Below are 72,089 nucleotides of genomic sequence, written 5' to 3' on the forward strand. Positions count from 1 at the left end.
ATACATATATATATATATATATATATATATATATATATATATCAAGAAAGATTTTACATAATATTAATGTAATATTAACTAGAGGCCTGGTGCACGAAATTCGTGCATGGGGTGGGGATGTTCCCCAGCTCAGTCTGCACCCTCTCCAATCTGGGACCCCTTGGGGGATGTCTGATTGCTGGTTTAGGCCCTATCCCCAGTTGGACATCCCTCTCACAATCCAGGACCGCTGGCTCCTAACTGCTCACCTGTCTGCCTGATTACCCATATCTGCTTCTACCTGCCAGCCTGATCACCCCCTAATTGCTCCCCTGTTGGCCTGATTGATGCCTAACTGCTCCCCTGCCAGCCTGATTGCCCCCAACTTCCCTGCCCTGCAAGCCTGGTCACCCCAACTGCCCTCCCCTGCTGGCCTGATCACCCACAATTGCACTCGCCTGCTGGCCATATTGTGGCAGCCATCTTGTGGGGGCCAACTGGTGATGATGTTGTGCAACGCCACCTAGGCTTTTATTATATAGGACTAGAGACCCGATGCACAAAGATTCATGCAAGAATAAGCCTTCCTTCCCCTGGCTGCCAGCAACAGCTTCCCTTTGGCACTTAGGCCCTAGACTACTTAGCTCCGGCTTCCACCACCACCCACAGGGACCTGGGCTGCTTTGTTCCAGCCACCACCAGGCATTTGGGACCAGGGCTGCTTCACTCCGGCTGCTGCTGCCACCCACTGGGAGCATGCTCCGAGCTGCGCTGTGGCAGCTAAAGCACGCCCTCACCCCTGGTGTGTGTCTGCTGAGGCGGGGGGCAGCATGCAGTCCCCTCCCGCCCATCTGCACGCACAGCTCATCCTGAGTGGTTGTGATGCAGCCTCCTCCTAAGCAGGTTGAGATGCCTGGCTAATTTGCATATTACCTGTTTATATAGAGAGATTGTATAGCAGTGTTTTCTATTTCAAACCTAGGATCCTCCACATCCATACTTTTTCACTTTTATCTACCTAACCACTTGAGAGGTTGCCTTCATCCGAATGTGAATAACAAGCCATTTGGTGTTTATTGGTTCTTTTATTCTCTTTTTTGTTTCCATTCTAGTTTTCTAAGTGCCTTCTTTCCTATTTCTTGTTAACTCCTTTTTTTAAGAATATATAGAAAACATCTATTTTTCATGACCTCCTAAAAATAGATTAGTGTTCATAAAAGCTACTCAACCTGTTAAGTATAGTTATTTTTGTGATATTAGGAATACTGGAACTGGCTCTACAATATTTTATTGTATCTGGCTCCATATCTAACTGTGAGCTGACTAGGGCTGTATGATACTTGAAATTATAAGCACAGGTTGAATTTACAATAGGTATACTGTTTTATTGTTTTTTTTTTCACATTATCTTCAGGGGGCTCTGGGCATTTGTGGCTTTATAGAAATAGTAGCAATAACAAGAAGTCAGCTGAATGAGGACATGCCCACAACACTTGTGCAAACTGCTCTCTGCACTAATAACCATGTGTTTAAATTCCAGTCAACTCTCACAGATTGGTTTGGTCAATGCCTACAGTTGTTATGGAAGCATCTTTGTGATTTCCTGGAAACTATACAAGTCTTTGTCTAGATCTGCAGCTGTTGGTTGTATGGCATATCTACCTCTCATTGCAGCTTTCAATGAATGCAGAAGCAATCCCCACTGGAGATCTAAAATGCTAAATCAATTTCTGTTTTAAAATCTAAACCAAAGTAACTGATGTTTGATGTTGCCCTTAAGAATTTTTAATTTTTGTAAAACTCCTGGGGATTCTCCTGGAAAGCTACTCAGAATATAAGTGCAATTTATTGTCTACATTGCATTAAGTAAAACTCTCTACATTTGCTTGCCTTAAAGAGAAAGATACACTCTAATGACATTCCTGAGCAAATATGGGCTTAAAATAAAATTTGCTCAGCCCGGCCAGTGTGGCTCAATGGTTGAGCACTAACCCATGAATCAGGAGGTCATAGTTCAATTCCCTGTCAGAGCATATGCTTGAATTGTAGGATCGATCTCCAGTAGGGCGCATACGAGAGGCAGCTGATAATTATTCTCTCCCATTATTGATGTTTCTGTCTCTCCCTCTTTCTTCCTCTCTCTGAAATCAATAAAAATATTTTAACAAATAAAATAAAATAAAGTTTGCCTAAAGCACAGAATAACTACTCAACCCAAAGGGAGATCAGATCTATACAAACATAAAAAAATGGTACTATTCTATCCAGGAAGTCAACTGGATTTTTTCAAATCTATTGAGCAAGTAGGGAGTAGACTCCTCACAATATAAAATAAATGCATTTTTATTCTGTATTTTAAAAAACCCTTTCATAGAAAAAATACAGTAATAACATTCTGCTAGACACATGTAAAAGGTGATTCTGGCATTTTAAAATCTGCTAGAAAATTATCTAAGAATAGTTTCCTTGAACTGACTTTAGTGTGTATTAAGAACACTTCTTCCATTTTCTGAAGCTACAGCTGAACATGAGATTCTCTTCCCATCTAACCATGCATCAGAAAAGATCAAAATATCCCTGTATGGATGAATGGTAAGCACACTGAGGCCTCATGCTTGGTGATGGTGAGATGAGCTCTGAGATCAGTGAGAGTTTTAGCTATTCTGAATAATGGTGCTGTGAATATTCATTTTGAAGTTTTTGTTGTATAACAACAATATTTATAGGATATATGCCCTTGGAAATGTATTTTGATAATTTATCCACATCTGCAAAAGAGATACCTTAGTAATAAATGTTTTTAGGGTGGCTTTGAACATTAATTTAAGTAATGGGTGTATAATACACAGCATCATGTCTAGCATGATTTTAAGTTCACAGTAAAGTATTATTTTTAATTATAGCTGTTATGATGGCCAATAAAGCTCATAGAAAATGATCAGATTCTTAAGGTGAAACAATAACCAAAAAAAACCAAATATGATGCTGGGGTCCAACCCCAGCAGGTCCAGGGGTCCCCAAAGGTGTGGACGGAGTCGGCGAAGAAGGAATTGACATGGAGACAGTGTTCAGTTGATCAGCAGCCTAGCCAGGATCTCTAGCCAGGAACTGCAGCCAAATTCTGGTGTTTATTGTCTTGTTACATCTGTATTTATACCAGTTGATTTTAATCCTGTCAATTTCTATTCCAAAGATTAGGGTATTTCTTATCTCCATTCCAGGGAGTAAAGATTATGTAGCTTAAGGGTGATTTTTGGTAGTTAAAGTGATTAATTACCCGCCTGGCATTTAGTTAAGGGGTTTTATTCCCTCCCTAATTTCAGGGAAAAATCCCTACCTGGGGAAACAACCTTTCTCAGAGAGGTGACCTTGGTTAAAACACATAGCGCCAAGAAGGTGAGCAAACATATTAAGAACAGTATGCCATATATGCCAGGTCCCTTGAAACATGCTGTGCAGATGTTTCTTCCCTGCAGTGTCTGTGTCAAGCAGCAAGGATGGACCGGCTTCCGGCAAATTCCCCCTTTTTTATTTTTTAAATAATAGCGCATGTTTCTTCCCTCTACCATCTTGGTACCCACTGAAGAGCAATAAAAATCACTAAATGTTTTCCCATCCTGCATGAGTTTGTGCAAGACCTATAAGATCACTATGCAACCATGTAAAAAGAAATTGTCTGTCATATTGCAATACTGTTTGAAAAGTTCAAAAGAAAACGGTCCAAGAGTGTGCCCAATGCAAATGAAATGTTTTCATTTCTAGCTAGTTAATTAGTTATACACTAAACTGTTGTAGCCTTCAAAAGCCTTCAAATGCAAAAGGCGTGATTGTATGCTTCCGGAGGTTCAGAGAATGGATGATTGACTTCCTTTAACTAGATTTAAATTGTACCTAGCTTCTGCAAGTCAGGAGCATGTATTGATTTAATAATTAAATGCCATATTCTCACTCCCTGTTCTACCCACGCGTTTTTCCTCAGGCAGTGAATATAAATGTTGAATAATCTGAGAGTCTAGACTTCAGTGATAGTCAAAGTTGGTAAAAGAAATGTGTTGTATGTCACGCCAAAACAAATCTAAAGACATTTGCAGTTCTTGTAATGGAAAGTTTAGCAGACACAATCCTCGTTGGATACCTCAAATGTCACAGAGGGACAAAGGTATGTTTCTTTTTTTGTTCCCATTGTCTTAGTAGTTCTTGAGATTTTTCTCATAGAATAATATGATTTCAAAACTAGATATTAGATCTTATGCTCCTATTCTCTTATAGAGATGAGAAAAATGAAACTCAGATTTTAAAGAAATCACTTTCATTGCATGTACATTTGATTCAAAGTCCATCTTCTAGGAAAAACAAATTCATGGTGTTAGTAAAAGATAAAAATCCACTTAATATACCTATACATACCCACATACCTATCTACATATAATGTATATATTTCTAAGTTATAATTTGATTAAATTTATAAATATACATGCATATTTATAAATTCCAAGTAAATATATATAACATACACTATTATGTTATATATTGTACATTTTATATTATATATTTACATAATATAAATATATATGCTCTTTCTATATATAAGGGCTAAAATGTATTTCAAATACATTTTAAATACATCTTCTTAGCAGTGATAGAATATAATATAGGTATATTTCACCCAAATATTTCTAGACCTTCATAATTATTTCTCATTCTCTGGGTAGAACTGAATCCACACCTTAAAAAATAAGCAAATAAAAACCTCACCTCATTCTAGTCTCTCCCTAATTTGATTCAAACTTAGTTAAAGGTCAGATAAAGCATAAACATCATGTCATTTTCTCCTTCATCTCCATTCCTTCCATCCATCCTTAAGACTGCCTTTTCAACAGCTAACAAGCCTAATATTATCCAGTTACTAAATAAAAACATTTAAGCACATATCATGGGTGAAAATACAGATGTAGGAGAAGGACATGTCCACTAGCAGTGTCTGGGCCTCATCAGACTTGTCAAAATGACCCATTATCTAGATACATAAAATGCATAAAATCTCTATATGCATACACTGTAACCACACATATAAGTCATGATTATTCCAGTGCCTACCTAAGAAGAATGATTTAAGTTATTGTGACTCCTTACTTTTTTAAAAACATTGCCATTTCAATGATGAAGCAAGCACAAAGAGTAAAAAATACTAGGTAACTAAGACTACAGTCAAAAAGGAATCCTAAATTGGGGTGGTGATCCATTTTAATAGGTAAGGGTCTGCATATGAAATAGAGGATCAGAGTTCAATTCTGCCAGTGGTTCTCAACCTTCCTAATGCCTCAGCCCTTTAATACAGTTCCTCATGTTGTGGTGACCCCCAATTTCATTGTTACAAATTGAACATAATTAAAGTATAGTGATTAATCACAAAAACGATATGTAATTACTAGAGGCCCATTGCAGGAAGATTCCTGCAAGAATAGGGCTTCCTGAGACTGGAGCCAAGCAGAGAAGGGAGCGAAGCCCACTGAGGCGGGCTTCACTCCCTTCTTCACTGCCTCGCTCCCTCCCTTCGCCGCTTTGCCCTTGGCTCCCTCCTGTCACTGCCACCTCGGCTCTCGCCCTTCTCCACCATTTTTCTCTCATCCTTCTCCAATGCCTCGGCTTCCTCCCGTTCCCACTATCTCGGCTCCCTCCCTTCCCTGCCACCTCAGCTCCCTCCCTTCCCCACCGCCTCGGCTCCCTCCGGTGTCTGTTGCCTCGGCTTTGCTCCCCTCTCTGCTATCTCCGATCTGTTTCCTTCACCACCGCTTGGCTCACTTCTGCAGCACTTGGCTTCCTTCTACACTGTCTTCAGTCTTTGCTGGGTGCCTGTGTAGGCAAATTAACTTCCGTCTTTGTTGAGTTGATTTGCATACTCTTCTGATTGGCTGGTGGGTGTAGCGAAGGTACGGTCAATAGCATTTTTGTCTTTTATTAGTGTAGATATATGTGTTTTCCGATGGTCTTAGGCGACTCCTGTGAAAGGTCATTCAACCCCTAAAGGAGTCGCGACCCACAGGTTGAGAACCGCTGGCTTAAAACCTACTAATTTTGCAACTTTAGAGAAACAATTCAATGCTCAGCAATGGAGGATGCAAAGATGACACCTTTTAAATAGGTAGAAACAATTATACATTAGCATTACACTGCTGTGGAAAAAATCTTCAAGAGAGAAAAAATAGTAGTGTAGGATCATGGAGAAGAAAACAACAAATTCTTTTTGGGAGTTTATGTGAATGACTTCACAAAGTGCACCACTTTAATGGTAAGCAGCGGATTACCAGATGGGAAACAGAAAGGACATTTAGGACTAATATAATTGCATGTAAAAGCATATAGCAGTGAGCAAGTGTAAGAAAATGAGTGTAAGAAGGTCAGTGGGTGGGGGCCACGAGTTATGTTGTAGAGACTAAATCACTTTAAGGCTTGAACTGGACTGTGTGGGAGAAAAATACCCAGAAAATAAGGGGGAGTGTGTGTGGGGGGAGGCAGGCAAAAAGTGTACTATCATAGAAATCTCTCATTTTATTTGAAATCAATCCAATGGTTTTCTATGTCACAAGTTGTATTAAACATGGTCTCAGTAATGACAGAAATGTGTTAGGTGGGCCCAGAACACTAAGCACTATGTTAATTTTTAAAAATATATTTTTATTAATTTCAGAAAGGAAGGGAGAGGGAGAGATAGAAACATTCTATCTAATAGAAGAGAAACATGGTAATTAGCCATACCTCCGCTACCCTTCCCATTGGCTAATCAGGGCGATATGCAAATTAACTGCCAACCAAGATGGCGGCCGGCAGCCAGGCAGCTTGAAGCTAACATGAGGCTTGCTTACTTCAGTGATGGAGGAAGCCAACTTTCCTCGCCTGCCACTGCCAGCCTCTGAGCTTGCAGTTTGCAACATTGGTACAAATATAGAAGCTAAACAAACCCCAGAAACCTGCTTTCAGCCAGCCAGGATCTCAGAGCTGGAGTTGAAACAGTGTTTCGATTATAGAACCCAAACAAACTAGATACCAGCTTTCAGCAGCTGAGGCCTCAGAGCTGGAGCCAAGCAACAGAACTAAAGCTGGCCCAGAATAAAAAAAAAAAAGAAAGAAAAAAAGGAGCAGTTGGGAGCTTCAGTCAACTGCCAGCCTGAAAACAGCCCTCAGCCCCTCACCCAGACTGGCCAGGCACTCCACTGGGGACCCCCACCCTGAAGGGGGTGTGACCAGCTGCAAAGAGCCATCAGCCCCTCACCCAAGCTGGCCAAGCACCCAAGTGGGACCCCCACCCTGATCCAAGACACCCTTCAGGGCAAACCAGCCGGCCCCCACCCGTGCACCAGGCCACTATCCTATATAGTAAAAGGGTAATATGCCTCCCAGCACTGGGATCAGCAGAGCCACGAGGCCTCCCGTCACCGGGATCAGCGTGACAGGGGGCAACGCCCAAACCCCCTGATCGCCCTGCGGCTCTGTGTGTGACAGGGGGTAGGGCCACAACCTCCGTATCCCCTGTCATCAGGGGAAGGTGCCCCAACCCCCTGATCAGCCCTGTTCTGTGCCTGATAGGGGGGAGCTTCCCAACCCCCTGATTACCCTGCGGCTCTGTGTGTGACAGGGTGCGGCGCCTCAATCCCCACCCCCCCACGGGCCCTGCTCTGTGTGTGACGGGGTAGAGTCATAACCTCCCCATTGGCCCTGCCCTGAGTGTGACAGGGTGTGGCACCCCAACCCCCTGATCGGCTCTACTCTGTGAGTAACAGGGGGGAGCTCCTCAACCCCCTGATCGGCCCTGCTCTGTGCGTGACAGTGGGGAGCTCCCCAAACCCCTGATCGACCCTGCCTTGAGTATGACAGGGGGTGGTGCCCCAACCCCCCAATCGGCCCTACACTGAGTGTGACTGAGGGAGGCAATGCAACCTCCCGATCCACCCTGCTTTGTGCATGACCGGGGGAGGCACCCTAACTTCCCAATCAGCCCTGCTTTGAGCCCTACCAGGAGCTGCACCTAGGGATTGGGCCTGCCCTCTGCCACCCGGGAGCAGGCCTAAGCCAGCAGGTCGTTATCTCCCGAGGGGTCCCAGACTGCGAGAGGGCACAGGCCTGGCTGAGGGACCCCCTCCCCCCCCCCCCCCGAGTGCACAAATTTTTGTGCACTGGGCCTCTACTCAATGATAAGAGAGAATGATTCATTTGCTGGCTCCCATGTGCCCCCACCAAGGACCAAGCCCACAACCTGGGCATGTGTCCCAACTAAAAATTGAACACGACCTCCTGGTTCATAGGTCAATGCTTAACCATTGAGCCACACTAATCAGGCTGTATCATTTTTTTTTATAACCATCATTGGTTATTTTATATAAGCAGAATTCTCACATTGATGAGAATGTATTAATTCACTGAATTAATATAATCTACCTCAATTTTATGCAGTTTTTTTCTTCAAAAATATGGTTATTAACCATTAATTATTAATTTATTAATGTTATTTTTAATATTAGTATTGGAATAGTTAATACCCTTTTGATGTGTACAAAACAGAAATAAAATGTTAGCTATAATGTTAACCACTTCCTTGAAATCCTGTTTTCATGAAGGACTTAAACATTAGCACTTTTTATTTTCTGTTCAAGAGTATCTGTCTTGTGGCAGAGGTGATATTAAAAAAATAAAATAAAGGCATCCACGTTAAATGACTTGGAAATGTGCTCATGCAAGAGAAAAGGAAGTCAGGGTATGAATTCCACAGTTTAAGAGCAACTTCATATTTCTCTTCATTTAGTATTGAATAGTTGAACACATGATCTCTATATTCATATATTCACTACTACATATTTATTGGAAACATACTCAAAATAAGTCTTCGCATCTTAACTCTAAAATCCAGTTTGCGTACATTTTGTCACAGATTGAAGATATTTTATGTACAAATTGTATTATAGTGTACAAAATACAACGATATATTATCCTAGAAGCCCAGTGCACAAAAATTTGTGCACTCGGTGGGGGGGTGGGAATCCCTCAGCCTGGCCTATGCCCTCTCGCAGTCTGGGAACCCTCGGGGGATGACCACCTGCTGGCTTAGGCCTGCTAGCCAGGGGATTGGGCTTAAGCTGGCAATCAGACATCCCTCTGGCAGCCGGGCAGCCCTCAGGGGATGTCCACTTGCCAGCGGGGAGCAGACCTAAGCTGCAGTCGGACATCCTTAGAGCTGCTGAGGAGGCAGGAGAGGCTCCCACCACCACCACTGTACTGGCAGCCATCAGTCTGACTTGTGGCTGAGCAGAACTCCCCCATGTGGGAGCGCACTGACCACCAGGGGGCAGATCCTGCATTGAGCTTCTGCCCCCTGGTGGTCAGTGTGTGTCATAGTGACCAGTCATTCCCAGTCCTTCTGCTGTTAGGGTCAGTTTGCATATTACCCTTTTACTATATAGGATAGAGGCCTGGTGCACGGGTGGGGGCCGGCTGGTTTGCCCTGAAAAGTGTCCCGGATCAGGGTGGCAGTCCCGCTGGGGTGCCTCGCCAGCCTGGGTGAGGGGCTGATGGCTGTTTGCAGCTGGTCACACCCCCTTCAGGGTGGGGGTCCCCACTGGGGTGCCTAGCCAGTCTGGGTGAGAGGCTGAGGGCCGTTTTCAGACTGGCCGGAGACTGAAGCTCCCAGCCTCTCCTTTTTTTCTTTTTCTTTTTTTTATTCTGGGATTTATTTACCTTCTATAATTGAAACTTTGTTGCCGTCATTGGAGCTAAGAGCTGGCTCCTGCTCCATGGCCATGGCCTGCTGAAAGCAGGTATCTGGGGTTTGTTTAGCTTCTATAATTGAAACTTTGTTGCTTTCTGAGCTCAGAGCTGGGCCGCGGCAGGCGGGGAACCTTGGCTTCCTCTATCACTGAAGTAAGCAAGCCTCCTGCTTTCTTCAGCTGCATGGCTGTCGGCCGCCATCTTGGTTTGGTTAATTTGCATATCTCGTAGATTAGCCAATGGGAAGCATAGCGAAGGTATGGCCAATTACCATGTTTGTCTATTATTAGATAGGATACTCTGAAACTACCTAAGTAGAGAATGCTTTTTTATTCCATGGCTTCCTTTGCCCCCTATTTTGGAAAACAATTTGAGATAGTGGTCATTTTCTAATAACTATCCACAGAATACCCTAAAGGTACTGTCTTATCTCTGGAAGCGCACCATCAGGGTGTGTTGGAAACATACCTCTGCCTCTTTGTCTGTGGTTTTCTGGGAAGATTTGAGGTTTAACTTTGATCTCTCCCCTCACTCACTGAGATTTTCTCCTGACTCCACTAGCCCATACAGAATCTCTACCCTTGATCTCTAAGGTAGTCTTAAACATACTCTTGAAACCAGCATCACTCAGTGGTGAAAGTTTCCCTCTTAAACATGTTAGCATTACTCTTCAGTTTGGGTGCTGTCCTTTTCTCAACCACACTAAAAAGGGACTTCTTTAAACTTTCCAACCCAGGACGAGTTTCTTTGTGGTTTAACTCACATCTTTCCTACCTTGACTAGCATGTTTTAAGGTTCCATTTTTGTTTTCTCAACTTTTTAAACTCCTTTATACCGAGGAAACGAAACTTTCTCTTTGATCTATGTCAAAGACTGTGTAACATTTGACCATAGGGTGAACTCTACTTAAAGTGACTTCATGTTTACTCAGAGCTTTCTATCATTTTTTAAAAAATTCTGCTTCTCTTTCATGGCACCGTACACGTCAGATATTAAAGTTCTGTTTTATGTTACTATTTAATCCATTTCTATCAAAACTGATCTCAGAAGTTAATTTGCCACCAGTCACTTCCACCTTCATATGCCATTAATATAATGTGTTACCTCAATTAGGGATATTTGTAATTGAACCCAATATGCCACAGGTGGAAAAGAAGAAGAGGTCTGCTTGGTATAAAACAATAAATTGACAAACTATTGGCACTTTGGGCAAAGAATGTTTCTCCAAACCCTGCCAGCCTATAGAATAATTTTTATTTTGTTATTAAATAAATAGAAATAGGTCATGGGCAAGGGTAGGAGATGATCCTATATAATAAAAGGCCAATATGCAAATTGCTTCTTTGGGAGTTTGACTGGAGTTCTATCGCTTGCTATGATGTGTGCTGACCACCAGGGGCAGCGTGAAACATGGTGGGCAACCAGTGACAGTGGCAGGGCATGGAGGGAGTGAGGGAAGGAGGAGGCAGAGAGGTGGTGAGGCAGAGAACCTGATCAGTCCTGATCATGGGTCAGGCCTAGGGACCCTACCCATGAACGGATTTTGTGCACCAGGCCTCTAGTCATTAATAAACATTGGTGTCAGTGTTTCATGATAAACTATGTGGAACATATAACTAATATTTTCATGCACTTTAGTCACTCAAAGAATTTTATAGATATTATTTGACTACAAGGTTTTCACATAAAAAAATGTCTAAGTTAAGATTTATCATTTTTATCCCGATTTTATAATAAACTCAAAATCAGAAAAGTTAAAGTTCCCTGAAGGCCCTCATTAGCAGCGATTGGATATGGAAATCTACCCTAGGTTTTCCTTCTCACATCTTGTTTCTTTCCCCAACATCACAGCTGCCATAGTTACAACTTCATCATTTCTTAAAACTTACCATTTTCCCAGTTAGTTCATTTTAATCAATGCTTTGCTTTCACCATATGGATCTCAGACAGCATTAAATGTGTTTAATACCAATTGCAGATGGAATTCAGACTTAAATATTTTAAATGGATCTCTAAAATAAGTTGAAATAGTTTACTTGGCATTTATCCTAAGCAAGGTGTACTTCTGGACCTGAGAGGTAGAACCAGACCATAGTTATACAAATGTCAGTGATAATGTCCTGAAATCATTATTCCTCAAGCACAGCTATTTGACTGTTGATACTAGCTCTCTTGTCACATTTGCCTTCTGTATGCACATTCTTGAAGCCATTTCTTTTACAAGATACAAAATTTTCATTTACATCATCTGACTATTCCTACAGTTGATGGTGGGTTCCTCAGGCACCAACGGTCCATTTCTAATAATTGTTATTACTATAGCTCCAAACAGAAAGGTACTAATTTTTTAACTGAATTAAATTCAATTTAAAATATCTCTAAAAGTTATCATGACCTCCAAGGGATTAAATATAGAGTTTCCACTATTAATATCTAAGCTAGTTACATTCAATCATTCATTTATTTTGAAAACTTTTATTGTACTAAATTGTTCCAGTTTTCAAAGTCATCCCAGAGAAATTTATTCTGGGTGTTCAATTTTACTTCTATTAAAGGCCTCTTCTAAAAACAACAAGAAATATAACAATGTGAAATTTTAAATATGCTTGTTTCTCATAGGAATAAAAAGGAACTGTTATGAAGGTGTATAATTATCCTGATGAAATTATGCTCCTGAGATTAATTTTGGGCATCATTTATCTATTTTTCAAAACTATTTCTGTTCCTCTGAAGTTGACATGAACAGGACAAAAGATGCTGAGCTATACCCAATCCTCTGGAGTCTGAATACACTCTTCTAACAGACTCATCAGCATGTCTCTAACCTTCTCCGGCACCTCAAGTACTGAGTTGAGGCCTAGTTTTTACTGACAAAAATTAATTTTAACAGACAAGTAGCTAAGAATTCTTGGCTTTTGCTATAATTAAAATCTACTTGGTAAACATATCTATACTAATAAAAGCATAATATGCTAAATAGACCAGGCAGCCAAACAACCTTCCGGATGAAGCTAGGGCTGCGAGGGCCGAGTCCCTTGCAAGAATGTCGTGCATCAGGCCTTGAGATATATATATATATATATATATATATATATATATATATATATATATATATATATACACACACGCATATATTATACACATACACACACATATATATTATTTAGAGCATCCCCCCCCCCAAAAAAATGTATACACCCTTTAATGGCTGATAGCTCAATTGATGTTTCTTTCTTTTCAGAGTTAACCCATTGGAGTTAATTATTATTCAGAGTGTTTATCCAAAGTGGAAATTCACTATCCTCTTTCTTTGCAAGTACTGTCTACTCCTGTAGCCCACCTTTACACCCTAGACCAGTTTATCACAGTACCTGTTTACACACTGCTCCCTTACACAAACAAATTGATGCTGCCAACTGAATCTATACATATACTCATAGGCTCAACATCAAGGAAGTCCCTTTTTTTGTCCCTTAGGTAGAGGCATGCATTCAGGAGTATCCATAAAGCCTCACCTAACAGCAAAATTCTTCTTATAATTTGCACTTTAACAAAAGAGGGCTGAGATAAGTGACAGAATTTTATAACTTTAAACAATGCCATTTACTATTTTATCCTCTTTTAGATTAAAAAATATAAGCTTTACAAAGTACTGTGGGAGTTAAAACAAGTCAGAACATTTGAATTCAAGAAGCATATACATAGAGAAGGCAGTCACAGAGTGAGGGAATTGTATATGACTACAGTTGCCAGCTAATTATACAGACAATTTTGCTTAGGAGTTTGGAAATTAGTTGTGGTTTAGTAGAGATGGGTTTATAGAGGAGATAGAATTTAAGCTAGCTTGAGGCAACTGTGAAATTATATACATAAATATATATGAACTTGGATTTTAAATCTCATCTCAGCCATTTCACAGCTCTGTGCCTAAATTTAATTGTCTAATCTTTAGTTTATCAATCTTTAAAATAAGCCATTTTTTCAGAGATCCACTTGGTGAATCCTCAAGCATAGTTCCTTGTGGATTGCAGGCTCCGAATAATGCTGCATGAGGATGGGTAGAGCTTTACCCACCAAAGATATATCTGATAAGGGGTTAACATCCAAATTTATAAAGAACTTACAAAACTCAGCACCAAAGAAAACAAGCATTCAAATTTAAAAATGGGCAAAGGACCTAAATAAACACTTTTCCAAAGAGGACATATAGATAGTAATTAGGCATATAAAAAGGTGCTCAATGTCACTAATCAAAGAGTAATGTGAACTAAAACCACAATAAGGTATTACCTTACACCTGGCAGAATGGCTATCATTAATAAATCAACAAGAAATACGTGTTGGTGAGGATGTAGAGAAAAGAGAACCCTCTTGCACTGTTAGTGAGAAGGCAGATTGGTGCAGCCACTGTGGAAAATAGTATGGAGTGCCCTAAAAAATGTTAAAAAGGGGGACTGCCTTAAAACCCAGTGATTCCACTTCTAGGAATATGTCAAAAAAATTCCAAAACACTAATTCAAAAAAATATATGCATCACTATGTTCATTGCAGCATTATTTACAATAGCCAAGATTCGGAAGCAGCCCAAGTGTCCATATGATATCACTTATATGTGAAATCTAATGAACAAAATAAACTAACAAACAGAATACTCATAGATTCAGAGAACAGACTGACAGCTGTCGGAGAGAATAGGGGGTTGGGGACTGGTTTTAAAAGATAAAGGGATTAAGAAAAAAACAAAGTAAACAAACAAAAAGCCTCAGACACAGACAACAGTATGGTGATTACCAGAGGGAATGGAGGTTGTGGGGAAGGCAGAAGAGGTTAAAGGGGGCATAAATGGTGATGGAAGATTTAACTTTTGGTGGTGAACACACAATACAGTATGTAGATGATGTATCATTGAATTGTATACTTGAAGCCTACATAATTATATTAACTGTCATTTCAATAAATTTAATACAAAATTAAATTAAATTTTAAAAGGAAAGTGAAGTAAAGCAAGGAAAGAGATAAGAAAATAATAGAGGTAAAGAATACAGAATATATTGAGTACATTAAGTATGTTGATTTGATTAACCAGCATTTATACTGATTAGGGATCAACAGAAAGAAGAAAAAGTGTCCAGTTGTAAAACTCTTCCCAGAATTCTGGACCTGATCTTTGAGAAATAAGGAGTGACAGAAGGCATTTCAACATGAACATACATTCCTAAATCAGAATTTTGAAACCTCATTTAGCACAAAAATTCTTTTTAATAATTATATATTTACAGCTCAGAATGTTTTTATATCTATATCTGGTCAAACTAAGTCTTTACTTATGCTTCTCACAATGGTCTGATGATGGGATGACACGGAATTATTTGTTAGTATAAATTTATCATTCAGCTAAGAGAATTAAGGACATTTAGGAAAAACATTTTATCTGAGTCTGTAAAGAGGTATTGAAACCTCCCACAGAAAGATCACAAAGGCTATCTTGGGACTTTAGTCAATACTGTGTGTCTGATGTGACAAGTGTTTATTCTTAACAATGACCACTGCTTTGATGAAGGTGTGAGTGTGTGTGTGTGTGTGTGTGTGCGCGCGCGCGCGCGCGCGCGCGCGCGCGTGTTTGATGGTGGTTATGTGGTTACTCTTTGCAGTGGTTCTCAACCTTCCTAATGCTGCAACCCTTTACTACAGTTCCTCATGTTGTGGTGACCCCCAATCATAAAATTATTTTCATTGCTACTTCATAACCGTAATTTTGCTACTGTTATGAATCGTAATGTAAATATCTGATATGCAGGATGTCTTTTCAGGGGTCGCGACCCACAGGTTGAGAACCGCTGCTAGAGCATTATACTAGCAAGACTGCTAGTATTTCTGAGATAAAGAAATATACATTATAAGAAAATATCAAACATCATTGCTGATGCCTGTCTTGGTCCTTGAAAGAATTCGACTCGTTGGCGCAGTCATGTTCTTAGTTACTTTGCAAAATCTCTAATGAAGAAAGTGAGAAAGATGTGTTAATGTTTAATAAGCCTACTGATCGATTACAGGGCCTCCTAAAATGTTCATCTCTCTGACTGGTGGGAAATGAACTTCATTAGGATTTCTCTGCTACCTTACAGCTCCTTGTTAACATTTCCCCTTTAGAGGCCTGAGAAAAAGTGCATAGCTGCTTCCCATGCATCTCTGCCAACCACACTCTCCTGCACCGTTTTCCATATTCATTTGCTTGGAAAAGTGGATGTAAATCTCATTTCGCAAGGAAAATGTTATCAATTCTTTGTGATCCAAAGTAAAATTCATAAAATGCTATTTTTATGATTCATAGAAATAACCAGTAGATTGACTTAATATATTGAAGCTAGTACTATATTTAGTTTCAAGCTATGAATATAAAAAAATATTAAGCACATTTTTCCATATTTTAGCTTCATTTTACATGTTTTATTTGAAGAAGACAAAAAATGTAAAACCTTGAAAAGAGGGAAACCACCAGGAAAAGATTTTTCCAAATAAAATAATTATTCTAAAATGTTATTTATTTAAAAGACTTCAAATGAAGGAGAAAAGGAAATAGAGTGCAACACCTATGTAATGCTAACAGTAAAAGATAAATAAAAAAGATGACTAATAAAAGTATTATCAATAGGACATTTTAACATTTTTTTGTATCCAGTTATTTTAGTTCATATAACATATGTACATATAAATGATTCACACTGAAGTTGAATTTAATGGTGCAAAGATTGTTAAATGCATTGATAACTTAATATGTGCCCAAAATTGTTAAAATTTGGTATGCATTATCCCATTCAATCCTCATAAGCAATAAAGTAGATGTATCCTATATACTACTATTATTCCTATTTTATTAATAGGTCAGGTGTATCCCCCTCTTCTGAAAATTTACGTATTTTCAGAGAAAGCAGAAAAAAAGCACCCAAAGAGAAAGGCTGAACAGGAAGGAAAAGGTTGTTTTAGAACTGGCCAAAGTAAAGGGCAAGTTCATCTTAATTATTTCAATTTGAATGAGAAAGTAAATTCAGGAAATCAAGAAGCAGAGGAGGTCCACAAGTTCTGTTTGTGTCCAAAACACTATCATCAACATTCAGTTATTAAAGATACCATTTCTACTCCAGTCTTTTGCTGATGGTGGAATGTCCTTGGTTTACAAGCATTTAAAGCTAAACTGATGCAAAAGAGTTTCCACCACACCCCACAGCCTGCTGGATATATCATTTGCAGGACCAAGTATCAAAACAAAAATTCAAGGCTCTTTGTTCATAAATTAAAAATTTCAAAACGTTTATAGGATGGCATTAAACAAGATTCAGATCCCTGTAACTGTAGAGCCTGTACACCTATGAAGCCTTCCTTACCCACAGCCTAATTCTAAGTTTTATTCTGTGAACTCCCCCAAGGCGGGAGGTGTTTGATAATTTATGGTCTTCACCCTGGGCTGGAAATGTTGGTCCCATGCAGACTTAGCGCTGTTCCATCATTTGAGACAGATTTAATTTCAATACTCAATTATAATTTTCTTACTTCATTTAGGACACTGAAGGAAAATTACTCTATATTTTCAGAGAGGGGAAAAGAACACAGCAATTCTGCAATTTCTTGACAGTTTTCAAAGAGAGAAGTTTTGAACAAGAGAAATTTTGAGGGAAAGGGTATACATACCTTTGTATACTTACCTAAGAGCAAATAAAAGGTAATCACAGTCTGACTACTCTATTTTTAAGTAGAAAGGACAAAACATCATTTTTGGTTATTTCAGTAGGTATCCCACATCTGGAGTGCATTTCCTCTATTGAGGGGGAGTGAGGTGGAGAAGCAAAGATAAAAGAAAATGACAGCAAATTTTTTTCCTATACCTCACTCACAGTTTTCGCTGCCTCCAATTTTACTATCTCAGTATCTTCCAAGTACAATTGGCAGGATTGAAACCAGGTCATCCCAACAGTAAAACCCTGAGCATGAAAGAATGCAAGGGTTATCTGCCAACCACGTTAGCACCTAGCGCAAGACCTCTTACACAGAAATGTCAAAAAAGTTGCATGCCGGTAATGATTTTATTAATAACATGATATTTACCAAACAAAAAGTGATAAGAAGGTGTTATTATAAGTTACAGTATAGATAGGGATAGGAAAACCTGTGTTTTTCTTGAGAAGTAGCACTCATTAAATCAGCCTTTAATAGCGACTGCTGAAAGCTAAGCATTGTCATGTTATTGAATACATCAGAACTGACCACAAATACTCTGCATGCATGCCTCCAAGGAACACCACTCTCAGACTTTTAATGAACCTTGCTCCACCTAGAGTTGTGTTCCCAGAAATGCTATATAAAGCATTATTGATAAGCCCTACCTGGATCAGCCTACCGACTGAAGGATTCCTGTCAAGGGAACTTGCTGGGGTTGTGGGCTCAATCCCCAGTAGGGAGCGTGCAGGAGGCAGCTGATCAATGATTCTCTCTCATCACTGATGTTTCTATCTCTCTCCCCCCTTCTCATTTCTTCTCTGAAAATAATAAAAATATATTAAAAACTAAAACATTACTGATACAATACTGTCAAATACTAAATAATACTTCATTAGCATTTTTAAATGCACTAATGGAAGTTATAACTAAATGCTAAGTAAAAAGGGTAAAAGAGAGAATGTTGGGTGAAAGGGATGACATCAATAAATTTAGAAGGAAGTATATTAACAAAAATAAGGACAATAAAATGGTATCTTTTATTTTGATCATTGTTTGAAAATGAAATGTGAATTAAACCACTGAAAGCATGATTGAATTAAGCTATGCACTTAATACAATATATGTGAAAAAATGTTGCTTCAGTATCTTCTTGAATTGTGTTCCTGAGGTTTAATTTGTAAGATTTATGCATTTCTCCTCTCTTAACCTTCTCATTCTTCTTGAATAATTTTTTTTGGTACAATCTCATGTTTTCAGATTATATAGATACTTAACTTCGCCCTGCCCTTTATTGAGTGTTGAATATTTAAATGAAGCTTTTATTTCAACTGCTAGCTTTTCCTTGTAGCTGGAGTTTTTGATTTTTAAAAGGATAAATCTCTTTCCAAATGGCTTATATTTATCTTTAAAAGCAATTTATAAGGAAAATAAATCTTTCATAATCAGGTCACCCAGACATAGTGCTAAAAGCATTCTAATATCTGGTAAATTCTGTGAAATAAGAAACGATGCTAATTTTTGCTTTTAAAATTCATCATGTTCTAAAATAGTCTTATATAAAAATGTCAATTTTAGTGTTAGCTGATCCACACATCTTAGAAAAAGACAAAACCTGAACTGAGGTAGATTCAGCATATGTGCTGTTTTACAATATTTTAACATAATTTTCTCTGAAGTTTAATAATTTTCCCATTGATTAAACATGTCTACTTGAACTAGGCATATCTTATGTACTGGCAAGTATCTTAGATGAATCTTTGGGGGCTATAATGTATACTCAGGGTTTGGGATTTTATTATGTAGGCTTATTTCATTATAATATAACTAGAGGCCCAATGCACAAAATTCGTCCCTCAGCCTGGATTGCAAGAGAGTACAGGCCAGGCCGAGGGACCCTACCGGTGCACAATTGGTCCCTGGGGAGGGACCATGGAAGGGCTCCAGGGCATGTCTGGTCCATCTCGCTCAACCTTAATTGGCCAGACCCCAGCAGCAAACTAATCTACAGGTTGGGGTGTCTGCCCCACTTGTGGTCAGTGCACATCATAGGGAGCAGTAGAGTGGCTTTAGCATATTATTAGCATATTACACTTAGATTGGTTGAATGGCCAACCAGACAACCAGACACAGCATATTAGGTTTTTATTATATAGGATAAAATGCAACAAAAGACAGCATTGACATGAGACTAAAATAATCAAACCTTTAGTTATTTGTGGGGAGGAATCAGTTAATTAAATGCTGATGCTGACTGAGCTTGTGTTTACATATACTTATTTTTTTCCAAGGGGTTCACATATTATACATAGCATTTGTGTATATTCTTAAAAACAATTCAATTTTCTATCACAATAATCTTTGTCTTCTCCAAGAGTTGTTCAGTGTTACAAATAAATTGTATACATTAGGTTAATTTGGTCAATTATTTGATAATAATTGGGTGGCAATTAGTACTTTCTGGCTGAAAATATTAATATTATCTAAATCAGGTAGTAATTTTATGACATAAGTGACTATTTGAAGTACACATCATTTTTCTATTAACTTATTATAAACTGAAGAGGAAGTTTTCATTACCTAAGGCAAAAATTATAAGTAATTTCAAGAGTCTTTTAAATTAAAGGGTAATGGGAATCCTTTGAGATCCTTCTGACAGGGAGCATGTTCTCCCAGCGAGGGTCAGAGTTCAATTCCTGAAGTCATCCATCACCTTCTGACTAGCAAGGGTTGAATAGCTGTAAAAACTGACCTGGAGATAGGGCACCCTCGCTGACCTCTTAAATCACTTTCACGCACACAATTCAGCAAGTACACACACCCATTCACAAACACCATGTCCAAATAACTACATTTTAGAAAGGGCATTAGTGATTAGGAAAAACAAGTTTTAAGAGAACCTGAATGTCCAAGTTGACATATTTGAGATTTTCTTTCAAAAGTTTATTTTAATTATGTGAGGAAAACTTTACTTCAGCTACAAATGTCAGTTGGAAATATTTATTGATGCCCTTTAATATGATAACAATTTTGAGAGTCATAATAGTTGCAAAAAAGTTTAGGAAAAGGCCCCTCTCTACACTGGCCAGCGAAAACATGTCTACTTAGCACTAAGAGTTCCCTAAGAACCTGTAATTTGTTAAGTCTTCTGAACTAAATCAGGAATTTCGTGTTAACTTTAGGTGATTCCAACTGTAATGCTTAATCACACTTTTTAATCTTCTTTTTCTTAGCATGTGGCCTTCATGTTAAAGAATATAGGTCAGGTAATTTTCGTTTGAAATATCTTCACACCATCTCCTTAGCAAGTTTTGTTTACTGAAAGGTTTGCATTGTTAATTTTCTCTAGAATTCTTCATTTTCCAAACTAAAATGTGGGTTCCGTTAAAGTAGGGATCAGCTTATCTCTCCAGCTGATGTACAGTGACTGACATATTTTAACTCCTCATTAATGATTTGCTAAATTGATTAGTTAAATAATTACACCCCCAATACTAAGCCTGAGAGAAGCCTTCCCAGAAGTAGAAACAATTGATGATATACAATACAGTATTCCTCTCAGAAGTAGTTAATAGACTTTATAGATGAGTAAGCCCATATCTTTCTTATTTATGAAATGGGTGTAGGGCTATTTAACTTATTTATTGCCAAGTAAAGTAAGTTGGGGATGCTTTTCTCTGGGTTTATGAAATTCAACCTATTTTGGGTCCACATTCCACCTTCAGTATGAGGGAAAGATTAGACGGAGCTCCCTATGAGTAGGAATTGACATTCACTCACTGTATTCATCAGGTCTATCACAGAGCTGGAGTGTGAAGGAATTTAAGATGCTTTTCTAAACTTAATCCAACCAATGTAATAAATCATTTATTACTCATCAAATGTTTGATTCAGAATTTGTCTTTAAAAGTTAGTAGACCACTGCATGGGAGAACATATTTGCCAATGTTATCTCCGATAAGGGTTGAATCTCCAACATTTACAGGGAACTCATACAAGTTAACAAAAGGAAGATAAATGATCCAATCAAAAAATGGGCAAAGGACCTAAATAGACACTTCTCAAAAGAGGACATTCAGAAAGCCAAGAGACACATGAAAACATGCTCAAAGTCACTAATCATCTGAGAGATGCAAATCAAAACAACAATGAGGTACCACCTCAAACCTGTCAGAATAGCTACCAACAAATCAATAAATGACAAGTTCTGGAGAGGATGCCAAGAAAAACGAACTCTCATGCATTGCTGGTGGGAATGCAGACTGGTACAGCCACTGTGGAAAACAGTATGGCATTTCCTCAAAAAACTAAAAATGGAACTGCCATTTGACCCAGTAATACCACTTCTAGGAACATATCCCAAGAAAATAGAAACACCAATCAGAAAGGATATATGCACCCCTATGTTCATAGCGGCACAATTTACAATAGCTAAGATTTGGAAACAGCCTAAATGCCCATCAGCAGATGAGTGGATTTGAAAACTGCTACATCTACACAATGGAATACTACACTGTTACAAAAAAGAAGGAATTCTTACCATTTGCAGCAGCATGGATGGAACTGGAGAGCATTATGCTAAGTGAAATAAGCCAGGCAGTGAAAGAAAAATACCACATGATCTCACTCATTTATGGATAATAAAGAACATTATAACCTGATGAACAAAAAGATAGATACAGAGGCAGAGGAACATCAATCAGACTGTCAAACTTCAGAGGGAAGGCAGGGGAGAGTGGGGGTAAGGGGAGAGATTAACCAAAGAACATGTATGCATGCATATAAGTTTAACCAATGGACACAGACACGAGGGGTGTGAGGGCATGAGGGGGGGGGCAATGGGGGGAAAAGGACACCATATGTAATACCTTAATCAGTAAAGAAAAATAAATAAATAAATAAATAAATAAATAAATAAATAATAAAAAGCAGCCTTACAAGAAACTTAAAATATACCCACAAAGAAACTATTGGGACCAAGTCTTTCAATGAACTCTAAATCTGAGTCTCAAAATATAAATAAGGAGGTTTTATTATATAGGCTTTTTCCAAACACTTCTGCTTTAATTAATTACTAGACTAGGAAAAATGCCATTTAAATAAGTGCTGCAATCAAAATATCAAAATTTCTAAATGATATCAATACTTCTGAAGAGGTAAAAATAACAATGATAGTTGGTCAATATTAGTTACAATGTTTTCTAACTTAACAAAACCATGATTTTTACCAAAAATATTTTAGTTACCTGACATGTGAAAAATTTAGAAAATTAAGTAATGGAATTTCCCTGAATCTAAAATACAATATTAATAGGTTGACCTAAACACAGTTGGCTTACTAATAAAAAAGTAATAATAATTTTAATTGGCATACTTACTGTCTAGAACTTCAATTATTTTAAAAACGTCCTATCTTAAGATTTTGAGAAAAGCATAAAGATTAATTTAAGGAAAAATAACATCACTAGTTCTTCAAAGATATGAAGTTCACATGTTTAAAAATTTGGAAAGATTTGAAGCATCGACAGTAAAAATCAACAGTTGCAAATATTCTTGCTAAAAATGTCTTCTTTATGGGACCTTACCAAAGTGGAAAGAAACCTATATATGTGTGCATACTCAAACACAACACAATACACACACACACACACCCCTTACCTCTTTGCCAAGAGGCTGATGAACCGTCCTGTTTTCATTCTGGGGTCCAGGTTTCACTCAGCTGTAAGGTTATGGCGCCCCCTAGCCCTGCCTAACAGAATAGCAGTCAATTCTGGAGCTTTAAGGACTACAGTATGTAACACCAAGGAGCTTTTTAAAAAGTATTCTCCCATGCAGTGGGCTTTCTTGTCCTGGGGGGTGGGAGTGGCTGGGGAGGGATCAATGGGGGGAAAAATGAGACATATACAATACTTTAAACAATAAAAAGTAAAGAAATAAAAATAAAAAATAAAAAGTATTCTCAATTAAGAGAGGTATTATATTTGGTAGAATTTTTAAAAATTTATTATTGTTTAGTATTTCCAGCATATAATCTGTTCTAAGTCTGAACTGTACCAATTTCTGGTGAAGTCTAAAAAGTTGATTTATTTTATAGAGCATAAACATATCAAACAGATTCCATGAGTCCTCAAAATACACTCCCCATCCCCCAAGTCATCAAAGAGCCAGATTCTTGGAGTGTGAGTGTGAAATATAGGACGTGGCTACGATAGTGATCAGCAAATCTTATGCAAATAGGCAACAGCTCTGGAGAAAAAAAAAGTTTAACATTCAAAAGTGTCTCTGAATATGACATATGTGGCCACCTCAGATAAGATCTTTACCATTATTCTTTTATTCATATATCATACATTAAGGAAAGAGTTGAAAATGGAAGAATTCTGATGTGCTTGTAATAAATTTAAACTGTTTTGCTTTTCCTATCTTCAAATCTTTGTGCTTTCCTTATTAAGCGACAATGACTATTTCAGCATATCATAATAGGGCTGCTTGCCTAGCACCTGTCAGTAGGAATTCAGCAATATAAACTTTAAAGTCTTTGATGGGAATGCAAATGGAATACCAATTTGCCAATGCAGCATCCAAGGCTGCAGTATCTGTGGAGTCCACAGGATTTCGATTAGTCTGACATTTTTTGCAGACTTCAGGAAAAGAACGATTGCAAAACTTGGAAGCAAACAAAAAGCAAGTTTCTTCACCTTACTTGGCCCATTTTAGATTTATCCCTCGCTTTGCTCCAGGAATACTTGAAAAGTCATCATTCTTTATTCTGAGATACTGTAAATCTAGATACTGTAAATCACTTGATCAATGTACATTAAATTTAATTTAGTCTGACCACCACTACTATTCAAAGACCAGCAAATTGATTGTGTTACTAAAAGGTGATCACATTGATACTGCCAGTTAATGAACTCCATTCTTGTACATTGCTCCTAATGCACACTATTTTAGATCACTTAGTCAACTCCACTCTAATTGAATTTATCATTTGAAACCTTGACTTGATGCTAATGGTCCAAAAATAGCAGAGCCTTTCCGAAGCATTTCTGTCTGCGGAATGCCATATATTGATGTTTTCCTGCAGCAAACACTTGTCTTTCTTGTCTTTTTTGTCAGGGCCAGTTGTCAGTTATTGAGGTACAATTATAAGAAAACTTGCATTTAGAAAAAGAAAGTATTGACCTCTGCAAATTGACTGGCAACATCAAAATTTGAAAGTGAAGCTCAGGCAGACTTAATGGGATATATGCAAATTCTCCCAACACAGGCCTGAAACTGTCATATGGCTGCTGTTATTTTAAGATATGCATGATCTCCTCTTTCTGTGCTTCCCTTTTATTTTCACTAAGTGGAGGCAGTATGTTTGCGAGACTAGTCTGGCTTAAGAGAAATGGCAACAGCATTTGCTGGGTTCCACGGGGAAGGATCATTACTAGTGCCAGTTGGTTTCATAAGCCAGTGCTAGAAAAAAAAAAAAAAGTGAAACTGATGTAAGATGGCATTAAAACAGGAAAAGAGAGTAAAGAAAAGACATAATGTCTGTAGGTTTACAAAATCAAGGCAGCATTGTAGAAATTAGAAATGAGTAGAGACTAGTATCTGATTCTGATTATGCTTTAATTTTTTTTTTTTTTTTTACAAAAGAAGAACCTAATTTAGTGTTGCATTGTAGTTCAAAAATAGCTCCGCATAATTCATAAGGTGTTGCACTTGAGGAGCACTAAAGCTCCTCATTATGATAATGCCTTTTGATAACTTTTATTGAACATAAGCATCTCCGTGATTAAATCTCTTAATAAGCAGCTCTCTTCAGTCCTGGTTGCCATAATTTTGAAGCTATGCTGCATGTACACATTTTATGTACACAACTGAAACAAAGTTATCTAACACTGCTAGTCAAAAGTCTAATAGGAGAATAAATGTATGGAGTGATAGTCTCATTTACAATAAGATATCCAATAAAAAATAATTATTCATACAAAGTTTTCAGCAAAGAAATGAGAGATATTCATCATGGGTTATACTCATATAACCCAGGTGAAATAGAAGAGTAAGCATACCTTTTGAAGTTACCCAACTTTTCCAATCCCTTTTCCTTTATTTTTAAAAATAGTTTATTGATTTTTAAAGCGAGAGGAAAGGAGAGGAATAGGAACATTGATGTGAGAGCAAAACAATGATCAGCTGCCTCCTGCACATCCCCCACCAGGGATCAAGCCAGCATCCTGGGCCTGTGCCCTTGATTGGGAATCAAACCAGTGAACACCTAGTGCCCGGGACAGCACCCAACCAATTGAACCACACCGGCCACGATCAATTCCTTTTTCTTTTACTTATGTGTGCCCTATTACGTTCGATATCATGGGGCAAATTAGCTAATTACACCTTTACCTATACCACCTCCCCCTTCATTTGCTATACAGAGATTGATGGAATCCTAAATTCCAGCTAATTAAAATGTATTCATGGCCAGGAATATGCCAGAGTCGAGGAAAGATTCATTTACATGTAAGATGTCATTAAAATGTTCAGATTCTTTTTTCCAAAACAACTCTCTGTCGGGGATTGTGAAAACTCTGAGTTTTTATTCTACTTGCAAGTTCACAAATGTAGCTGTCACGATAACGTAAGTAGTGGCAGAAAACCCAAGATTCCTGGGTCAAAGACATAGGATAGCATTACTTACAGGCATAGGACAGTACATGAAAACAGTGTGAGTTTCATATTCACGTCAGTTCCTTTGTAGCTCAGATTTTGCAAGATGAAATGAAGTGGCCCAGGAGGATGCTTTGCATGTAGCAGGCATGCATCACAGTTGGAGAACCCTGAACTCAGGCAACCCCAGCTTTCTATATGGTTTATAAGCAAATCTGCCTAATCTTTGCCTGGAGGGGAACATTATCATTATCATACTGGGAAGCACATTCACCTGCCCATTGCTCTGAGGGACACACTATCTCTACTTTCTAAGGCTGCTTGCTATGCAAATACTTATTAAGAGATAATCTGGAACAAAGAGAATCAGTGACTATGCTTGCACAGAAATACAATAGACTCAGAAAGCATGGTCTTCCCAAATTCTCTTACCTCTGAACTCTCATAAAATGCATTTCTGTTCTGCATCCTGTGTTAACTTAAATTCATTTATGTTTTCTTCAATATATCCAATATCCTCATCGGAACTGTAAACTTCCAGAAAAGAAAAAAAAAAAAAAGAACTCATTCTTATACCAATCTACAAAGGTGGGCAAAAGTAACTTTACAGTTATGAGGACACAAAACACAGAGTAATAAAGCTATTGTAATAATCATAACCTGCATGTCTTTTTCCACATAAGCAACTATAAACCTACCTTTGCCTACCCCTATATGTCCTTCATGCCTGAGAGAGTGTTATAACCTGATCAGTGGTCAATGTATATTTAAGAAACATGATCATGATGATGACTAAATAATTGACTGATGGTGGAAATGATACTAAAACTGAAAGATCTACTCAATTTTCCAGAGGTTTTTGCTTCATGCTGCCAATCATCTGGATTGTCAAAAATCCAAAGAATTTTAGATGGTTGGTATTACGTACAACACAGAACCTGGCAACCCACAGTCTCACTCTTTAATTTATGTGGGACCTTTTAATATGATATAGAAAGTTTTTGTCCAAGAACCTGATCTGGTAAAACCTATGCACCTTCAGATAGAAGAATTTTATGTTAAAAATGCCCTTAAGAAGGTAAGAAATAGAACACAGGGTAAATAGAATTAATATTTTCATATTTTGGCCAATAGACAGAGAGCTGGATTTGCCCTGTGGGAACAGAGACTTACTGCTCAAAGCACTTCAGTGGTAAAGCTGCCTAGGAAAACATTTTGCTGGGACACATAAGTTGCTCAAAAATACTGTTACAAGGGACTCCTACAATATAATAAAAATAATCACAATCAAGATTTTTTTTAAAGCACATTAGGGGTAAACAAATAATTAGATACAGAAAATGAAGTAAGATTCCCCCTTAGAAGCAATAGTTTGTGTCAGTTAGGCCTGGCTGGTTTGGCTCAGTGGATAGAGCATCGGTCTGTGGACTGAAGGGTCCCAGGTTCGATTCCAGTTAAGGGCACATGCCCGAGTTGCAGGCTCTATCTCCAGTAGGGGGCATGCAGGAGGCAGCCTATCAATGATTCTTTCATCATTGATGATTCTGTCTTTCACTCCCCTCTCTCTCTTCCTCTCTAAAATCAATAAAAATATATAAAAAATAGTTTGTATCAATTGAATATCTTATCTATCAAGTGAATGTGTGGGAATACCTTTTTTGAGATAGCTTTAATGTATCTTCATATTTAAGGTAAATATGAAAAGAATATCAACATATTTTGCAGATATTGTGGATCTTATCTTGTATAATGAGATAAATGAAAGCTCTGTCAAGTTCTGACCTAAAAAAAGGTGAGTTCTTTTAAGGAAAAGAGCAATCGTTTGGATGTAAATATCTGACAAATAAGGTGCAGCAGCAAAGGGAATTTAAAAGGGGTTTTGGAAGAATCGAACAGTTAAGGTAATTAACCTTTCTTCAAGATCATTAAAAAATATTTTTCCTGCACACTACTAATTTTCTTTCAGGTGATGGAGGTCATTCTGTAACGGAACAGGAGAGAACATACTGAGAGCCGATGCTCATCTACCTAGTGCAAAGGGGCACAGACAATATTAACAATCAGTGTTAATCCTTTCTCTGGGGCGTGTGCCTTCTTACCCTGGAATTCCATTTCTGGCCAGTGAGATATAACTGTGAAAGCAGCATCCACTGAGGTACTAATGACAATGTAGATTATCCACGTAAAATAGGTCCATCAGGTTTTTAAACATGCCCCACTATGTCTACATCATTTCATCTAAGAACTGGTGTTCCTTTGAGCATCTGTTTTGCCTGGAACAATTTGTCCCCCTTACCCTGCAGAAGCATTTCTTTTGATTCTGTGCCCCATGGAGCCCATTTTTAAGGCGCAGGGCATTAGGGATGAAAATGCTGTGCTTGAAGTACTCTCACAAAGCAAATACAGAAAGGCTAAGGTGATGGAATAAATAGCTGTCATACCAGCCTGGCCCAGCACATGGTCACGCTGACCTTCTTAATTGCATAGTTGCTGTAGCTTTGCCTGCGTCGAAGTTTTATTTCCATGGTACTAAGTAACTTACAATGCCTCTGACCTTGGTAAGAACCCTTGGGTAGAAGTGGAGCTCAAGAGCCCAGCGTCATATGGATCTAGAAATTATTCTGACTAAATCCGACTGACTTCCTGGAAGGCTGATCTAATCTACCTACTCACCATATTGTTCAAACTGTTTCTTTAAATGGGGAAGATGCATTTTACTTTATCCACTCTGAGGACCAAGCAGATAAGCCATGTGCAGTGTGATTGGTTAAGAGCGCAACTATTCTAAAAATCAAACCAGCAATAAAGCTGATGGGATTATATAGAACTATGGTTCTGTCTACATATGAAAGACAGATAACAAAGAAGAGAGCAGAGCTTTGAAGTTAGAACCCTGGGTTTGAATTATCCCTCAGTGAAGCTTATTCAATCACTTTATTTATTAGAAGTTTTACTGAAAGATTGTGTATACACATGTACCCAGGAAATCTGAACAACCCTTCTTGGTCCCAGAAAGAACAGGCCTCCAGCTGAGCCCAAGTGAGAACGTGTCACGTGGTAGAACCAGGACATGGGGTGTGAACGTGAGTGCTTTGCTTATTAATAAGGCTTATTCGCATTTCGCTTACCTGTCTTTTTTCTTTCTTTTTTGTTTCTTGATGCATCTGCCTCCTAGTAAATGACAAATTCACTCATATTTCTATTTCCAACTCTTGAGAGAGGAGCTGAATGCTTACAATTATTTTTCCCTATCTGGTCTGTGATGTCTGGTCAAGCTGTGTCAATAAAGGCATCAACTTAGTGTGTCTAAGGATAAAGGGTGCCCTCTGGTGGTAACAAGGAAGACAACATAAAAGAAACCTGCTCCCTAAGGACTAATGGTGGACAAAGTATAAGGAGGAATGTACTTCAAATTGTGTCTTTGGAAGTATGGTAAGGATATGACATAATTTCATTGAATCAGTACAGCACTCAGCAATTGGCAGCTATGCTATAACCTTATGGTTAAATGGGTAATCATGGATGGGAATGATTTAAGAAGTTCCCTAAATGATATTTGTTTCCCCAACTTACATGGTACCTCAAATTATCCTTATCCTTCTTATTTTTAGAAAGGGTTTCTAGACTAAGGTCATTTTAACATAAAGTCAGCCACTGATTGTTTTCTACTTTGTGCCCACATTGATATTTATAAAGGACTCATAGGAACAGTCTCTAGTTTAAAACCTTTCACCAGCTCCCTATTTCCTTCCAAATGAAATTCCAGCTTCTTAGAATATACCTTTATGTTGGTTCATGTTTGCCTTTAACATCGTCTCTGGCTAGTCCCTTTCCTATCACTTCCACACTCTATGTTTCAATTATTCCATTTATTTTTCCCCCTTCCTAGATTCCATAGTTACTAAGGCCCAAACACCACAACAAACAAACAGTATTTGCTAAGTAAAAATCAGTGAAACTCTTTCTGGCAGGGGTTATACTTGATTTTTATATTGTGTTTATAATGTTCTATTGTGTCTATACCTCTATTAAGAATCAACTACCTGTGAAATGCAGCACATCCCTCTTCTAATCTAACTTTCACAATATCCTCCTGAAGAGCATGTTATCATACTCATTTTGCAGCTAAGGAAAGAGGCTCTAGTGGGTTAAAAACTTGCCAAACTTAAAACAGTGCCAGAGTTAAAATCCACTTACTGTGTTGGCTGCGGCTGCCAGGGCCGAGCCTCTTGCATGAATTTCGTGCATTGGGCCTCTAATATATACATGTATATATAAGGCACTCAGTATTTACCTCCTGTGAAAGTATAATTTTCAAAATGATAAAATCATGGCTCTCAGAAAACATAAAATGAACACTTAGCAGAGATTGTCTTAGGCTCATTAATGATGAAAAAACAAGAAAGATGTTAAAACTGGTTCAAATGAAAACGTCTTATAGAGATTTTTATACGCTACTGGACCAAATTCATTTGCATTTCTATGGACAAGAAACATTCCATTGTTATCAGTTTTCTACAACATAACATCCATCCCTATAGAGTTGTAAATCAGCCTAGTCAATAGAAAAGACAATCAAAGGTGCACAGCTTTCCAGAATCAGATAATCCCCAGAGGGATTGGTAAACAACATCCCAAACTCAGCTGAAAGGACACCAGAGTCTCATGTGCTATTTCTAAGTCAATTTCTTTTTGATGGTTGTCCATTTATTTCTAAGATTATTCTGACAATTATTCTGACAAGATTATTCTGACAATTACTTTTCCATAAAACTTGCTTATTTTAGAACTAAGACTTTATTAACCTTTGAACCCTCAGTACTCACTCTATGCTTAGTAGTCTAAAATAATGGTTTAAGTAATTGATTAATGGCCACTCCCACTTATATAGTATTTTATTATATGCAAAAGAACTTTCTGGTGCTTCTGATCATCTAGTCAATTATCTCAGAGCAATGGCAGTTACAACATTATTTTGAATCCAATGTAATAAATATTGAATGAGTACCTACCACCTACTCCCTGATAAAAGGTGATAGGAAGGGGGTCCCAAAGGGGGTAGCCCACTAAGCTCCTTTTTCCTAAGGTTTATAAAGGCTGCAGGTATTTGTCTCTTGATATTCCCTTCTGATTGGTCACTATAGCAGCTTTAAAGCTCAAACCCCATGTGCCTCCCCGCCCCATCCCCCCCCCCCATGCCCCGCTATTTCTCCCCCTTCAGTGGTAGAATTCTCTGTCTCCAGTGAAAATCTGTTTTCCTCTTTCTCCCATTTGTCAGCATTTCTCAATCCCCTGTGAAAGTTTGTTTCCTCTTTCTCCCCTATCTTCTGTGGCTTTTCCCTATCTTCTGTGAATATTTGTCTTCTTCTCCCCTTATCCTGTGGCACCTTTTGTTCTCTGAGAATGAATGCCTTTTGGCAGCTCTAAGCCCCCATTTATGGGCTCTAAGCCTTTCTCCCCCATGGATCCTCTTTATTTCTAAAATTCCCGAAACTTGCTTATTTTACCCACTAAAACTCCTTTCACTGGTTTATACGGCCATCCTCACAAAAGCCCTTTCCACAGCTTATGAGTCCTACACATTGCTCCAAGAAGTAGCACAGAGCAAATGAAGACAGAGAACAGAGTCATAAGATCATACACATTTGCAGGGACCTCATCTGCTGCTTACTGTTTAGTCTCAGAGGAACTTTCCCAGCTCCTGCGTTTTATCAGCTGACTCACCCTTCTCCTAATGAGTCAATGCACTTTCTATCCCTTGGAGGTTTCACCCATAAAGCTGTCTTCAAAGCAGAGGAAAGCTGTCTCTTTAGCTCTCCTCTTTCTTGCTTATCCCAAAGATACATTTTTTTTTTTTTTTTTTTTTTTTTTTTTTTTTTTTTTAGGAAGAGAAAGAAAGTAATACACTAGATGTCCTGTACAGATCAGGTTCTTGAATAAAAGAGGTCACAAACTGGGTATATTTCATGAAAGCAAGTGTTACAGTAGGCAGCTAGTTAGGTATTTACAAAATAAAACAGAGCTAAACTGGCTAAGCTTCATTAAGACTAGAAGCTATAGCTTCACACACTCCAGGGGACAGCTGCATCCTCTGCCAAAAGGGATTGTTCTTTAGCATATAATAAAATCTATACTGATAAAAGGGTAACATGCTCGAGTGGTCATCTTCCAGATGTCCTTCCAGACAAAACCGCAGCCGCTGCGAGGGCCTAGGCTCAGGCAGCCATGGGCGGCTGCAAAGGGTTGAGACTCATCCAGCAGTGGCAGCAGCAGCGAGGTAATGGGGGCGGTGCCTTCCCCTGATCCGCCAGGTCACCTCCTACAGAGGGAGGCCAGACTGGGGGCCAAGGCACAGGCAGTTAGGGGCAATCAGGCCAGTAGGGGAGGGCAGCTGGGGGCGATCAGGCCTGCAGGGGAGGGCAGCTGGGGGTGATCAGTCTGGCAGGCAGAGGGGTTAAGGGCGATCAGGCAGGCAGGCAGGCAGGCGAGTTGTTAGGAGCCAACGGTCCCGGATTGTGAGAGAGATGTCTGTCGGCTGGCATTTGGACATCCCCTGAGGGGTCTCAGATTGGAGAGGGTGCAGGCTGAGCTGAAGGACAGCACCCCCCACCCCCAGTGCACAGATTTCGTGCACCTGGCCTCTAGTACTATATAAGTGGGAGTGGCCATTAATCAATTACTTAAATCATTATTTTACACTACCCTCTGACTCCCCCCTTCCCCCCCAGGAAGAAAGAAGGATGGGCCTTTCAATCCCCTCAGCCCCTTCCTACAGATTGGGGGTAGTGGGGAACCAGTAAAGGTGGAATTCCTCTGTGAGGCATGCACAGTAGAAGCCAAACGAGGAGGCAAAACTTTGAGTTATGCACAGTAGGAGCCGAAATGGCAACCATAGAGGGGAGGAGTCTAGCCTGTGAAAATCTGGGGGAAAGTCAGATGGGATAAGGGCATGGGACTCCAGAAGATCCAGGAAAGGGATTGGTTAGGGAGAAGATCCAGTGCAAGCCCGGGAAGAATTAGGAAGAAGATTGGTTAGTTTGAAAGAAAGCTTATCTCTTCCCAAACCCAAGGAGATATAATCAAAGCTTAACAAAGTCCAGGACTCCTTCATTCCTCTCGGTAGCAGCTGTAGGGCCTGGCAGCAGCTTTGGCCCAAGTGCAGTCCAGTCAGAGCCTGGGTGTCATCAGGCCTTGGCCTCTGAATGAATGGGAAATGAGACACAGAAAAGTTTTGCATCTCTGGGTCTTGGCCCTCTTGGGCCTAAAGAGGCTCAGGTGCAGGTCTGAGGCCCCAAAGGCTGGGCTTCTACATGGAGATGGAGTTGAGCTACCTTTTTGTGTATGAGACATCAGACATCTAGGGACCATTGTTTATTTTCACTCCAATACATCTTGCTACGATTGCTCACACCCTCCTTTGCTTGAATCCCCAAAAGGCTTTTCTCCTGACGCTGGAAGAATGCTATTTCCATTGGCAACAGAAGTGTAGCTCAGAGAGGCTAAATAATCTATCTATAATTGTGAAATAAACAGTGGCAGAGATAGGAGTCAAGCTCAAGATTCCAAGATTGCACAGAAGACTTAGTGCTAACAGCTTACACAAGAACTTAGACTTTGAAGTAAAAATAAAAGACCTCTATTTGCATCAAGGTCAACCATTCTCTATGACCTTGAGCAAGTTATTTAACTTTCTTTCACTACATGCATTTCTTCTAGAAATAGTAATAGTATTTACTTCATAGGTAGTTTGGGGGATTAAATTAGATACTGCCTGAAAGACAAGTATTGAGTAACATTTGATCTTTCTGTATTATTATCTCTAGTTAATGCTGTTCGTCAATGTTTTTACTGTTAATCAAAACCAAAAAGCAACCAGATAACAAAAATAACAAACATAAAAAGTTACAGAGGCTCAGACATTTTATAAAGGTCTTAGAGTCTGTGCAATTGTAACTAGAAATATACATAAATTTCTGCTTTCAAAATTTTTTTTAAAACAGGAGATAGAATTCACTAACATTTACACTACAGCTCTCTTTCCCAATGTTTTTTTTTTAATTTTTTATTATTTTAGTTATCTTTCTTTCATTAAGTGATACTTAACTCCATATCTTAGGAAATCACCCTTTCTAGCCCTGGATCATTGATATGATCACTTGATTCAGCTGTGTAATTTCCATTTCCATCTCAGTGGTGAAAGAAAGAAGGAAGAAAGAAAGAAAGAAAGAAAGAAAGAGAGAGAGAGAGAGAGAGAGAGAGAGAGAGAGAGAGAGAGAGAGAGAGAGAGAAAGAAAGAAAGAAAGAAAGAAAGAAAGAAAGAAAGAAAGAAAGAAAGAAAGAAAGAAAGAAAGAATGTTGGTCCTAGTTTTCTGTCCAAGTCCTTACTCATGTCCAAATTGGAAGAGCTCATTTGTGTCTGAGTGGGTTCAATCTTTAAGACACCCTACATCAAAGTTGGATTTCTATAGGATCCATTTTCAATTCTCAGTATCCCATTCCATAGTGCTCAGTCAAGCCCTTATAAATTGTTTTGAACAGTAAACTATTGGCCCCATTTATTTGTTGCAGTTGATCAAGGATTCAAATTATGGTAGCTATCCCTTTTCCACTGCTAATAAATCCTTTTATCTAAGTAGTAATTTTTGACTGAGATTTATTGAGCCTCTTCTCTTCCCTCATAATAGGCATTTAGTAATTTCTTATTCAGACCTTCAATTCTACTTGTCACATACTCACGTAGAAAGAGAAAAATTGACCCAAGTCTGGACTAGAACAGAAACTTTGTTCACTTTGTAATTTATAAACTCTTTTGGGGAAAAAATTATCATCCTGATAAAAGGCTTAATTAATTTTCAAATAAATTTTAATGAGAATAAGACCACATTTGAGAACTCAGCTATCCATTCCTTTAGCAGACTGTTAATCTTGGGAGGGGCCTAATTACCTGTAACCAGTCTTGAAGGGATAATAATTCTTAATAATTCTTTTTTCTTCTATGTAGTACAATGGTTATCTAACCATCCATTTTCCTAAAGTATTTCACACACATAAAAAGAAATCTAATCTTAGACTGATCTGTCGAAAGACTTTTTTTCTCTGCAACTAGATTGTTATAAAATTTTGATACATGCACAAAACTAAACTGTGTAAAAAATATTTCATTATCTTATTATATAAAACTTACTTCTTGTTTTGTATTTATCTCTTCTCTCACCTAACTAGCTTTTACATACCTTGATGGCTGAGAATATAAATAATTTTCTTTTTCATTTTTTAAGTCCTGGAACCCAGCATACTAAGTACTGACTAAATAAAGATGAACAAAAAGAGTGAAAAATAGGCAGAAATGAAGGGCATAAAGCAATATTAAGGAGGTTATGGAAGGAAATGAAGTTAATATCCCAATGTATTTGAGTATCTGTAATGTCCTTCCAATACAACAGACCAAGAGTATAATTCGGGTACAGATCATCCACGTTCTGAGAAAGTACTTGCCCAAGAAAGCATATAAGAAACATGAGATTACAAACATGAGAACACATTGAAGATGTCTAACAAGTCATTTTGTTACATTTCAACTTGGAAAACCATTGAGAATGGCTAATAAAATATTTAAAAATAATTAAAATAATGCTTATGATTTAGGCCAGAATAAGGAGACCATAATATACCCCAGACATTTCTCTGAAGCTTAATAATAATAACATTCTCTGCCTCATAGAATTATTGTAACAATAAAATTAAAATGTAAAATATCTACTATTGTCTTTGGCACATGGTGTATCTATACTTATATCTAAATTTAATGTTTAAATATGGATACATACATATATAAATTAATTGAAAAGTATAGATATCTGGCATTATTCATAATGTTATCTTTACTGATTTAGAAATAAGGAAACCTCAAGACAGCAGTTGATTACTTTCTCAAGTCACAAACCTCTTTAATATCAAAATATGGAAACCAAGTTTGCTATGGATTTTTAAAAACTCTAATAAGCACCAAAAGGCCCACAATTGAATGAAAAATAATCCAATAGCTATATATATATATATATATATATATATATGGCTAAATGACTGACAGTACTTACGTCCCACTGTCCGACCAACTGACTGACCGGCTTTTACATATGACACATGCTGGCAATTTAAAAATAAACATCGACTCGCGCATGCATGCTACATATAAACCTCTTGCTGGCGCCAATTGCAAGCGTGTTTCCATCTGTCATTGGCGATGGAGAATTTGGCTGTTTTTGTTGACATTCTGAAGCTGAAGTTTCCCGTGATGCCAGCATTTGCGATGACTATTAAAAATCACAAGGACAAACTCTAAACAGAGTAAGAATATTCCTACCTGAACCCATTTTTGGACATGGTCAGTTATATGTTGCTTTCTCTCGAGTTCGAAGAGTATGTGATGTTAAAGTTAAAGTTGTAAATACTTCATCACAAGGAAAATTAGTCAAGCACTCTGAAAGTGTTTTTACTCTTGATGTGGTATACAGGGAAATATTAAATTAAGTTTAATCAATTTATCAGTCATTGTTTTTATCAATGTTGTTTTTATCTAACCACCCATTTTTTGTTGTTTCCATATCATGTTTTGTTGTTTTTATATCATGCTTTTGTTGTTTTTATATCATGTCTTTGTTGTTATATCATGTTGTTATTGTTTATTTATTAATAAATTTATATATTATTTTCATATACATTTTATTAATTTTCTTTCATCTCTGACACTTCTATTATAGAGAAAGGCCAAATAGCAATCCTATCTAATGATAGACAAACATGGTAATTGACCATACCTTTGCTACGCCTCCCATTGGCTAATCAGCACAATATGCAAATTAACCTCCAACAAAGATGGTGGCTAATTTGCATATTGCGGGCAGGGCGGGACAGCATGAGCCACCAGAGTGCTGCCATCCAGGGAAGGCCTGGCCCTGCCTTGCCGCCCAGGACCCAATTGGTGTGTCCTGGGTGGCAAGGCAGCCCCACCCCAGAAGCCCAAGAAGCTGCCTGATATGGTAGTAACTCTATCAGTAAGCACTCTGAAAGTCAGTGGCATAAATGCACCAATTAAAGGACAGATTATGAGGGAGAATCAAAAACAAAACCCACTTTAAATATAAAGACACATATAGATTAAAAGTAAATGAATTAAGCTGCAGCCTGTTTTGCTCAGTGGATAGAGCATTAACCCGTGGACTGAAGGGTCCCAGGTTCAATTCCAGTCAAGGGCATGTACCTCAGTTGCTGGCTTGATCCCCAGTCCCTAGCAAAGCATGTGCAGGAGGCAACCAATCAATGTGTCTCTCCCTTTCCCTTCACTCTCTCTAAAATTCAATGGAAAAATATCCTTGGGTGAAGATTAACAAAAACAAAGTAAATGGATTAAGTAACATTAAAGAGATTATAAGAAAAATACATTCCAAATTTTGTTAGTTGTATAATGGTTATGTTTAAATTATTAACACCTAAGAAATTGGGTGAAGGGTACATATAATATTCTTTAGTATTTTATAGTTTTTTTTACATGTATGAGATTATTTCAAATTAAAATATTAAAAAATTAAAAATTGCTGTAACCAGTTTGGCTCAGTGGATAGAGCGTCAGCCTGCGTACTGAAAGGTCCCAGGTTTGATTCCGGTCAAGGGCATGTACCTTGGTTGCAGGCACATCCCCAGTAGGGGTTGTGCAGGAGGCCACTGATGGATGTTTCTCTCTCATCCATGTTTCTAACTCTATCCCTTTCCCTTCCTCTCTGTAAAAAATCAATAAAATATATTTTTAAAAATTAAAAATTAATAAAATAATTGAAATGTATCTGCATTACATGAAACATCTCCTAATTGCTTCTAGCATAACTTATTAAATTGTGCTAAAATTTACAAGGGTTCAATTAAAAATATCTTAATTTTAAATGATATAATAGAAAATATATAATAGTGCAATTATAAGCACTTATCTAAAAATAAAAATTTAAAGAAGTGAATTTAAAGAAAAGATTAGCCAAAGAAAATATATGCACAACCCATGGACACAGACAACAGTATGGTGATGGTCAGAGGGAAGTGGGGGGCAAGAGCTGGGTAGAGGGGACAAAAGGGGGGAAAAGGGACATCCTATATAATAATAATAAAAGGCTAATATGCACATTGACTGATGGCAGAATGACTGGTTGCTATGATGCGCACTGGCCACCAGGGGGCAGATGCTCAATGCAGAAGCGGCCCTCTGGTGGTCAGTGTACTTCCATATGGGGAGTGTCACTCAGCCAGAAGCTGGCTCATGGCTGGCCAGCACAGTGGTGGTGGCAGGAGCTTCTCCTGCCTCCGTGGCAGCACTAAGAATGTCCAACTAATGGTTTAGACCCGATCCCTTGGGGGCCTAAGCCTTTAGTCGGACATCCCCCGAGGGCTCCCTGGCTGCCAGAAGGATGTCTGACTGCAAGCTTAGGCCTGATCCCCTGGAGAGTGGGCCTAAGTCGACAGGAGGACATCCCCCAAGGCGTCCTGGACTGTGAATGGGCGCAGGCCAGGCTGAGGCCTCCCCACACACACAAGTGCACAAATTTTTATGCACCGGGCCTCTAGTATTAAAATATTTCTTCTAATTAATTTCCTTTCAATGTGCATGAATCTGTGCACCAGGCCACTAGTAGACAAATAAATAAACCTCCATTCTTTCTGACACATCTATCAAAACCTCAGGAGCCTGGTTCCTTTCTCATCGGCTCTTGCCTTCTAAAACTGCTCTAGCACATTGCAAGACTTCCTCTCACAGGTCTCATCCACCCACAGGTCTTGGTCTTTATTTTTCTCAACATTCCTACCTTTTATTATGCAGATCTCATTATCAGGAACATCTATAGCACACAAAGCCTCACACTAAGGATTTTTGTTCTATCACAAAATATTCTCTGTAATGAACTTGATAGCTCCTAGAAAAGATTAGGAACTCCCCCAGGCACATTCATTTATATTGTCTTTTGTAAAGTGTTTTTCATTTGCTTATTATTCAAAATAATTTCTGAGTTTAGGACAACCTGAGATAATATTCACTATAAAATGTTTATAACCAAGAAACATAACTGTGGTCTCCAGTGGACTGATGCTCCTGGAGGAGAGTTTCTCTTATGTTCAACCATGTACTCAAGTGGAACAAAATGCCCTCTCGCTCAACCTGTACAAATGTTCAGACTCTGAGATTCTCTTAAACTTTAATCTATTGCGTGTAAAATTGATTCATATGTCTGAGGCAAACATTGTATTAAACTTAAATATCTTGGAGCATATTAAAAATTAATTTTCAAGTTTCAAAAAAACTAAAGCAAGAGCAAAACTAAGATTTTAGTTAAGGTAGAATCTAATTAAATTACAACAGCAAGATTAGATGAATGTCCTCTAAACACATGAGCCTCCACAAACTACAGAATGGCTTTTCTAAGCGTGTGAGCTTCGTTCATTAACTAAAACTACCCTTTGCATTTCAAGGAGCAGTGAGCTACAATCCTGAGTCATGAGTATAGAAATTTCCCAAGCCACTTATGATAAGCTCATTTTTGGTGTTAAACACAATATTTGATACTAAATAAAACTCATTTTTCATGTGCAAGTTAAACCATAAATAAACTCTTGCTTGGTATACTGCATAATAGTGTAAGAAGTCTATCTGAGTCCATTGGATGTCTTAAAATCTCTGTGTTTGGCTATTATCACAAGATACTATACTTGAGGTAAAAACTATCAGAAAAAAAGAAACACTTTATTTGAATACATTATTGGATTTGATCAGGGGACAATATTTTGTCTGCCTAGAAAGTGACACTTATTTTTCAATTTACATCTATAGAAGAGCTAGCAAACTATACCTTTTTATTATGGCTGTCAATATAAGCCTAGATACCTGAAAGTAATGTCTACACAAGACAATAGGTCAAAATATGTGAAGTTTTAGACAGTGTTTTCTGAATTACTAGAAGTGTTGACTGCTAAGTTGTAATTGGTTATTGGCCTCTTAACTCTTTTCCTTTAAGAATTCCCCTTATTAAACAAATATTTTTTCTAACTTCAGTTTCTTATACTTATAAAGGAGAAAATATTTGAAATTAATATTAGGTTTGTACTATAAAAACATTTCTGGTCATTTCTTATCTCTCACTCCTAATCCAATATCCAATAGTTCATAATTGTACTTCCTAGGAAATATTGCTGGATATCAGTGGAACCAATGTATAATATAATAGGTGCACCCAGTAAGTAGCAATGTCATTCAAGAGCCTAGGAATTTGAAGTCAGAATGTTTAAGTCCTGCTTCCACCATTTATGAGCTATAGAATGTTGGAAAAAGAACAGGTTGTCAGAGTCTAAGTTTCCTCAGCTTCTGTTGTAGAGAGCAAATGAAACATATAAGAAAACTAGAAGCCCAGTGCATGAAATTCATGCACAGGGGGTCAGGGGATCCCTCAGCCTGGCCTGTGCCCTCTCACAATCCAGGATCCTCCAGGGGATGCCCGACTGCTGGTTTATGGGGCTAAACCAGCAATTGGATATTCCTCTCGCAATCTGGGACACTGCATGTACCAGGGACCATACTTTTCATACAGATGAAAGGCATCTTGCAGTTGTATGGGCAGCTACATTTTTTTGCCCTGATTATAAAAAGCAGTACATAACATGGGCCTTCTGAGACATTAGTACCATTTTTCCCATCTTATGGGTGGAAAAACTGAAGCAGAGAGAAGTTAAGTAATTGGTGTTGTCACACAGTTATAAGTGTCAGAATCAGGGCTGACCACAAAATGTGCAAGCCAGAGTCCATGCATGTCATCGCTGCATCATCCTGCTTTTTCAGTGTTAGAGTAGCCTTGCTAGATTTTAATTTTTAAATCTAATAGACTGTTCCCAATATATAGGGTAGGGTCCCTAGGCCAGTTCAGCAATCAGGGCCAATCTGTGGGGCAACTGACAGAGAGGGTGATTGGGGCCCCCTACTTGTTCTGATGGTCATTCTGCAGTTCCGTCTATTTGCATATTAGCATTTTCTTATATAGGATATATTAGAAATTATGCCAAGCATGTCAAACTCGTGGCCCATGGGCTACATGCGGCCCATAAAGAATATTTTTGCAGCCCAGCCAATATAACAGTGTGAGCAATTATTTACAATTATGAAAGGAAATGAGTCTCCTGTCAGATCCAGAATTACTGACATTCACTTTGAGTCAGTTTTGAAAGTAATCATTGTGAACAAGATTTCCGTGAAGTAGGAAAGATAGTAGCAGAGAAGAGTTGCCAAGTGTCAGGAATAAAACATTAATTTTATTATTGCTCGTGTTCTTTTTTTTTTATACCATACTTTTTGAAATAAACCTACATTTCTATGAAAATTGAAGTTTTTGTGTTTTGCTTTGTTTTTTGTGGCCACATAAACTTAAACCTTGTTTATTTGGCCATGGTTAGCCTTTGAGTTTGACATGCTTGAATTATACTATGTACATGTGTTTGTAATTGTGTTCATTATATCTTATGGGCAAATACTTGAAAAGTGTAATTTCTAATCATTATTTTGAATATACAAAAAAAATTTTGACTTTCATAGCTTGTTTTTCTGTTAAATTAAGCATTCTCATCATGTATGTTTTTAAAGACATTGACAATCATAACATAAGAGCAAATGTGTGAAACCCTGAAGATTTTGCTTTTCATGGTGCCAGCTAGTTCATAGTCACATTAGCAGCCCAATTGCAGGGCCATGGAAAGGTTTTATTCCTGATGTATGTATTTGACTTCATTGCAAACTGACCCAATTCACTGGACACTATCTGAACTGCAGGTGGCTAGTTAGTTGTGTAATTACAGTTCCACAGATCCTGTTTAATACCATGGATTGAATTTAGTTGTACAAAGCAAATGCAAGATGAACACATAGATTAGTTCTTTAAAGACTTTTGATCTTTTGTGTTTTAATAATTTTCCCAAATGCTATTATTATTTCTCTTAAAGAGTTGGTTCCTGAAAGCATTTGCTCTTTACAAGCTTAATATCTGTTGAAGAAAGCTGCAGAAAAATCTTCAATCCTGGAAATACTAAGCCTTCATTCTCATAATCAACAAAAGCTTTGAATCTTTATCAAACCTTTATCAACTGCTCCTTACATTCTATCCTATAAGCTCATGCTGGCTTCACTATCAAACTCTTCATTGACAATTTTATATTTCTTTGTTTTGCTTTGGCAAATATTGTTAATGTATGTTTTGACTTTTTAAAGGACTACTTTTTTAATTTTATAGGATTTTGTTGATAGTCAGTAGTAATAACAGTTTTGTATTCAGCAACATCTAAATATAACTTAGCAAACTTTATCACATGGGATTTTCATAAGTCATATTCCAGTTAAATTACCATTTGCTTATAATTAAATGTATCTCAAAAAAATTAGCAGTAGGACTTTCAAACATTTATCTTTAATAATATCCACCCTCAATTGCAAATGAAAATTATCATCTTGAGATTTATTATTTTTAATACTTCAAAGGCTAAGTTATGTTAGCATAAATGGTAAAAGTCCTTTGAGTCAAAATACCTTTGTGTTTATACAGTTATTCATTCTCTTAATTATTTAACAATGACTCATTTGGGGTGTACTCTGCACTAGAAACAGTGCTGGAAAATGTACACAAGAATAAGTTAAGTAAGATATAACTTCTGCCTTCAGAGGACTCAGTCTAATAGTGAGTAAGAGAAATTACATATAACAAGGTGTTTATTAAATTTGACATGTAAGAGCTGACCAGTCTAAGACCTTTTCTGCCTCTGAGATGAAGGGGAGACTTCACAGGGAGTGATATTTGAGCTGAATTATGAAGAATGCAAAAAAACACCAGGTGAAAAATGTTTTACAACATGTAAATAAGAAAACAAATAAAAGTGAAAAGGTTACTGTAGGTAGTAATATGTGGTTTCCCTTTGAATATTACTCATCCTGGCCTTTCTTTAGTATAAATGAGCTAGAGCAGTGGTTCTCAACCTTCTGGACATTTAAATACTGTTCCTCACATTGTGACCCAACCATAAAATTATTTTCGTTGCTGCTTCATAACTGTAATGTTGCTACTGTTATGAATCGTAATGTAAATATCTGATATGCAGGATGGTCTTAGGCGACCCCTGTGAAAGGGTCGTTCAACCGCCAAAGGGGTCGCAACCCACAGGTTGAGAACCGCTGAGTTAGAGTGTTTCTCCCTCTTTTATTGTGTGTAACTCTCTGGAAATAATATTTCTAGATTGGTGTTTTACAAGAACTTGTGCCCAGGACAAAATGCTGACCATGTCTTATATGCTAAGTCTTCCACCTTTATAGATGCATAATTGAAAAGATTATTTCATTTGCTTAAGGTACTTGAGAAATTCAGAAGAATAGTGATAATTAATATTTATTTTATCTTAATTGTACTTATAATTTTAGGGTTGTGTTGTAGGTTCACCTTATATAGCTTTTCCAGTTGCTGTATATAAACTCTGTAATTTATTGCTGTTAATTTTATTTTTACTTTGTTGTTGAGTGTGTCATAGAATTTTAAAGAACGATTAACAACTACATACTATTTCTTTTCTATGTGTATTGTATCCAAATTCAAGCTAGGGTCCCTATGATGAACTTGTATTTTACTAATATTTAATGTGTATAGCAATTACCAAGTATTATGGACTGGATGTTTGTGTCCACCAAATTCATATGTTAAAGTCCTAACCCCTGATGTAATGGTATTAAGAGGTGAACCTTTGGGAAGTAATTAGGTTTAGATGAGGTCTTGGGGATGGGGTCCTCATGATGGAATCAATGCCTTAATAAGAAGAGACCTGAGAGTTTGCTCTCTCTCTTTCTCTCCATCATGTGAGGATGCAAGAAGGCAGCCATCTGCAATACAGGAAGAAAGTTCTGACCAGAAAACAAATCAGCTTAGTTACCTTTATCTTGGACTTTTCAGCCTCCAGAACTGTGAGAAATGTGTCTGTTGATTAATCCACAGAGTTCATGGTATTTTGCTGTATCAATCCGAGCTGACTAAGCCATCAAGTTTTAGCTCTGTATTTCTTCATGTGCAAAGTTTATTCTTGGACAAACTAGTAAGAATTAGCCTACTAAAAGCATTCCTTGAACTTAGAAAGCTTTGCTACAAGTTTTCACCAGTTACCACTCGGTCTTGAACCCTGATTTTAAGCCTTTTACTTAGCTCCTCTTCTTTTCAATACGAACTTTACTTCTAGTTTTTCATAAGTGTCAGGAAATCTTGTTTAATTAAGTAAAATAAAATTTTAAGGAAGTTGTATATTGGTCCTGGGTTGTTTCTTATTTTTTCCATGTCTGTGCAAACAATTGGACATTTACATCTTTGAGCATTGTCCTTGCTTGGCTCGGTGTGACAATTGCTTAACAATATCTGTCAGGGTTGTATTGCAATGATATTCTGGCTACTAACCTGAGCACACTATCTATGCTGAGACACGGAATGTCCCAAGGACACATGCCTTCTATGCTTGTGCTAAAGGCACATGTTGCTTGTTTGCACAACTGTCATTATTTCATAATCAAATTATTTTCTCCCCTCCAACGTTTCCACTTTTCTTACATACTGTGTCTAATTATATGACTAAAAATGGATCTCTAATGATGAAACTGTTTATATATAGAAACACTCAGTAAGATTTCCCTGCAGCAGGTTGTTTTTCCTTCTTTTTAACAAAATCAATACCTCTGCTGAACTTTCAGTGCTTTATATCCCCAAAAGATATGTCTTGAATAGAGATTTTTAGGCATTTTTTATAATGAGGAATGTTCTATAATTTGATAGTACAGCTTCTTTTGGAATATGCCCTAATATGTAGTGGCCTGCACTTAGAGACAACTCAAAAAAAAAAAAAGGCAAGGAAAGCAGGAAACTAAACTCTCCCTTTCTTGACCTACTTCTCACTATGTGATGCTCTAGAATTAACACTGTTTAAAGTGACCACAGAGCTACAAGATTGCACATAAATTATACCCTAAGAAGACAACTCATTTATTTTTTCTTTTTATGTGTTAGATAATTCTATGGTCTTATTTCAATACCAAAACCCTGTAAAATAAGTCTCACTATCCTCTTTATATATGTGTAGGAACCAATGGTAACTCAGGTTCAGTTACTTTCCCAAGTTCTTACTAGGGCAGAGCAAGGATTCCAATAGTCTGCTTTCTCCAAAAGAATTACTCTCTCAATTGGTAAATTGCATAACTAGACTATTATAATAATGAGTTAAAAAGTGATTTTTATGTTAAAAATCAATGAGGAAACTGTGTGTGGTGAAGAATGTCAGACCGAGAGAGAGAGAGAGAGAGAGAGAGAGAGAGAGAGAGAGAGATAGAGATACTAGATAAAGAAAAATTTCAATAGCATTGCTTATTCAAGGACATTTTTCCATTGTATTATAATAATTTTTTTCTGATATCAAAATTCTTACAAGAGCAAAAATTTTATTTTAATTTAGCCAACATTTTATGAGTACCCATGATAGGTCTTTAACATTGTGATAAGGGGTAGGATCCATTGAATTGAAAGTAGAAATATGATAACTCATAGAGGCCTTTCCTCAAGACTCAAGGTCAAGGAAGAGGAAATAGGTCGGTGAGCCTGAAAAATGATGTCACAGACACCATTAAATTTTATAAATAAGGACCATGAAACTGTTACATGCTGGGGCTTTTCTTTAAAACCTGCCCAGATATGATCCCTGAATCTTTATGACTCTAACAAGGCCTACTCAAATATGATTCTACTCACTGAAACTTCTTAACCTTTAGTGATATTTGCTTAACCTTTAGTGCTTTCTGAATTATGAATCATATAATTGCATTAATAAATTAGGGTCGCCACTAATTTTCCTAAGTCTTTCTTGTTGACAGAAGATATAAATTGTTTGATGTGACAGTCCTCTCCAACTTATAGAATCTGTATTTTATAGTCTCAAGGCTATTATCTTCATCACTCAGACCAGTAGATATTTTTACTCATTTATTCCCTCACAAGTAAACATTATACCTAGGAATCATCTTTGATTACCTTGCTTCACACCCACATCCAAATGATTAGAAATTATTTTGATGCTTTCAAAATCTAAACAGAAACTGGTCACTGCTTCCATCTACACTCCCTGAGCATAAGTCATCATACTATCTGCCTGAACAATGTTCTACAACTTTGCAATAAACTTTTATGGTTTTTAGTTTGTTTGACCTTTATCTACCTTACAGTCTATTCTCAGCAAAATAGCCAGCAATCCTCAGATCACTTCTGGTCTATTTTTGTTGACTTCCAGCTTCACCAAGGGTCAAATCCAAACAATTTTCCATAAGAAGCCCTCTTGGCTCTGTTATCCTTCTATTTTTCTGATATTATCTTTCATCACTCTTTTCCTTCCTGATCTTGCCCCAACCACAGTAATTTCCGTAATGTCTCTCTAACACAGATAGCATATATCCACCTCAAAATCTTTATACTTGCCCTTCTTGGAACAATCTTCTCCCAAGTATTCAGGTGGCTCATTCCATCAATTTATTTATATTTCTGTTCATATCTAGTCACTTTATCTGAGAGCCTTCCTTGACAGTCATATAAAATGACACTTCTTATTTTCCCTTTAATAATTTGCCATTACTTTTATTTTTTTCATAATACTTAACCCTACCTGGAATATTATATAATGATTACATATCTATTGTTGATCTTCCACCATTATAGTAAAATATTATTGAGGACAGATATACCTATTTTTTCAATGATTTTTGTGGGTATTTTAAAGCATTGATAGCACCTCAGACACTGCATGACATACATTAATGACTCCTTTAATATTGAATGAGGGTCAAGGGAGGTGTTTCATAGTTTTTTAAAATAAGGGTACTGGCACTCAGTTTTATCTTAAATAAGGACATTTATCTAGAAGTGCTACACTTTTCTTTATGAAGCACTGCTTTCAAATAAAAGCCTAAAGTCTGATGCAAAAATTATCTTTCAAGCCAAGAAGTTTTTCTGTAGTGGGTTTCTGATCACATCCTAACACAATTGCACTTTGCTTCTCAACCTATTTAGTAGGATTCTTTATATATCAGCATATGCTGTTTGATCATTGAAAATTATTGTGTTATAGGTGTGATTAACACAAATAATAATAGTATATTTAAAACAATTATCTAAATAAACTTCTTTATAAACTATCTAACTGTTGGCCCTGCCTGTGTGGCTCAGTTAGTTGAACCTTGTGCCATACACCAAGTGATCGCTGGCTGGATTTCTGGTCAGGGCACATGCAACCTTAATCCCCAATAGGGGCGTGCTAGAGGCAGCTGATTTATGTCTCTTTCATGGATGTTTCTCTTCTCCTTTCCTCTCTCTTTCTAAAAATCAATAAAAATAATTTTAAAAATTCTAAGTCTTTAGCAACTTTTTGGAGGTCTCTGTGTGTGTATGTGTGTGTGGGTGTTCTGGTTAGCTCTCTGTATAGCCAATTTTATAGATGTTTACTTGATAATTCCACATGGATGAATATTAACACATAAATTCAAAGAACCATCGACTTTCCATGAGTCAGGATGTCCAAGTTATTATCATCATCCCAATTTGTTGGTGATTAAATTCAAAGTTGGATTAACGTTTTTAGAAACTCTCTTAAAGTTTAGAAATAAGTAGAATTTAGCCCTCTCTCAAGTTTCTCAAATATTAATAAAATTTCTATCTCCCATAAAACTATAGGTGTATTTTGAACTGATTTTATATCAATCTTTTATTTTGAATGCTCATAGTTTTGACTTTGGCACAGGCTACAGAAAATACTCTATATAGGTCTCTTGCTCCCAAGTCTCTAAATTGCACATTCTGAAAAAGTGGCTATTTCTGCGCAGAACATAGAGATTGAAGGCATGGCTATAACTCACTTCCAGGTTTTCCTCTGATGACATAAACCTCCAGTGCTTGTTGGTTTATGAACAGCCACAAAACATAGAGATTGAATTATGGCATGTGTCAGTGATGAGAGATAAAGACTTAGCACCCACAACCTAAAGATAAGTGTTTCCTTCCATTTAAACTTGAGAAAAGGGTAAAAAGTGATTTTCAAACATTTAATAAATAGTTCATTTCTATAGAAATTTATATTTTATAAAAAATAACTAGCAGGTGCAATTTAAGAAAATAGCAAATCTATGCTTGAGAGAACATAAAACATAGAGATGATACAAAAGAATCCATAGGTAGATTGGGCATTTTACATAGCTGAAGTGTTTCTGAATTTCCTAAGAAAATTACCATTCCTCCCTTCTGAAAGGAGCACCTGACAAAGCATTGTACTATTGCACTCATGACTGTGACTTCTGTAAGTTCTATGAATATTAACAGTGTACCAAGATATTTCCTTCTTACTTATTGATGCCTTTGTGAGGAAGAGGAGAAGAGTGGTATATGCAGAATAAATAAAAGCCACAATTTATTATTTTATATGGTTAGACATTAAAGTGCATTCACATAGCATTTTTTCAAGTTTCCATAGTCATTCAGGTGCCAAGTGTAAAACAGTTAACTGAGCTGTAAGCTATGCAGAAGCCAGCATGAGTAAAGGGAGTGTTTCAAATGTTTATCCTGAGTTCATGCCAGAGGTTAGCAAATATTTTATTTGGGAGGGCTGAGAACATTAACATGGGGGGAGAAAGTCTCACAGAAAAAAGAAGGTAGCTACTGAGGGTGGGTTATGGAACCAGCTTTCTAATGGAGCTTAGTCTCCCCAGGAAACTCTGGGCAACAATTTAAAATAAAACCACAGAATTATGCAGTTCAATTTTAATTTCAGGTAAGCAATGAATATTATTTTAGTATAGGAATATCCCAAATATTGAATGGTAACTGCCCTCTGAATGTCCACTGTGACCATTTTGTACCATTCATTTTTCATTTACAATTTACATTTAATGGGGCCTCCTGCCTTTTATTTGTTAAATCTAGAATGAAGAATGGGCTAGAAGCATATTTGTCTGAAAATGTGTAGGCTAATAGTTCAGTTTATGGGTGTGAAGCTAGGTGTTGGTGGAAATCCGAGAATCACTATGATTTGAATTTGTGAGGCTGCATCAAGGCAACACCATATAATGCAGTATTTCTGAGCATCTCTTGGCTTTGGCATCAGAGAGACCTTGAATTGAATCTTGGTTCCTCCAACTCAAATCCTACTTGTACAACCTTGGGCAAGTTACTTGTCTTTTTGAGTTTTAATTTCTTTGTATAAAAAAATGGAGTTAATAATCTATTAATGTTTATATGAAAATCAACTGAAATAATGCACACAAAATACATTTTAAAAAGCAATGGGTGAAACACTTGCAAGAATCCCGCTCACACTAATTTTTTGCAGTACATGTAAGAATAGATAACAGTTAAAATATATTGTAGCATATATGCCAATAAAGCACATTGTTGAAAATTGCAGGTAGAATACACACTCAACATCCAATCCTTGACACAGTTAGAAAAGTAACTGCATACGAGACTGAGAGTTGGGAAGTGGGAGCTTTGCCATTTTATACCTTAATGTTGTGGAAAGAGTGTTACTTTTATTTTTCTTTTACTTTGTACATGTATTGCTTATTGAAAATGTTTAACAAGAAGTTATTGATGATCTTTGTTGCACCTCAGTGCCAGGTTTCCTTATAATCAGCACTGAGGTTCCTTTATTCTAGAGACCTCTGAGGGGCAGAACAGATAGATCACAAGAGAGATTCAGGGGCAAGCATAGGTTGCAGCATCTCGACACTAAAGTGTCTGAAATAGAAGCAGCGAAACCAGAATAGCTACGAGTTGAGTTGTATGCCCCATCACTGTACTTGTCACAAGAAAGTCAATTCATTTTGGGTGACCTCCTTCCTCAGAGTACTGTCCTCCTGCCAGTGACACATTAGGTCTCCAGAGTTTTGTCAGCAATGAAATATCTAGAGTTCATCATATAACTTTCTTCCCGAAGAAGAGTCATTTTATTTACTGACAGCATCAGTAGGTTAATTAAGAATTCTGTCCATGATGATAAGAAACCTGACATATTTTCAATATCAACTGTCATTACTCAAACCCAAAGCATAACATATATTTGTTCAGTAATAGTTATGTCATGGATTGGTGCATGACACTCAATAGCTGCTCTGAACATAAAATCTAGTGTTGGGAAAAATATGCTTTCTAAATCATTGTTATTCCTCTTACATATAATTTTATTTCTCAGGTGAAAAAAAAACTTTTTTAGGCTAGTCAATGGATATTGCATCAAATCATAAACAACAGCTCTTTCATTTGTTTGTAGTTTTTAAAAAATGAGAAATATAAATGCAATCAGTATACTATAGTAGTGGAAGCCACTCAATACAGAAATGTTGAACACTAGGCTTCAAAGCAAGATTCTAACACTGATAACATTATTTTATTAAAATATCTGGCCCTTTCCACTTCATAATACTTAAAGAGATAGATACAACAAGAAGATATAACTCTGGTAAACATATATGGTTCTAATGCAGGAGCACTCAAATACATAAAAAAACTTCTGGAAGATATCAAAGGAGAGATTGAAAGCAATACAATCATAGGAGGGGACTTTAATACCCCATTGACATCACTGGATAAATCCTCTAGACAAAAAATCAGCAAAGAAACAGCAATCCTAAATGACTCACTAGATCAGATGGAATTAATTGACATCTTCAGAACATTTCACCCCAAAACTACAGAATATACATTCTTCTCAAGTGTACATAGGACACTTTCAAAGATAGGCCACATATTGGAGCACAGGAAAAGTCTCTTCAAATTCAAGAAGATTGAAATCATATCAAGCATCTCTCAGATCACAATGGCATGGTATTAGAAATCAACTACAATGAAAACAATAAAGAAAAACACTCAAATACTTGGAGACTAAATACCATGGTACTAAACAATGAGTGGATTACCAGAGATCAAAGAAGAAATTAAAAACATCTTGAAAATAAAGGATAATAAAAACACAACAATCCAAAATCTATGGGACACAGTGAAAGCAGTTCCAAAGAGAAGTTCATAGAACTACAAACCTACCTCAAAAAAAAAAAAAGAAAAGAAAAAAAACAGTAATAAATTATCTAACTCTACAACTTAAAGAATTAGAAAGAGAGCAACAAGAAAAACCCAAAGTGACCAGAAGGAAGGAAATAATAAATATCAGAGCAGAAATAAATGACATAAAGACCAAAAAAAATCAATAAAACCAAGAGCTGGATCTTTGAAAAGATAAATAAGATTGATGAACCTCTAGCCAGGCTCACCAAGAAGCAAAGAGAGAAGACCCAAATAAACAAAATCAGAAATGAAAGAGGTGAAATAACAATAGACCCCACAGAAATACAAACGATTGTAAAAAAAAAAAAAATACTACAAACAACTCTATTCCAACAAACTGGTCAACCTAGAAGAACTGGACATATTCTAGAAGAATACAACCATCTAAAACTCAATCAGGAAGAAACAAAAATCTAAATAGGTTGATAATTAAGGAGGAAATTGAAACAGTAATAAAAAAAAAAAAAAACTTCCAGTAAACAAAAGCCCTGGGCCAGACGGCTTCACAAGGGAGTTTTACCAAACATTCAAATAAGAATTAACACCTATCCTCCTCAGACTATTCCAAAAAATTCAAGAGGAAGGTACACTTTCAAGATCTTTCTATGAAGCCAGCATCTCCCTAATCCTAAAACCAGATAAAGATACTACAAAGAAAAAGAACTACAGGCCAATATCTCTGATGAACACAGATGCTAAAATCCTCAACAAAATTCTAGCAAATTGGATCCAGTATTACATTAGAAAGATCATACACTATGACCAAATGGGATTTATTCCGGGGATGCAAGGATGGTACAATATCCACAAATCAATAAACGTGATATATCTCATAAACAAACTGACAGATAAAAATCACATAGTCATATCAATTGATGCAGAAAAAGCATTTGACAAAATCCAATACCTTTTCTTGTTAAAAACTCTCAGCAAGGTAGAAATAGAGGAATCATACCTCAACATAATAAAAGCCTTATATGGCAAACCTACAGCCAACATCATACTCAATGGGCAAAAACTAAAACCATTTCCCCTAAGAACAGGAAGAAGACAAGGATGCCCACTTTTACCACTCCTGTTTGACATAGTAATGGAAGTGGTAGCAATAGTGATTAGACAAGAAGAAGAAATAAAATGCATCCAAATTAGAAAAGAAGAAGTAAAACTGTCATTATTAGCAGATGACATGATATTGTATATAGAAAACCCTAAAAATTTCATCAAAAAACTATTAGACTTAATAAGTGAATTTGGCAATGTAGAAGGATACAAAATTAACATCCAGAAATCTGTGGCTTTTTTATACACCAATAATGAACTCATAGAAAGAGAAACTAAAAAAAAAAAAAATACCATTTACCATTGCAACAAAAAAATTAAGATACGTAGGAATAAACTTAACTAAGGAGGTAAAAGGCCTATACTCAGAAAACTACAGGACATTGAAAAAAGAGATAGAGAAAGACATAAACAAATGGAAGAATATATAGTGTTTATGGATTGGTAGAATCAACATCACTAAAATGTCCATACTACCCAAAGCAATCTATAGATTCAATGCAATCCCCATTAAAATACCAATGCCATATTTCAAATACCTAGAACAAACGCTCTGAAAATTCATATGAAATAAAAAAAGACTCTGAATAGCTGCAGCAATCCTGAGAAAGAAGAACAAAATAGGAGCAATTTCAATACCAGATATAAAGCTATATTACAAAGCCCCTGTCCTCAAAACTGCCTGGAACTGGCACAAAAACAGACATTTAGACCAATGGAACAGAACAGAGAACCCAGAAATCGACCCAAGCCACTATGCTCAATTAATATTTGACAAAGGAGGCAAGAGCATACAATGCAGTCAAGACAGTCTCTTCAATAAATGGTGTTGGGAAATTGGACAGATATATACAAAAAAAGTGAAACTAGACCACCAACTTACACCATACACTAAAATAAACTCAAAATGGTTAAAGGACTTAAACGTAAGACGGGAAACCATAAAAATCTTAGAGGAAGCCACAGGCAGCAAAATTTCAGACATGTCGTAACAATATCTTTACCAATACAGCTCCTAGGACAATGGAAACTAAGGAGAAAATAAACAAATGAGACTACATGAAAATAAAAAGCTTCTACACAGAAGAGACCATCAACAAACAACAAGAAAGCTCACTGCATGGGAGAAGATATTTGCCAATGTTATCACTGATAAGGGTTTAATCTCCAACATTTACAGGGAACTCATATAACTTAACAAAAGGGAGATAAAAAACCCAATCAAAAAAATGTGCAATGGACCTAAATAGACATTTTTCTAAAGAGAACATATAGAAAGCCAAGAGACATATGAAAACATGGTCAAAGTCACTAATTATCAGCTATCATCAGCAAATCAACAAATGACAAGTGCTGGCGAGGATGTGGAGAGAAAGGAACCCTAGTGCACTGCTGGTGGGAATGCAGACTGGTGCCACCACTGTGGAGAACAGTATGGAGTTTCCTTAAAAATTTAAAAATGGAACTCCCATTTGACCCAGTGATCCCACTTCTAGGAATATATCCCAAGAAACCCGAAACACCAATCCGAAAGGATATATGCACCCTTATGTTCATTTCAGCACAATTTACAATAGCTAAGATTTGGAAACAGCCTAAGTGCCCATCAGCAGATGAGTGGATTAAAAAACTGTGGTACAGCTACACAATGGAATTCTATGCTGCTGTAAAAAAGAAGGAACTCTTACAATTTGCAACAGAATGGATGGACCTGAGAGAATTATATTAAGTGCAATAAGCCTGTTGGTGAAAGATAAATGTCACATGGTCTCACTGATTTGTGGAATATAATGAACAACATAAACTGATGAACAAAAATAGATCCAGAGACAGAGATACATCCAACTGACTGTCAAACCTCAGAGGGAAGGCAGGGGGTGGGGGAGGGAGGGGGGAAGGTCAAAGAACTTGTATGCGTGCATACAAGCATAACCAATGGACACAGACTCTAGGGGGATGAGGACATGTGCTGGGGGTGGGAGTGGCTGGGGAGAGGTCAATGAGGGAAAAAGGAGACACATGTAATACTTTAATCAATAAAGAACTAAAAAAGGAAAAATATCTGGCCTTTGGTGCTTTGGAAGCTTTGAAAATCTGAGTGAGTTTTTTAGTGTTTTGGGCAAGTAAACAAGTTTTGAAGATCAATAGAAAATGTTCTAATTCTTGTTTATGGCAATTACCTCTTACGTGTCACTTAACCACTTGGAGTCTTATTTTCCTCTTTTGAAAAATTGGGATTAAAAGAGCACCTAATTGGGCTAGTTTTTCTGGGACTTGAAGAAAGAGCATTGATCATGGTGGGTAACCCATAGCAAGAGTTTGAGAAGAAAGGTTCCCATTCTTCTCTTTTTTTCTCATTGTTCCACCTCTCCCACAGCTTTTTATCCAAAGTTTGTGATTTTACATTCAAGTATAGGTTATTATTTTGTTTTAGATTTAGTAATATACAGGTATTCATATACTTTTATATCCCTATACAATTTATTCTTTATTTTGAAATGTCAACTAAATACAAGAAAAACAAAAATGCATTATAAAGAATGTTATATTCAATAGGATAATAAACACAGATAAAAGAGAAAACTTAAGAAAGAGTTACAGAAATTATAATATGAGTTAGAATAATTGTATCTGTGGGGTATCCTCTATGTCTGAACTTGTTGCTAGTGGAAGTGGGGTTCTTGCAATGTCACAAGAAAAGGAATTTCTCTCTCTCTCTCTCTCTCTCTCTCTCACACACACACACACACACACACACACACACACACACACACACAGGAGAATAAGTGATATTTACTTATGTGGAATTAAACCTCTGGGTTTTCAATGTCCCATTCCCTTCCATCTTGCCATAGAAAAAATCCAGCCTTGACTTCAGCAGAGCTAGAATAAAGCCATTGCCCATAGCTTCCTCTCCATATTAAAGTCCAGTCCAGTCCATCAGTTGGCTAAGTTAGCTTGTGTTCCCAGCTGCAATCCATTGCTTGTGGGGTCTGCATGGCCATGGGACATGTGACTGCTAAGGCTACATGGTTGTAGAGGTGCCCTGGCAAGTGCAGGTCACAGAGCAAGCAAGAAACAGGGGTGCAAGAAGAACAAGAGAGAGCAAATTTCTTTGGGGATTTTAATCTTCCAAGATTTGGCTCACTTGCAGTGCTCCGCCCCCTCCCTGCAGCCAAGGTTAGACTGACAGGTAAGCAACTTCCCTACATCACCATAACTTCATAGTGCATGCTCCATCTCCCCCTTTGTTGGACCCTTTCCCTCACGGAATGACCAGTAGTTCCATTCAGAGTGTGAAGTTGCAGCTTCCTAGTGAAGCTGCCCAGATGACTGTGTTTATGATGTCTGGTGTTCCCTTTGCTATCTTCCTATTTTAATGTTAGCTAGCTAATTATGATGATAACACAATCACTTGCCCATTTAAGAGAGTTAAGTGAAATGAGAGCTACTTCTGGCTAGATAGTTCATAGCCAGCATCTTGGTGTTGGCATGTGAAACTTGGAAGTTGTGTAGAAGAGATGCTAGAAAGGGCATTGGACACATGGAAAAGTGTAGCAGAGACACCGAGTTTGGAAATAGCTAGAAATAGATGGAGAAATGCAAATATTCAATTTTGGCTCAAATACAGTGTACAAGAAAAGGAAGAGTGGGAGGCAAGGTTGGCAAGAACTTTTGGAAAGCCTTCAGTGGATTAAAGGAGTTGGAAATGTTTTCAGTTAGCATTGGGGAATCATCAAAGGTTTTTCAGTTGGCGGTAAGAAAGTACATAATTAGAATTTCACTTTAGGAGTATTAGTCTGGCAATAGTCATGTAGATTAGAGCAGAAAGAGACTATAGGCAGTTAGGATGTACAATAATGAATTCATACACCTGAGCAATGATATCAACAATGGAGTGGTGGCTAAAAAACATATTTATTACAATCCCAAAGCACTCTAAATGCCTTACTTATTCCCCAAAAGATGTGTTCTTTTGTATCTTTGGGACTTTTTATTTTCTCTTCCTAGAATGTGTTTTTTCATGAGTAGGGAAATCCTACTCATATTCTTAGAAACAACTTAAATATTTATCTCTTTTGAAAGTCTTCTGTGATTCTGTATAGTTAATTTTATTTTTTAAATGTTATTCATTATCTATCACATACCAGGTACCTTTATAAATATAGTACTGTTGTTTTTTTTTTTAATTTCAAGTAGCTTTTGTCTACTGAAGAATATGTATAAATATAAAATATTACAGTGACTTTTTATTCATTGGAAAATGCATATTGAGTTCCCACTTTGAGCCAGGCATAGAGCAGTAAATGAAAGAGATAAGATTATTGACCCAATAAGCTTTAAAATGTATTGGTGCTTCAGGCTGGTAGTGGCTGATACAGAGATTTTTTTTAAAGTCTAATACATTGCCCTAACCAGTTTGCCTCAGTGGATAGAGCATCAGCCTGCGGACTCAAGGGTCCCGGGTTCAATTCCAGTCAAAGGCATGTACCTTGGTTGCGGGTACGTCCCCAGTGGGGAGTGTGCAGGAGGCAGCTGATTGATGTTTCTCTCTCATCGATGTTTCTGGTTCTCTATCCCTCTCCCTTCCTCTCTGTAAAAAATCAATAAAATATATTTTTTAAAAAAGTCAAATACATCCAAATATAATTTTATTTAGTAATGAATGTTATATAAATTCAGAGTGCTTGAGCAGAAAAAGAATTCTGCTTTACATGAGATGATTAGTAAAGTATTTAGAAGAAACTAAACTTAATAAACGGAAACAAATCATAACAGGGTCAATGAAAAGGGCACACAGGGAGAAGACAGAGCCAGTGCAAAGGCCTGGATGTGGACTAAGTTGCTCTGTTTGAGGGAAGAGGGTATGAGTGAAAGTGTTGAGCATCTGGATAGGAGACCAGAGAAGTGGGCCTGACTTCATGAGACCTTCCAGGCTATGGTAGAGAATTTGGAATGTTTTCCTAAGTGTAAATGAAAGTCATCGTAAAGTCGAAGTAACCAAGTAAAAACATTATGTCCATTTAAAAAAATTTTAAAAATTGATTTCAGAGAGAGGAAGGGAGTGAGAGAAAGAAACATCGATGTGAGAGACATTGATAGGTTGCCCCCACAATGTGCCCCAACTTGGAATCAAACCCACAACCCAATCATGTTCCCCAACTGGGATTTGAACTGGTAACCCTTTGGTTTACAGGGTGATGTTCCAATCAACTGAGCTGAGCCACACCAGTCAGGGAAACAATTATGTTTTAAATGATTTTTCTGGAAGTTGTATGAAAGGTCAACTTTAGAAAGAAAAATTGAAAGCACAGGCATTATCCAGAAGGCAATTGTTGTAGTCTGAGCAAGACATAATAATGTGGTTTGGGCTTGGGTGAAGGCAATGGAGATGGAGAGAAGTGGAAAAATTGAAGAAACATTTTTGAGGTTAAATTGAGGGATGGTAGGAGGGTAAGAATGAAGGAGTTTTGCTTAAACAGACTGAATGGATTATTAAGAAAGGGGTATGAGTACAGGTACAGATTTAAGAAATATTTGATAATTAATTGGGGTTAGGATAATTTTGAATTTATCTCAGAAATCTTATTGGTGATACCAAGTTAGTAGTTAGAGATATAAGGATGGGGTTCAAGAAAGCTATTGAGACTAGAGATATAAATTTGATGGCTATTAGTTTATAAATGCATTTATCAACAAGAGACCAGCAAAGATTAACAAAGTCAATAATAAAAATAAAAAAGCTCTCTGACCAAAATCTTACATAAAACCAAATATTTAAGTATTTAATGAAAGAGGAGGAGATAATAGCTTGAAATGGAGTCAATATTGAGGAAGAAAAAAAAAAACATTAAACTTGGGGTAAAAAAACATTGGGATTACAGATGTTATTATTTGACCTTGACAACAATTGCTTCAGTGGAGTTGTGGGAGCTAAAGTACGTTTAGCCTAAGTTGACATTTGAATTAAAATCAGGAAAAGTATGATAGAGGAGCAAAAACAATTACATATTATAATGTCCTTCTCACCCAACCTATACATAATCCTTCATGTGGCCCTTGACTATTGCAGTGAAATTTACTTTGGTAGAATAAACAAGACTATTGGATGGTACTAAAAAGTGAATGATTAGAAAAAGGAGCTAGTAGATGAATATCAACTGGTTTTTAAAAGAAATTTGATAATGAAAGAGGAGAGGGTACTTTAGCTTGAGAGACTAGCAGAATAAAGGAAATCTTATATATTAAAAGGCTAATATGCAAATTGACCAAACAATGGAATAACAGGTCACTATGATGCACACTGACCACCTGGGGCAGATGCTCAACACAGGAGCTGCCCCCTGGCAGTCAGTGTGCTCCACAGAGGGAATGCCGCTCAGCCAGAAGCCGGGCTCACAGCTGGTGAGTGCAGCAATGGTGGCAGGAGCCTCTCCCACCTTGGCGGCAGCGCTAAGGATGTCCGACTGCTGGCTTAGGCCTACTTGGCCTAAGCCATCAGTCAGACATCCCCGAAGGGCTCTCGGACTGCGAGAGGGCACAGGTTGGGCTGAGGGCGTCCCTCCCCCCAAGTGCACAAATTTTGTGCACTGGGCCTCTAGTGTACTAATAAAATTGTGAAAAATGCAGCATGTGTATAAAGCTACAGAAACTGATAGCTTCCTTGTCAGACACCATAAATTTTTTAATTTTATTTATTTGTCAAATTAGCTATAAAAACTTTTTATGGGTCTCCTTGCATTCATTATTACTACTTCCCCATCAGTTCTCTAATGTGTAGCCATAATTACCTTCAAAGTGTTCAATCTGATAATGTCATTCATTTTATCACTCTTACTTAAAGATTAAGTCCAAAGGTATTAACGTGGATGATGGGACCTTGCCAATCTTTTAAATTCTCTAGGTCTTAGTATCTCCATCTTTTCCTTGATCATAATTTTTCTGAGTTGTGAACTAAGTAATAACTTTCACATTTATGTGTTCCAAAATACTGTGTTGTTCTACACTTCTCTTACAACAATCACTGCCTATTTTATTTTTTTCTCTTTAACTAGCCATTCTCACTACTAGGTGGTAAGTTGTATCAGGGCAGGAAGCATGCCAAAGCACAGAACCAGGTACCTAGGTACCTCAATAAATATTTATTCAGTGAATAAATGAATGACTAAATCCTATGTACAATAATAGGTTTCTCATAAAAGGAAGAGCATAAATATCAAGGCAGAGTTGTCTTGATGTAAGATACAGGGCACAAGAGAATAGAGTGGGGAAAGAAAGTTTCAGAGCACAGAAAATAGAACTTTATTATCTAAATGTTAATTCTTCCCCACTGTGATCATATGAAGAAGCCCTATTCACACTTTCAACATAAATTGAGAGAGTTTTTATAACCTCTTACTCCTCATCACCACCCAGATATAAGTAATCACTTTATCTTTCTTTTTTTCCTCACCCTAGGATATTTTTCCATTGATTTTTAGAGAGAGTGAAAGAGAGAGGGAAAGACAGAGAGAAATTTCAATGTGAGAGAAACACATTGATTGGTTGCCTCCTGCACGCATCCCAACTAGGGCCCAGGTGGGGAAGGAGCCTGCAACCAAGGTATGTGCCCTTGACCAGAATCAAACTCAAGATCCTTCAGTCTGCAGGCCTAATCTCTACCCACTAAGCCAAACTGGCTACAGCAATAATCACTTTATCTTTAAATATAATTTGTATAGTTTTAAAATTGTATTGATAAACCTATTGCCTTGCATTATAACTTATCCACAAATTACTTATAAATATCTCATAACCAAGACTAACTTATTCACCTCTGTATCTGCAATATCTCAAACACATCATGCTTTATAGTCAGAATTTAATTGCATGTGGATTAAACAGCCTGACTAATTTTATGAAAAAGGAAAAAAAAATACATGGCTATATGCCAAAAACTGGAGGGCAGAGCAAAGGTGAAGTACTCAATGAGAACAGAAGCAGTTTCTAACTGTTGTTCTTGAGAATATGCTAAGTAGAGAATATGCAATTAGAGATTGATAATAGTATTATGACCAATGACAAATGAAGTTGGAGTTAGATATTAAGACTGTGCAGTAGAATAGATTGGTCTGATTTGATTCACTAAGACGCTATTGAACACATAACATTCATGACATTAACTTAGGTACCAAAAATGAAAAGCTGAATAATGCCATTTCTGTTGTTCAGAAACTCACAAGTTTCATGATTCCCACCCCAAAATACAGCAGCCATAAGAGAAACAGTCGCTAGAGGTTTACAAATATGTGTCATTAAGATTAATAAGAATTGCTTAGGATGATGGAGTCTCTGTTGCTAAGAAAACTATAATTAAGAAGACTGGAGTTTAGGCTTGGTAAGGAGGCAAGGAGATAGAGAATGGTATGCTAGCTGAGAGGACAGAGAAAGAGGTGAGACTGAGCCAGGTTAATAGAAGTAAGAAAATAGCATTGGAAATTATGTCTCAAGAGGGAATTTTTAAACAGACTTTAATTCTTAGGCTTCATGTTTAAGTAAGGTTTTAAAAAATTGTTATAAACACTGCAGGATCTCCAATATGTCATTGTATTGAGGAAACCAGGGATAGTCAAAAAAAAAAAAAAAAAAAGAAGGAGAAGAAGAAGAAGAAGAAGAAGAAGAAGAAGAAGAAGAAGAAGAAGAAGAAGAAGAAGAAGAAGAAGAAGAAGAAGAGCTTTGAGGAAAGTTTTTGGGCAATCATTATGTGTGACAGTAATGGGAACAAAATAGAACATATTCACATATTTCTGCTTTGATGTGAAATGGCAAGTGCAGATGGCCACAAAATAGTTACTCTGCAGCTCTGAATCTAAACTTACTGTTCAGTTGTTTTGAAAGTGTTTAGATCAAGTACACCATTTTCAAAAATCTACTGAGCAGTGGCAGGGATATATTATAGAGCCAGAAAATGGTTTCAGAAACAATCAAGATATTATTACTGGAGTCAAAGATGTTTGGAGATATTTTGGGGAAAGTATAAGCTTTTATTATGTTTCCAATCTGAAGTAAATATACTATTTTTGTCAAATGGATGAAGGAAATATATGAGCAACTCATGGTATCAAACTTTCATTGAAGGTAAGTTAAAGAGAGGTAAATAGGTGAGTAACAATTTAGCTTGTGAACATTTGGAGCATTTACCTGCTAAAATCTAGTTATAGAATGATAAGACAAAAATTAATGTATCAGAGGGGCACATTAATATCTCAGATCTCCTGTGCTTTGCATTTTTTCTATAACTTTCAGTGCAGTCAGCATGATAAGATTGAAAGCATTTCAGACATGAATGGAATGTTGTAAACAGTGATTTAGTGGTCACTTTGAGTTTTGAAAATCTGTCTGTTGAAGAAAAAAATATAGAGTAAAGGAAGGGTTTGTGTTTGCCAGGCATACTCCACATATAAGTCATACTGAGTGTTCTAAACAAGGAGGTGGGAAAGTTGGGCATTATTTTAGACCAGGAGTCCAAATGTCTATTTTCTATAGTGTGTAGAAATATCTGCTCAAAACAGGTATTCAAGAATTATGATTTTAGGAAGATGGCAAGGCAGGCAGTGTATGATGATAAATCTACCAAGTTTTAGCTTAGATAAGCTTGCATAGATCATGACAACAAACCACTTTAGTGCCATGTAATCCAGGCATAGGATCTGGCCTCCAGTGAAAGAATGGCAATAACTAGGCAGAAATGTAGGAGTAAACTTCTCATAATAGAACTGAAGGAGAAACTAAGAAGAAATCAGTAGATCAACCAAAATATACACTGCAGGCATTAGAAAGTTTGCAAGATAATGTTCCCTAAGAGACTCCATGAATTATACCCCTGAGGTACACAAAACATTGATGGCAAAAGAAACATGACTTTACATTCTAATTTGTAATAGAGTGGGTGGGTGGAAAATGGAATTAACCCATAATAGAAATTACAAATCTACCAAGTGATAGTCATTGCTGTTGGATCCTGCTCTATATTATTTTTTACCCATAACTTTGGAAAGAAAAAATAACATAATTCTCATTTATCAAAGGAGAATAATGAGGTACAGGAAGTTATTTAGCTCAAAGTCATATAGCTAATGTGAAGGGAACTCCAGTTTTGAATCTAAATGTATTGACTCGAGATCTACCAATGTTTCACACAACAAAGATCTGCCAATTCTTCCACTATGCCTAGATTTTCTTGGCCTAGAGAATTAGTGGAACTGAATCTAAAAACTTCTATTCCTAATTGCTGGCATCCAGGCAGGGCCCAGGATGTCAGGTTTAACAAAAGGACAGTTTTAAGACAAATGATTTAGTCCAACCACTTTGAACCACCACTTAACTTCTATCCCTGTATCCCTGCAAAATAGATCAATAAATGAACTATCTTGATTATTGCCTTAAATATATTAAATTTATAGAAGATGTTATTGGCAATTATTCAATGACTTTAGTTAATAAACACTTGAGCAACATCATCTCAACATATACTAATATTTCAGAATATAGGTAGTTAAATCTTTCCCTGCTCAGGGCATAAACAAACAGCTAGTCATGAATTTACAATGAAGAGCAACATATTTGAGAATGGGTAAAAGTCTGAAAAGGGAAAATAGGACATAGACATTTGAATGGAATTAATCTGAGGGGGTGCCTGGAAATCAGGGGGAAGATAAAGCCAGGGGCTTGGACAGTGAACCATCTAAAACTGAGAGGTGAAATGAGAAACAGTAACGTGATATTGTGATGTAATAAGAAATATATATATTTCAATCTTCATCCCTGGTTCCTGGCTAGAACTCCTAAAACCATAGTAATTTCTTAAGTGATAAGATCATAATTCGCTATAATATTGTTTTGTACCCATCCTGAAGCAACTGAGGCACAGAAAAGGTAAAACACTAGCTTTTGTTATTCATAACAAGCCCCTTTCAACCACACTTGAGTTTATATGAATGAAGTGACTTTTGGAAAATCCCTGAGGATGCAGGGCTGATTGCCAGGGGGGAATCAACCAGGTGATTAAATGTTCGGAATTTTCACCACCATCCCATGATGTCCTGGGAGGAGATAGAGGCTGGAGGCTGGGTTTATCACTAATGACCAATGATTTAATTAGTACTGCTTATGTAAAGAAGCCACCATAAAAGACTCTGACCACAAAGATTCAGAGAACTTTTGGGTTGCTGAACATATCAAAGTGTGAGGAGTAGGGTGTACGTACCCAGAGTTGGCATGGGAGCTGTGTGCCCCTTTCTCCATACCTTGTCCTATGCATCTCTTCCATCTGGTTGTTCCTGAGTCATAATATAGTAACTAAACTGGAAATCTAGTAACTAAATGGTTTTCCTGAGTTCAGTGAGTTATTCTAGCAAATTATCAAACTGGAGGAGTGAGTCACAGAAACTCCTGATTCATTGCCAATTGGTCAGAAGTATAGGTGACAATGTGGGACTTGCAATTGAGATATAATGTGAGGGAACGTTTTGTGGAACTGAGCCCTTAACCTGAGGAGTTTGTGCTAACTCCAGGGAGTGTCAGTCACAATTGCTGCAAGTGGAAAATCTACACATTTGGTGTTAGACATGTTTGTGAGTGAAGCAGTGACAAAGGAGAGTTTTCCTTTGGTAGACATGCAGACTTTTCCAAAATTGTTATTTAGCAAACAATATGGTGAAATATCATGAGGGCAGGATATCAGAATACTGAAGCAATCAGAGTTTAAGTGGTTGCTATAAGCAAGATTAAGAAAGAAAGAGCCTCTAGAAAGAGGATGAAACACTGAAGGTTTTAATAAAAATGAAGGGAAGGCATAATAAGCCTTGTGAGAGTGAGGAATGGTGGGAAGTTAGGAGCCTGAGGGAAAGGGAAGTTTTACAGCTCAAAATAATCCAATGGAAAAAAAATGTATACAATGAAAACCTAGAAGTGGTGCTAAAATGGGCTTTGAAAAAAGGGATCAAAGTCCATACTTCAAAAAAGTTTCAGCTTTTGAACAGAACATCAACCCAAAAGGTTATATTTCAGAGAAATTTCCAGAAACGAGAAAATCTCAAAGACCAATAGGCTTCTGAATTGCAAGTGGGTTATCATGTAACATCTTTCACAACCATACTCATCACATCCTTTTAGGTGTGTGTGTGTGTGTGTGTGTGTGTGTGTGTGTGTGTGTGTTATTGTTGTTATCTGTGTATCTGTGAAGTAGGATGGGAAAGTATTGGAAGAAGATAAGAGGTGGAAAGAAAGAAGACATGGTTATTGAATTTATTATATAATTTTTTTGCATCCTATTTTGCTTAATCATATCTTATTATTATAAAGTTAAAAAAGTCCTATATAATAAAAGCCTAATATGCAAATCAACCGAACAGTGGAACAACTGGTGGAACAACTGGTTGCTATGACATGCACTGACCACCAGAGGAAGATGCTCAATGCAGGAGCTGCCCCCAGCCCTCAGGCCCCAGGCCAGCCAAGGCGGGTGCCAGCGGAGGGTCCCCCTGCCCCCGATCACCCTGCCAGTGGCCCTGTAGGGGGAGGCGACCTGCAGTGGCAACAGGCAGAGGCAGGAGGTGGGGCAGGCCGGCGCGTGGGCAGTACCAGGCCAGCCAATGTGGGTGCCAGCGGGGGCCCTAAATCACCCCACCGGTCACCCCGCAGATCGGCCCTGATTACCAGCCAGGTCTAGGGACCCTACTCGTGCATGAATTTTGTGCACTAGGCCTCTAGTATTCTTATAAAGTTAAAAAACTTACTTTTGATGCTAGTAGTCTTTCACAGTGTATACTGTAGGCAGGTTAAAACAATAACATTCTGAGTAAGGTACAAAGCAAATTTATTAAACACCTACCATGTTTAAATATCAAATTAAAAAAATAGCTTTACAAAAGATTTTCATAACCTTCATTACTGTGGCATTTACCAATCATTTGTGTTTTTGTACCAGGAGCATTAAAAAAAAAAATTGTGTAGTCATTTCTTTCTTTTTTTTTAATTATTATTATTAGTTAAGGTATTACAAATGTGTCCTCATCCCCCCCCCTTAAGCCCCCAACCTCCCCCCCACACACAAACTCATGCTCCCATCCCCCCATTGTCCATGTCCATTGGTTTGGCTTATATACATGTATACAAGTCCTTCTGTTGATCTCTTCCCCTTACCCCCGCCCTCCCCTACTTTCCTTCTGGGGATTGATAGCCTGATCGCTGTTTCTCAGTCTTTGGGTCTGTCCCTTTTCATCAGTCTAGGTTGTTCTCTATAATCCACAAATGAGTGAGATCATCTGGTATTTATCTTTCTCTGACTGGCTTATTTCACTTAGCATAATGCTCTCCAGTTCCATCCATGCTGTTGCAAAAGGCAAGAGTTCCTTTTTTTTACGGCAGCATAGTATTCCATTGTGTATATGTACCACAGTTTTCTAATCCACTCATCTGCTGATGGGCACTTAGGCTGTTTCCAAATCTTAGCTATGGTGAATTGTGCTGCTATGAACATAGGGGTGCATATATCCTTTCTAATTGGTGTTTCTGGTTTCTTGGGATATATTCCTAGGAGTGGAATCACAGGGTCAAATGGGAGTTCCATTTTTAGTCTTCTGAGGTAGCTCCATACTGTTCTCCACAGTGGCTGCACCAGTCTGCATTCCCACCAGCAGTGCAGAAGGGTTCCTTTTTCTCCACATCCTCTCCAACACTTGTTGTTTGTTGATTTGTTGATGATAGCCATTCTGACAGGTGTGAGATGATAACGCATTGTCGTTTTGATTTGCATCTCTCGTATAATTAGTGACTTTGAGCAGGTTTTCATATGTCTTTCTGCCTTCTGTATGTCCTCTTTCAAAAAGTGTCTATCTAGGTCCGTTGCCCATTTTTTTTATTGGATTGTTTATCTTCCTTTTGTTAAGTTTCATGAGATCCCTGTATATGTTGGAAATTAAACCCTTATCGGTGGTATCATTGGTAAATATGTTCTCCCATGTAGTGGGTCTTCTTGTTGTTTTTTGGATGGTTTCCTTTGCTGTGCAAAAGCTTTTTATTTTGATGTAGTCCCATTTGTTTATTTTCTCTTTAGTTTCCATTGCCCTAGGAGCATTATCAGAGAAGAAATTTCTTCAGCATATGTTTGCGATTTCGCTGCCTGTGGATTCCTCTAGTATTTTTATGGTTTCCCGTCTTACGTTTAAGTCTTTTATCCATTTTGAGTTTATTTTTGTGTATGGTGTGAGTTGGTGATCTAGTTTCATCCTTTTGCATGTATCTGTCCAATTTTCCCAACACCATTTATTGAAAAGACTGTCTTGACTTCATTGTATGCTCTTGCCTCCTTTGTCAAATATTAATTGGGCATAGTGGTTGTGTAGTCATTTCTTGAACTTAGAGTAAAAATTAGCTGAAAATCTGAGATTATTATAACACTTTTAATTTTATAGTACTTGTACTTATAATAGAATCATATCCTTAATTCTCAAAAATTATAGTCAAACACTCCTGGATGTTTATTTCAGGTCAGCCAGTCACTAATTGTGTCACTGTTAAGCTTTATTTATTTTATTTGATTTTGCTCATTTATACCTATGCATTCTAAATTTAAAAAAAAAATCTAAGGTTAGACTCTTAATATAGCATCTATTACGTATTAGAAAATCAACCTGGCTTTAACAAAAGAGAGAATGTATTGGTTTGTGTAACACGAAATTTAAGAAGTAGAGCTGACTGTAGAGTTTGACTGATCCAGTGGTCCATTGGTGTCACTGAGGAGAGGTTTAATTGCATTTCTTTGCTCTGCCTTTCATGATTTCAAAAGATGGTCATCAACAGTTTTTTGACCAACCACAAAATTTCTAGCCCACATTCAGAAAGTGAGAGGGAACACCTTTTCATTAACCATTAATTAAAAATCTCAAGCTTTATTGGACAAAGGAGGGTGAAGGTCAATCCCAAAGTATGAAACTACTACAAAATGCTGGAGATAATGGTCCCCAAAGGAAATTCTCAGTGTTGTTATGAATAAGAAAGAAGCAAGAAATGCTGAATTCATCAGCATTAATAAATGTTCACTTTCCCTAAGTACCTCAAAAGGTTATTCCAAGGACTACATCTGTCTTATTCAATGTTACACCACCACCTAATACAGAGATCAGCACAGATGTTTGGCAATATCTGGAGCTATATTTTGTCATCATAATTGGTATGGATTACTGTAATCTAGTAGTCAGAGACTAGGGATGTTGTCAAATACCTTGCAATATATAAGACAGCCCCCACAACAAAGAATTAGCTGGTTCAAAATATCAGTAGTGCTGAGATTAAGAAACCATGGTTTATTACATTTTTCTACATTCAAACTCTAAAATGAGTGCTTAACTTTCCTGTGAAAATAATAATAAAAGTAACTAACATCACCCTTACATGGATTTGGAATTCATTAGGAACAAAATTGGGCTAATATTCAGAGAAGAATAAAAGAATCTAAAAATTTTATCTCTCTATACATACACACATTTTTTTGTCAGCATAATTTGAAAAAAATTCATTTCAAATTTTTATTAAAATTATTACCCAGTGATTATGTTTAATTATGACATATAATTTGAAAGGTGCAGTCAAGAATTCTGAGGTATCTACTGGAATTTAAAACTTCACAAATTTTGAAGACTTTTGACTAAGTGTATTGCTGTAGAAAGGCATTTTTGTGAAGATGGAGTTGTCGTTGAAATTGCTAAAAATCATTGAAAAGATAACTGCAAATCTGCTCTTCCATTAAGTGCCAGTTGCAAAATCCTTTTTAGACATAAACACAGATAACATAAAGAATAATAATATATCTCAAGGGATATTATAAGTCTATAATTCCTTTGAGGGTGCATGTAATGTCATAAATTGTGGGAGCAAACTCAAGCAGTTTAGTCATAGGAACCCGGAGATGAAATTACAGCTTTTATAATCCCCTGAGAGGATATTCTTTTGGTATAGTGGAAATTGTAGACATTTAGAAACACTTAGCTCTCTTGACCCCAGAAAAATACAATGGTCATTCTAAGATTAAAGAAATGCTAACCAGTTGAACTGATCATAAGGATAATAGAAATAATATATTGAAGTCATTATGGTATTTACTAAGTATAGTATGGAATGCTTTCTAAAATAAGAGCGACAAGAGACAGCTACATAATTGCAGCTATAAGAAAAGATTTTACAGGTGTAAACATAAAGATACTAAAATACATATTGCAAAAGCTTAGCCAGATTTGCATTAACTATTTAAAATACTTTATACTTACACAAGGAGACACTTTTTTATTATAATGTCAGTAGCTAAATAAACAAATATACCAGATTTAAAATAAAATTAAATATCATGGGGTGTTGAAACAGCATAAAGTTCACAAAATATCATAGTTATAGATACACTTAATTTCGAGTTATAAGAACCCCAAGGAATATTGTTCAATTCCAAACTCTTGCATTTAGAATGAATTGCATAATGCAAAATATTAATAGAACCAAGTTTCCTCTCAATTAGAGTAATCCAATAGGAAGTTAAATTTGGTAAAGATTTCAAGTATATAATGAATAAATATAAGCAGGTAAGACATAAATTTATTTTAAACAGATAAGTGAGATCTGTTATGTGTAATATTGTCACAATTGTAAATTAAAATACTCATAATCCTGTGCTTTTTTAAAATGTTTAACTGTCTATTTAAACATAAAGCCTATGTTTATAGAACACTTCTATAGTTTTTATAATTTAAAATAAAGGAAAAAAGACATTGCTATGAGATGATCCTATCTGAAAGAGGTCAAAATGTCAAGATTCTGAATTTACTTTTTGTCAGTTTCCTTATATTTCTTAGGAAGAAATCTACATATACTTCATTAAAAGATACATTGTTTAAGTAGATCAATACATAAGCCAGGTAAACATTATATTGTTTTAAGTCTGCAATTTTTAGTGTTTCCCTGGAAGCCAAAACTATATAATAGAGTGGAGCATTTTGACCATGGAAATTCCTTTTTAGAAATTGCATTTATATAATATATGCTCGCTTTCTTCAGCAAATAACATAGATATACATATATAAAGATACTTAATGGCTATTGGTCAGAGTAAAGAAAATAGATTCTACTAATAGAATGTTAGGGTCACCAATGAGGAACAAAAACTCTACTATTTGATTCAAATTTTTGCCAGAGGTTATATTTTTACATGCAAAAGTTAATTGGCTTTGAAAGCAAATTGAATTGCTTACTCTAATGACATTTGAAGGTTTTTATTGCCTAGTAACAAATGTCTAAACCACCATCACCCTATTTGTTTCATTTACCATTGCATTCTAAACTGCCACTAACTAACAGGCCATTGACCTGTAATTCACGGTATGACCTTTAATGTTAATCAGTATCATTAACATCAATAAGAATAATAAAAGGTCAGGCATTTATATATTGCATAAAGTACATATAGTATTTTTCTGCATTACTGAGATCCTGTCAATAGCAAAGATATGCAAAAATTTATAAACATAAAACCATTGTTTAAAATTACTGACCTTTCTCCTTAGAATCTCAATTAATTCAAGTGCATGGTCCAAATTTCTCATTCCTCAGGTAAGGTTGACACAAAGAAAGTAACCTAAATAGGTTCTCTTCCTTTTTTTTCATTTTAGTAAAATATAAAAATACAAATTTGCAGACTTTCATGTTTGCCAACTTTTTATTTTTAAATAACATAAACAAAAACATAATGCCTATTATTGAAAATAATTTCATAAGGCAAAACAATATTTTAACTTCCAAAATGTAAAGTGAACAAACAAGATATCTCCTGACAGAGACTTAGTCTTTGAATTGAATACATAGAATTTTAGGAAAAACTCACATTGCTGAATGAGGTAATAATTGTTCAGACACGTGAAATTCACCCTCACTCTGACACACACAAAGCAGTGATTTAACATGATGGGAATGCATTTTTGTTGCATGTAAAAGATGCTTGGAGTTAGGTACTTTGGGTTTGGTATGGAGAACCTATTTACCCAGGTTTCTGTTTTATGGCTGCTTTCTCATTAGAGTATTATCTAAGACTACAAAAATGGTTACAGGATCACCAAACATGACATTTGCATTTCACAATACAGAGAGAGATAAGGAAAATAGTGCATTCTCTCTCATCAAAGAAGACTTCTTAGAAGTCTCACATGATATTTCCACTATCACAATATTGGCTAGAATTTCTTCATGTAGCCATATCTATCTGTAAGAGAGACTCAGACACGTAGTGGAATACATGGGTGGAATAGTGCCCAAGTAAAAAAATTTGAATTCCGCCACTAAAGCATAAAAATAAATTGATATTGAAAGTAGCTTTTTTGTCTTATTTTGGAGCTGATACAAGTATCATTCCACAATCCTGACCTAATGACTACCTAACAAGTCTAATCTCAAGAAGTTTGCACAATGTTGGGGACAATGTTGGAGTAGCAGTGAGGAGAACCAAGGACTGTGGACATTTTCTTTAAAAAATTTCTCCATCTCAGATTTCTTAACTGTAACATGGGATTATTTTTTTAATCAACAAATTGTTCATTTAACAAATACATATTCATTGATTATTGTATACTATCTATTTCCTAATAATTTTATAATGCAAACTTTGCTTTTTGTGTCTCAAAAGCAGAGGTTAAACACTGTAGAAGAGAGTGTGTAGGTCAGTAATCATTTCTTCATTAGTTAGAATTAAACAAAACATTCCATTTAATGTAGCTCCAGGAGAAGGATGTTAGAACTCAGCATGAGCCCTTATATTCTTAAATGGATAACATGAGGCATCTATTAGGAAGGCACAGCTCCTCTTAATTAACAGTAAGTATATGGGGAGCTCAAAGTTGTTTTGATGATTTCAAACCTGAGTTGGCACATTTTGAGAAAGGACTCAGATTCACTTTATTTTTATTCAAATTATTTTGTGGTTCCCAGTGCAAATGTCATCACCTTTGTAGTTTTTCTATGTTGGATTGCCAACAAAGGCTATCCCCTAAGGAGCTTCATTTTTAATAAAGGAAGTTAGAAGTCTTTTGGTTTAAGAATAAAAACTGAAGAACAAAATGTGAAATTCAGTATCAGCATAAACCCTTTGATCCTGAGAGGCATTGATCATTCTCAATAAAATCAATAGAGCATAACATTTCAGTGTTGTTTTCCCTGGACTATAATTGTATTGTTTTAAATAATGTCATTTTGTAAAGTAACATTATAGTGCTTTCAGATTTTAATTTCACTTATGTACTTACCAGTCATCTAGTGCAATGCACTGAATTATTATTAATTTTCTAATTATTAATATCTTAAATTATTCCATACAAGAGCAGTTATTTTATTATTTCCCTAAATATTATTTCCTATTTAGGGAAATAATAAAATAACTGCTCTTGTTCTATGCTAGATGTTATTTTAGATCTTAAAAATGCATAACACTATGGGTCTTTAAATAATTATTTCAGCCCTAGCTGGTTGGGCTCAGTAGATAGAGCATCGGCCTGTGGACTAAAGGGTCCCAGGTTTGATTTCAGCCAAGGGCACATACCCAGGTTGCAGGCTCAATCCCCTCCAAGTAGGGGGTGTGCAGGAGGCAGCCAATCAATGATTCTCTCTCATCCTTGATGTTTCTATCTCTCTATCTCTCTCCCTTCCTCTCTAAAATAAATTCTCTCTCTCTCTCTC

The sequence above is a fragment of the Myotis nattereri genome, assembly GCF_964212035.1.
Source record: "Myotis nattereri genome assembly, chromosome: 3".
Taxonomy (NCBI): Eukaryota; Metazoa; Chordata; class Mammalia; order Chiroptera; family Vespertilionidae; genus Myotis; species Myotis nattereri.